This window comes from Trifolium pratense, linkage group LG7, assembly GCF_020283565.1.
Source record: "Trifolium pratense cultivar HEN17-A07 linkage group LG7, ARS_RC_1.1, whole genome shotgun sequence".
NCBI classification, from domain to species: Eukaryota; Viridiplantae; Streptophyta; class Magnoliopsida; order Fabales; family Fabaceae; genus Trifolium; species Trifolium pratense.
In genome coordinates, this window is record NC_060065.1 from 52,786,836 (window position 1) to 52,847,783 (window position 60,948).

General features: G+C 33.4%; 4 protein-coding genes, 1 long non-coding RNA gene and 2 pseudogenes across 13 annotated transcripts in view; 2 read left to right on the forward strand and 5 right to left on the reverse strand.

Moving 5' to 3' along the window:
- Nucleotides 1-4,518, reverse strand: part of LOC123896848 (E3 ubiquitin-protein ligase WAV3-like) — a 4,572-nt gene extending 54 nt beyond the window's left edge. The window contains exons 1-2 of the mRNA XM_045947255.1: nucleotides 3,936-4,518; nucleotides 1-2,084 (exon numbers count right to left, since the gene is read on the reverse strand). The exon at nucleotides 1-2,084 is cut by the window's left edge and continues 54 nt beyond it. Coding sequence (XP_045803211.1) covers nucleotides 180-2,084; nucleotides 3,936-4,157 — 2,127 coding nt within the window. The 5' untranslated portion in view covers nucleotides 4,158-4,518 and the 3' untranslated portion in view covers nucleotides 1-179. The remainder of the gene's footprint in view (nucleotides 2,085-3,935) is intronic.
- Nucleotides 4,519-9,241: 4,723 nt separating this feature from the next.
- LOC123896783 lies at nucleotides 9,242-20,378 on the forward strand (annotated as a pseudogene).
- Nucleotides 20,379-20,710: 332 nt separating this feature from the next.
- On the reverse strand, nucleotides 20,711-24,479 carry LOC123896782. 4 transcript variants are annotated; one of them, XR_006804609.1, is made up of 12 exons: nucleotides 24,330-24,470; nucleotides 24,084-24,141; nucleotides 23,667-23,804; nucleotides 23,348-23,549; nucleotides 23,068-23,267; nucleotides 22,668-22,910; nucleotides 22,290-22,385; nucleotides 22,131-22,208; nucleotides 21,825-22,016; nucleotides 21,664-21,744; nucleotides 21,359-21,565; nucleotides 20,711-21,252 (listed from the first exon to the last, which is right to left on the reverse strand). XR_006804609.1 is itself a non-coding variant. In XM_045947153.1 (12 exons), exons 2-11 carry the CDS (start codon nucleotides 24,129-24,131, stop codon nucleotides 21,419-21,421), a joined length of 1,425 nt encoding a protein of 474 aa, XP_045803109.1. In that variant the 5' UTR covers nucleotides 24,132-24,141; nucleotides 24,330-24,470; the 3' UTR covers nucleotides 20,711-21,294; nucleotides 21,401-21,418. The 4 variants fall into 4 exon arrangements, 3 of the variants coding, with proteins under 3 accessions (XP_045803109.1, XP_045803110.1, XP_045803111.1); XM_045947153.1 differs by having other exon boundaries at nucleotides 20,711-21,294; nucleotides 21,401-21,565; XM_045947154.1 differs by lacking the exon at nucleotides 20,711-21,252 and having other exon boundaries at nucleotides 21,310-21,565; nucleotides 21,825-22,013; nucleotides 24,330-24,479.
- Nucleotides 24,480-32,572: 8,093 nt separating this feature from the next.
- Nucleotides 32,573-47,099, reverse strand: LOC123896807 (helicase protein MOM1-like). Of its 5 annotated transcripts, none has more exons than XM_045947188.1 (13): nucleotides 46,967-47,099; nucleotides 45,152-46,330; nucleotides 43,534-43,585; nucleotides 43,177-43,257; nucleotides 42,786-43,091; nucleotides 41,694-41,897; nucleotides 38,923-39,826; nucleotides 38,482-38,502; nucleotides 38,230-38,351; nucleotides 37,960-38,064; nucleotides 34,715-37,009; nucleotides 34,403-34,616; nucleotides 32,573-33,783 (listed from the first exon to the last, which is right to left on the reverse strand). In XM_045947188.1, exons 2-13 carry the CDS (start codon nucleotides 46,297-46,299, stop codon nucleotides 33,065-33,067), a joined length of 6,171 nt encoding a protein of 2,056 aa, XP_045803144.1. In that variant the 5' UTR covers nucleotides 46,300-46,330; nucleotides 46,967-47,099; the 3' UTR covers nucleotides 32,573-33,064. The 5 variants fall into 5 exon arrangements, with proteins under 5 accessions (XP_045803144.1, XP_045803141.1, XP_045803145.1 ...); XM_045947185.1 differs by having other exon boundaries at nucleotides 32,589-33,783; nucleotides 38,452-38,502; nucleotides 46,967-47,086; XM_045947189.1 differs by having other exon boundaries at nucleotides 32,610-33,783; nucleotides 43,177-43,251; nucleotides 46,967-47,096.
- Nucleotides 47,100-50,812: 3,713 nt separating this feature from the next.
- On the forward strand, nucleotides 50,813-52,424 carry LOC123899621. 2 transcript variants are annotated; one of them, XR_006805691.1, is made up of 2 exons: nucleotides 50,813-50,998; nucleotides 51,890-52,424. It is a non-coding gene; the product is annotated as an uncharacterized LOC123899621 (long non-coding RNA). The 2 variants fall into 2 exon arrangements; XR_006805692.1 differs by having other exon boundaries at nucleotides 50,813-50,968.
- Nucleotides 52,344-56,682, reverse strand: LOC123899620 (BEL1-like homeodomain protein 9). The gene is made up of 5 exons (XM_045950794.1): nucleotides 56,404-56,682; nucleotides 54,244-55,405; nucleotides 53,235-53,644; nucleotides 53,057-53,117; nucleotides 52,344-52,907 (listed from the first exon to the last, which is right to left on the reverse strand). The coding sequence occupies exons 2-5, from the start codon at nucleotides 55,180-55,182 to the stop codon at nucleotides 52,503-52,505; spliced, it is 1,815 nt and encodes a 604-aa protein (XP_045806750.1). The 5' UTR covers nucleotides 55,183-55,405; nucleotides 56,404-56,682; the 3' UTR covers nucleotides 52,344-52,502.
- A 3,088-nt stretch (nucleotides 56,683-59,770) lies between these two features.
- On the reverse strand, nucleotides 59,771-60,582 carry LOC123896625 (annotated as a pseudogene).
- Between the last annotated feature and the right edge of the window lie 366 nt (nucleotides 60,583-60,948).

Below are 60,948 nucleotides of genomic sequence, written 5' to 3' on the forward strand. Positions count from 1 at the left end.
AAAAAAAGTAAAAAGCATAAGGAAGAGCGCTACTAATGAAAAAGAATCAGAAGAATATCTCATTGAGCATTTACAATTTAGAAAGTCTAAAATCATTTCTTTTCCTTCCTGCTACCTATCTAACTTTAAAATATAAAAGAAGAGAATTAAATCTCTACAGAACTGTAAAATTGCCATTATTATTTTCTTTTCTGCCGGCCGTTAAAGGATTTAGTAGGTCGTAGAATATTTTCAGATTGTGGAGTACTCATAACAAAGGTTTGGGAACGTGAAACCATTTCAGCCATGGAAGGAGTTTGGTATGCACGGACAAAGCTGGTGGAGTCGGTTGAATCACCTCTTGCAGTTGCTCTTTGCAATAAATGAGAGCTCAACCCTGATAATACATAAGCTCTTCCAGATTCTTCATAAACTCGTCGAGTTGCCATTCTCTCTTGCATCTCCTTTAGTTCAGCAGAAAGAGAAACACATAACAGATCGCCAGCTTGAGCAGAAATAGTTTCAGATAATCCCCTATGACATCTTTCAAGGACAGAAATTGCAGTAGTAAAATCACCACGTTCTGCTTTGACTCTAGCCTCAGCCATTGCCTCAGTAGCTTGAAGTCTATTCCTTTGTCTATCTACTTCTATTGATACAACTGGATCAATAACAACATTAGGTCTCTGAATCTTCACTTCACTTGTTACATCCAAACCCTCGATTTTTGTGATGGGGTCACTATAAAGACATGTAACTATCAACAATGACATCTCATCACTAGATTTCTCAACTGGAACATTGAGAGTCACTAAAAAATCTCTTTCTTCTTCAGCATACAAATCTCCTACCTGTATAGAAGCCATTCTTGCATTGTTAGTTAATGTACTTTGGTAACTTCCTGCTTTTACTGAACTAAGTTGCAAACGGGACTGAGCACACCGAACTTCTACATGTAGGTCTTGAACCACCACACTCAATAGTCCCCCAATACACTGAGCGAATGCATCCTGAATCACGTTTTCAGCTTCGATAAAGGAAAATGTGCCTCCAGAAATCTCAGAGATGGAATTCATCAAATCAGCATCATGATCAACACCGAAACCAAATGCATGCACTGGTATTTTCAAACCTTGACTATTATTACGATGAATGGAGTTCGGGACAAGTGATCGGTAACCTTCTCCAATAGGAGCCGTGGCACAAATATTATGGGTATCCTGTCCATCAGTTAGTAACATGATGCCTCCCACTGGATTCTTCCACCGACGGTCAACAAACACCCTGACCCCTTTCTTCAATCCTTCAGCAATATCCGTTCCACCATTTGGAACTAAAGAGTTAACTGCACGCAATGCCTGCTGTTGTGCAGCATCATTCATCCGTCGTAGAGGGAAGATGCGACGGGCTGTTGAGGAGAACACAATGATAGAAAGACGATCTGAGGAACTTAGATTCTGTATGACAAAACTCATTGCTCGTTTTAGTAATGCAATCTTTGAACCTGTCATGCTACCACTTATGTCAAGAACTGTGACAAGATCAATTGGAGCACGAGAGGTCTCGAGTGAAGATTCAACGTTGCTCCTGTCACTGTTTTGTGTTTTGGAATGAGGAGGAGCCTTAAGATGAACCAATACAGTAAAGTTATCATGAGAGTCTGATTTTGGAACAGCTGAAACTTCAGGATATGTTGTGATCTCCATTTTATTTCCTATGCTATGATCAACATCATTAACATGGTGAGTAATTGAAGTTTGTTGATCCACCAAGATTTCATCATCATCATCAAAGAGAGCTTGTTCTGTTATATTATGACGTGACGAACTCTGCCGAACTGTACCATTTTGTCGTGAGGAAGAAATTCTCCGCAGTATACCTCCCCAGGTGTCACCTCTTGGTCGAGAGATTTCATTGGAGGCATTAGATGCAGTAGTCTGAAAAGGAACTTCTTTCCATTTTGCTCTGCAAACAGGGCAAATCTGATTCCCGTATCTTACATTGGATGTGATGCATTGGAAATGGAAAGCGTGAGAACATTCTGCAGTAAAAATGGCCTGCCGCTGCCCTGGTTTCATTGTGTTCAAGCATATTGCACACACTCCCTGCAAATGTAAAATAAGAAGAAAAATGTGAGGAAAATACAACACAAAGTGCAAACGTTAAGGACAACTGATGTACAGAATAAATAAAATTTTATCATAAAGTTTCCTTGTAGACATTTGCCAAAACTGTACAAACTTTGTACCCACAAACTAAGATGGAATAAAATTAAAAAAAGCTTAATGGCTGATCATAATTGAAAAAGGGAGGACGGGAGCAAATCTTATACAGTAAACAAACATCATATAATAAAACACATCAATTTTTTTTTTCATTTGTAAATGTTTAAAAAACGTATTGTATCATTCAGCATTTTCTAACATTTATAATAATCATCATACAAAAACCGGTAACAAAATATGAAGATGTCACACATGACTTCATGGATAGAGAACATCAATCCAACCAATCCACCATCTACATTAACCAAGGCACCAAGCTTTTAAAAGAAGAAAAACAAAAGAAACCAATTTAATATTCAAAAATAGTTTCTTAAATCAGTTTAATTATTAATTATTTCAAGACATATTAAGTTTTTTTAAATATTAAAAATGTCAATTTTTTGTATGATACTGTATCATTTGTTTCAAAATCCGTGAAGCTGAGCAATTAAGTATCCATCCATGGATAAATACAAAAAAGAAAGTATCCGCGGATAAATACAAAAGTCACTATTAGATTATTTTGTCCAACAGTGACCCCCCCCCCCTCTTGTCTTGTTGCAGGTCCACCACAAAAACTAGTGCATAAGAAGATGAGATAGAATGCTAACTTTACCAAAAACGCCAATCACTATTTACATGCCTAATCACGACAACTATAGGATTCCCTTACAAATCTACAACTTAAGTAATTAATTAAGTTTATTCAAAAAAAGAAAAAAGTCAGCGTTAGGTGGTCAAACATAGTGAGGACATCAAGGAAAAACTAACAACAACCAGCCCACCAATTTCAGAAAAGTAAAGGTGATACGCAACTCTAATATTAATTGAAAATTTTGAAACTTTCGATAAATTCAATAAATAAATTAATAAATATCATCAAAAGAAGGAGAAATCAAAGATGATTCCTTCACTCACTCTTCTACAAAATCAAAAGAATGGAATTTAATGAAATGGAATACATCAAGTCTTTTTCTCCATTCTAATGGGCAAAGTTTATCCCATTCCGATCTGTTCTGTTCCGCTGTATCACATCACATTTCATTATACTAATATTTCATCCCATTACATTCCATTCAACTCATGATTACTTTTACATATCCAACAAAACCACATATCAAAATGCAAACTTTTTAATTATTTGCAGCTGGAATTTTCACATTTGACAATCAAAGGTTAAAAGGTGTATTTTTTTACTCTAAGTCTATGGAATTAATAAAACTTAGCAAATTAACAAAAAAGCAGAAACAATTAGATTAAAAAATACAAAAAGAAGAAAAGAACCTCCTGAAAATCAAAATGAAATGCAAGAAAATTAACAATTACAGTACTAGAACACAACCACTTTTTCCTATAAGCTAAAGTCACTAGTCATTAAAAGGTACAACATACAGTAATGGTGATGAAAGTGACATTTCCACCACCGCCATGAAAATGAATAACAAACCAAACACATCACATCACACTCTTATGTATCCAAATCCACTACTATATACCTAGTTGATACAATACACCAATACAAAAATACTAAAATTAATCCGTGATTACAACCTAATAAACAATAATCATGTACATTACGTCATCAATTCATCATTATCATTAAAAAAAATGAAATTAACCTAAAATTAGTGAAAACCTAAAATGATGAATCTGAAGCATAAATAGATAGCATTGTGTTGTGAGAATACGAACCTTGGAGGAGGAGGAGGAAGAGGATGAGGAGAGACGGAGAGTGGAGGAAGTCGGTGTCGGAGTGGAAGAACGGTGAACGGAAACATCGGAGGAATTTGAAAGGCGATCGGAGAAGTTAGTTACGGAGGAGGAAGAAGGAGGAATTTGATCGGTTGTTTTAGGAAGATGAAGACATGAATTGAAGCCGAGAGCGAGTTTGAGTTTTCGCCATTTGTTTTCCATTATTTTTTTATTTTTTTTTTGGTTTGACAGAGAGAAGAGAAGAAGAAGAGTGGTTATGTTATTATGTAATATAGTGTCCTATGTATGGGGTTGTAATGAAGATGGAGATGGGTGGTTATGGGAGTATTAATCTAAAGTTTGTTGAGAATTTTCAGATCACATGTAACTACTACTAAAATAATGGTACTAAAAACTTTATGTTAATGTCATAATTCATTAATTAATGGGAAATTATTATAGGAAGTAGGTAGGTGATGCTAGGATTAGAGAACATCTCAAAGTTTATAAAGATGTTTATATTCTCACATATAGCAATAGGAATTTTTCTATGGGATGGCTGGGATTATGTCATATTTTTCTTAGGAATTTTTCTACGTAATAAAATAAGTTTTTATCCAAAAAAAAAAAAGTAATAAAATAAGTGGTTTATGATACGTGAGCTTAATTTAATTGGCAAGGACATTGCAGTACATATACATAGGATTGGAGTTTGAACCCTGATCATGTCACTTATTCATCTTAAGGGTGAAATTTCTAGTCACTATGCTACTTGACAAATAAAAAAAGTGGTTTATGTCCGTGAGTATAGCTCAGTTGGTTAGGACATTGTATGTAAAATGTAGGATCGGGGATAGAACATCGGCACTCCCACTATTTCACCATAAAAAATGAAATTTTAGCCACTAGGCTAATTGGACATAAAAAAAGTAGTTTATTATTTCGATGATTTTAGTTCGGTTGGTAGGGATATACAGTTAAAATTATTGAGAATAATGATTATATATATATATATATATATATATATATATATATATATATATATATATATATATATATATATATATATATATATATATATATATATTTTGGAAAAACTAACATTTAAGGTGAGGGAATAGTGCCACAATCTAATGCAGGAAAGACCTCAAGAGTTTATATTTATATCTAAAATTTATATTTATGTTTAATATTTTAAGAATATATTTATATATGAAATTGTTAAGAATAATGGCTAAACACTGATGTGACGCAACGCAACCCAACAAATTTAACGCGAGACCTGAAACTGAATTGCAAAAAAATAATTAAAAATCTTCATTAAAAAAAATCAAATTTTTAAAAATTTGATTTCTCAATATTTTTATTTTTTAAATATCTTAATAAACTACCATCTTATCCACTAGCTGTCAAAAAAAATGATCTTATCCACTAAACATTTAATTTGATTTTTTTAATTATATTTTACATATTTTATGGTAGAAAATTAATGAATAAATAAATTTTACAGGATCGGGTACCAATCGTTAGTTGGTTCAACGATGAATGACGCTGAACTTGGTAGGGAGAATCGCAGTTCGATTGCCCATAACTACGATCGGGAAGGTATTGCAAATCTAATAGGCATGAGGAGTCGCAAGTAGTGGTATTCCAAATCTGAATAGGCATGAGCTGGTGGCTAAGATTACAGTACGTTGCTTCTTTTACATACTTTAGGAATGTGTGCTAGCTGGTTGTCAAATTAATTTATTGGATTTATTTGCTCAGAAAAGTAGGCCAAAATGTACATCATAAATTCATAATGTAGATTGTGGTGTGTGTCATTAAAATAGGAAACTCCAACCAACAATAAATTAGAATTTCAACCTTTGAGTGGTTAGATGTTTCATCACAACTCTTAGATTTGACAATTAGTGTTTGAGGTACACTATGTTATATTATATCCGTTGATAATTATAAGATATTGTTTCACCACGGCACGTATATTAATGCACAATTTTGATCACTAATATTTTTAATTGTTTATTAGTAAAAATTATAAAATTTTAATATTTTGAAAATACTCATCAAAACAAATTGAACAATATCTTATATGTTAATATTTATATTTATATATTATTAAAAAAATACTATCAAAACAAGGTAAATGAATAGTACATTTTTGTCAAACAGAATCTTATAATTAGGGACAGAGGTAGTAGAAAAAAAATCATATACCGTAGGTTTTAATATATTTTTCGTCCTTTTTTATAAGTATTTATTGATATTTTTCACGCATATTAAAAAAAATTGATAGTGTAATTATTATGTGTTTTTTGTGTATTATAGGAGTATTAAATTGTCCTTTGTGAAAAAAGATGTATTTATTGTTGATTTTTCATTTCAAGCAAAATTGTATTAGTATTAAATAGGGTTATGTTTGGAAAATAAATAAATAATTATGTTTTGGAACTAAAGGGGCTTATATTTGGGTTTTGGGGATAAATTTTTTTCTTTCAAATGGTGCTTATAGTTAATGACAAAATGAGTATTGTTTTATTATATTATCTCTCGTTTTTTGACTTTTTAGATTCATTGAACAATTGTTGTATCTAGTCTATAATATGAAACACATACATCAAATATTCAATAAATCTAAAAAGTAAGTTATTTCTTATAAAAAGGACAAAATGAAATATTTAACTAGTGCATCATGAGCGCTAGTTACCATTTTCCTAACTCTTATGTATTCCAACCGTTGTTAACTATATCATCTTTTACAAAAAAAAATGTTTCTAAATATAAATATCCATCTGTCCCAAAATATAAGAAAAATTTGGTCAAAGCGGATGTATTTGATTAAAAGAAAAAAAAAATCACTTTATGTACTCAACAAATTCTTCATATTTATAATATAATAAAAGAAAAGAAAAAAAAGATCATATTAACAAGTGTTTTAAATGTACTATTTAAAAATTAAAAATTTGGGAGTCCCTTCTCGACGTTTTAAAAAGCATTTTTCTGGCGGATGCTTTAAGGGTGCTTCACCCTAAAGCTTAGTTTTCTTTTTTCCTTTTTCCCCCCCTCTTTTTAGCCAATGTACTATACTAGTTAAAAATTCAAAAAAAAAATAATAAAATTAAATTTTTTTATATTTACCACCTTTTTAACTCAAAATCTCTATATGTCAAAAAAAAAGGTCAAAATCCCTCTCTCTCTCTATAGATAGTCAATTAATTCGGCAGTAACATCTATTACTAATATATTAAAATCGATTACCACCAAAATTACTACTTTATCCTCATTACTTTTAACCATGTTGCAAGTTTTATACCCTTCATTGTAATTTCACTAAAAAAATATTAAAAAAAATATAGAAAAATGAAACGCTTAAAAGTAGGAACAAAACCGATTATAGATAGGAACGAAGCATAATAATCTATACATAAAAATAGGGAGGAAAAAACAATAAAAAAAATTATAGAAATTTAGTCAATAAAAAAATTATTAGAAAGAATATAGAAAAAATAAGAAGAAACCCCATAAAAATAGGAATATAGAAATAAAAAAACAATACTATATATATATATATATATAAACAATATTTTTCATAAAAAAAAACATAAACAATTTTTTTTTTTATAAACTAAACAGAAAACAATATTACTACAATGTTCTTCAAAAAATATTACTACAATGTTTACTACTAATCATTAATAATAATATACTGTAATAAAGTTAATTAGTATCAAACTTGCTAAATGACCCTAAATGTTCCTAATAAAATTTCTAATTTTTGATTAAAAATATACATGAGACCATTATTTGTCTCTAAAACAAAAAAAATTGAATAAATAAGTTTATAAGAAATAATTAACACAATAATTTCACTCATATTTTAACAATATTATAACAAATTTTTAAATATTTAATTTTAAATAAATTTTCTACATTGATATATAGTGACAAACTCAAATATCAAATTTCGTAAAAAAAAACTCAAATATCGAATAATAAGTCAATAGACCCGAACTAGTGAGTAATTATAATAATAACCATAGAATTTATATGCAGCAGGCAAATTGCTTGACATCCCATTACCATACATGTACATGTACATGTCAATGTCAAAAAAAAATGTCATTTTGTCCATTTCAATTCAACCGACTTTTTATTTAAGGAAGTCTTTCATTAACCGATTTAATTTACATCCCATCCCATGCAAACTGTAGAACAAATAAACAAATGTGTTACTAGTATTAAGTGATGCATGATCATACAAAGACGAAATCAATGTTTCTATTTATGGAAGAGAACAAAACTTGCACACTTTGGGTTGGAATGACCTTTGGTCCACAATCTGATTAATTCTATAATTAAAATTCGAGAATGCATTTTTGACTGCTCCATAATTCAAACATCCTTCTAGATTATTGACATGTCAATTCTTCCAATAAAACTGGAGGAATTAAAAAGATAAGTTAGCACCGTTGAGGATTTGAATACAACATCTATTTTTACAAATTGGATAATCCCACCATCTCAAAAAAAGTGTTCTTTCAAGATTGTGTGTTATTGTTAAAAAATTAATTAGTAGTATTTACTAAAACATTCTAATTAACAGTAGTTAGTTGAGTAATTAAATAAAGTGATATTTAAAATATAAAAATATTTTAGTGAAAAAATATAGTCCAAGCCCCGATTCACAATATATTTAGGTTATTAAACCGGTTTAAATGAATTCAATGAAATTAAAAAACAAATATGAATATAGGGGTGGAATGAGTAGTCCGACTATTAGTTGAACTAAGGGATAAATGAGTTAGAGGTTCATGATTCAAGTTTGTGTAAAAAAACTAATATAACAATTAATATAATTTTTTTTTTTTTTTTTTAAAAGTTGATGGTTTATAAGTACCACCAACTTATTTACAAAGAAAATACTACAATTGCTGCTGCCAAGGATCGAACCCCTGACCAACAGCCTACACCTGCTCAGTCAGCAAGTGCCAACTGAGCTACCCCACCCACCCAATAACAATTAATATAATTGTTTATTAAAAAAAATAAAAAATGGATACTTTACTGGAAAAAATAAACTCTATGCTTAATTGACTCATATATAGGTTATTTTGTACATATTTTTTAGGCTTTTTGATTTTAACATACTATCAAACTTGAGGGTGGGGGAGGTGGCTGCGGTGGCCGGGAGGATGGCCGCGGTGGAGCTGAATGAGGGTGCAAGGGTTAGAGTCAAGGAGAGTAGTGAATGGGTGATGGAGAGTGTTCATAAGGGTACTGATTGTTATGGTGTCACTACTGGCTTTGGTTCAACCTCTCATAGAAGAACTACTCAAGGTCATGCCTTTCAAACTGAGCTTATTAGGTAGGTACTCTATTTTATTTTCAAAATCATCATAGTTAAAAAAGAGTAAAGATTCATTCTAGTCTTTCAGGAAGAAAAAGAAAAACAACTAAAATTTAGTCTCGTTTTTTCGTTAGGAACTATTTTGGATGGTTAGGTTTTCATTTGAACACGTAATTACGAACAATTGTCTGGTCGATATTTTTATTATGAAAGACGAAATTGGATATCATTTTTTTTCGGTGACTAACATAGGTGTTTGTTTGTATTTAAAGTTATCGCACGAAGTCAAGTTGGGAACGATCAAAATAATATTTCTTTTACTAGGTTTATGAATTTTATTATTTTATTCGCACAATACTCACCTAATTATAGTCTATAATTAGGTGAGTATTGTGTGAATAAAAAAAAAATACTCATGCGGTGTTTCGATTATTCAATTTGGTTTTCTCTCACAAATCCAACGATTCTGCCGCGTGCTGTGCGGTGCAATCACAGTAGAGGATCCAAATCCATCTATCTAATACTAATCATGCAAATTGTGATTTTTGTTTGTGACAGGTTTCTGAATGCTGGAATATTTGGAAATGGAACAGAACCATGTCATACATTACCACACAATGCAACAAGAGCTGCAATGCTAGTAAGAATCAACACACTTCTTCAAGGCTACTCAGGAATCAGATATGAAATACTAGAAGCCATTGCAAAACTTGTCAACCACAACATTACACCATGTTTACCGTTGCGTGGATCAATTTCCGCCTCAGGTGACTTCATATGCCTTATTAATTGTATACGCACATTATACTGGATTGGTTTATGCCTAATTTATTGAATCTAAAGCCTTATGCCTAAAAATTAGCACTGGATTGGTTCTTCTCTGTCTTAGTTAGTTCTACTGCTTCCTTTGTGCTAGTTTTGACAGATAGAGGCTGAGACTTTAACATATTGAAGGCAAACAGAGGAGACTAATGAGTTCAGAAGGTAAAATTGCAAACAGTAAATATTGTTTGTGAGAAGTGAGAATTCTAGGTCATGTGAAACATATATACCTTCATTTTGTTTAGATTGAATTGAAATTGTACTGATCTCTTGGCCAAAAAGGTCGGCTCTGAACACTTCAATCAATTACCATTTAGAACAGCAACATTGTGATAATTCAGTTTGGATTTTCATATACAAAACATCATAACCTTCCTTGCATGTGGATGGGTGCTTACTATACTAAATGAAGAGCTAGTGGAATTCATGACTAAAAGTAGTTTACATTTCGTGGGATTGGCTAATAAACACATTAAAAGGGTCATAAAAACCCACCAAGTACAAGAAAGAGAAAAGAAAAATAAAAAACCACGAAAACTGAAGGTTGTCACGACCAGTGCATGCTATGTTACGGCCGTGACAGTGTCAGACAGTGCCAAATGCTAAAAGCTTTTCACAAATCAGTCTTATATCTTTATTTCCTTCTTTATGGCCATTAAACATTGTGTAACTCCTATTCTATTGTAAAGCCACGAAAATCACAAGTCTTGTGGCTATATATAGGACTTTCTCTCATGTAAAACACACCTTCCATCACTTGTAACATTACAATTCATCAAATAAAGTTTTCTCTTATATTTTCTTAGTTCTTAGTTTTAGTATAGTTTATGCTTGTGGTTGTTCACCATGATTAGAGGTGAGTAATCCACTTTGCCTTTTATCAATTGCATCCTTTGGATTTTCTGAAGTCATGATATTTCTCATCCACCTGACCGAACTCAACTCGTCCGTGTGGTGAAAAAAATCATCAGAAGGAAGTTTTCCCATCACCAAAGCACCAAGCTAACACCAAAGCTATAAATGTCACACTTGTCACTGACTGTGAATAAGTGATGATACTCAGGTGCTATATATCCCACCGTGCCAGCCACGCTTGTAGTACTGATATGCGTCTGCCCATCAGGCATCGCAGTTGCAAGTTCAAAACTTACAATCCTAGCTTCCATATCATCATCAAGAAGAATGTTTGCAGGCTTGATATCTCGATGAATTATACATCTTCCATATAAAATGAAAATTTAATTAATATATCTTGAATTTAAAAAATGATCTTATAAAATGACACACAAATATTTTGTAAAATGATCTTGTATATTAAGAGGAGGTAGTATTTAGAAAGGAAGGGTGTTATATGAATCAAAAGTGGTAACCGAAAAACCAGCCCAATCCGTACCGAAACGGGTCGAGTTTAAGTGGTAAAACGGGTCGAGTATAATTACAGCAATATTTTAATGATATTACAGAGTACAACTTTACTACTTTATATTTACCAATATTATTTATTATTACTGTAGCATTAAAAACACAAATCAATACTTTGTTCCGTTGCCGTTCCACTTTCTACCTCCAAAATCAAAGTTTCTTTTTCATATGTAATGTAACACAGCAAAAGGATAAATTTTGTTCAAAATCGTTTCTTCATCAAGTTCTGCCATCGACCAGATCTCTGTTGCTCGCTGTCGTCGATCCTCCACCAGCCGTCCACCAGATCTCCGTCGCTCGTCGCCGTCAATCCTCCACCTGCCGTCGATCTCCATTTCTACCGAGTTTCCAGATCAGAATGTCTTCTCCATGCAGGTTGAGTGGTATTCTTGTTATTTCTAATGCATCTCTTTATCTCTTTAATTAAACAACCGATGGAATTGAATTCTTACAGAAAACGCTGCAAAATCTTCTTGTTGATTTTTGTTTGTTTCATTAATTTTTAGAAAAATAACAGGTGGCATACTATGGGTCATTCGATTGATCAAAAGGACAGAATTTGTCCAAAGTTACATGACTTTCCCGGGTCAAAGTCATGTAATCCAGATCCGGATTCTCTCCTTCACCAAATGTCTCCTTCTCTCTCCTTCTCCAAATCTTGACCCTTAGATTCAAATCCAATGGATGAGATGCTAAAAGACAAAAGGATTTTATTTGCAACGGATCTTTACACCATATCCATCTTCTCTCCCTTCTTCGCATAGACACGTCTTTTATTTTTTAACAACGGCAGGTAGGATTTTTGTGGCCTCCGTCACTCCACTGCCATCCAAGCCAACCACCAAAGCTGACCGTCGTCTTCTCCGCCGCAGAGATCTGTTGTTGTTTCCCTCTTTTGATTCTTTCCCCTCCTTTTAATGGCTTTGAAGATTTGGATTCCATAATTTTTCATGGGAAATTGAAATCCTTTCAGAATTTAATTGAAAAGCATGTTATGTGTTGAACTTGAAAATCTTCCACTCTTACCATTGTCCAGTCAAACATGGATATGGAAGAACCAAGTTCCAGTTTTTTATTTTTATTTCTCTTGCTCATGTTGGTTACTGCATCGTTGTTTCATGTTTTTTTGATAGTCATCATTGTTTCATGTTAAAAGTGAAATTACAGGGAATTTATCCAAAAAAGAAAAGGTGCAATTACAGGAGGTTGAGAGGCGGCCGATGCATGGTGACGGTTGCAGGACGGAGGTGCACGGCGGAGCTCACCAATTCCACATAGAGACTTACGGTTATTATTCTATTTTTTGTGATAAAAAAAACTGTTATTATTCTATTTTACATTTTTTACCATGAGATTGATCCAAGGGTTAAAGTTTGGAGAAGGAGACATTTGGTGAAGGAGAGGATCCAATTCCATGTAATCCTTGTCCGTTTACCAAACAAACAATTTTGTCCCTTTGTTACTCGTCTCTCTCCCACGTGAAATTACTTCTACTCTGCTTACTGAAGTACTGTCTACTTTGTAGAGAGAACACTGAAAATTTCTCAAAATGTATTTCTCACTTATTACTCTATGCCTTCATCACTATTTTTATTTTTCAGTTTTTCTTTAAGTTCTTTAGGTTCTCTCTTTAAGTTCTTGAGGATGAATAAGTGATGAATAAGTTCTTTAGGTTCTCTCTTTAAGTTCTTTAGGTTCTTCTGGCGCGAACTTCTTTTAGTTTTTCTTTTAGTTCTTAGTTTTTCTTTAGGCAAAATTTCTTAGTTCTTAGTTTTTCTTATTTATCTAAACTTTTAGTTCTTCTGCCTTTAGTTTCAAACTTTTAGTTTTTCTTCTAACTTTTAGTTTATCTAATAACTCTTAGTTCTTAGTTTTTCTTATTTTAGTTCTTTAGGATAAATATCTTATTTATCTAAAGTTTTTCTTAGTTCTTAGTTTTTCTTTAGGCAAAATTTCTTTCAATTTTTCTTTAAGTTCTTTAGGTTCTCTGCCGTGTTCTTCAGTTTTTCTTTAAGTTCTTTAAGTTCTTTAGTAAAGTAACCAACTCATTTTTATAGAAAACAACAATGATGCTGCCCGTGTTCTTCTGCGTCGATTTGTTGAGGTTTTTTATAACGATAATGAAGATGCATTTGATACAGCCATAGTTGATCATCCTCAACAATACAGTGAAGTTCGCGCCAGAAGCTTACAACACGGGCTTGTTCCCCCGATTGTAGAAGGGGAGCAATTTAGCTACAGAAATCAAGTACGGTTAGCTGGTTTACATAATCAGCAGAGAAGAGGGATTTGTTACAACCCTTTCTATGCAACTTGCATAGTTGCAAGATATCCCCGCCACAACCCCGACCACCCCAACCAACAAAATGGGAATTTGATAGTGGGCGGTGAGGGTGGTTTTATCCGCGAAGCCAATTGCCAAAATTTGAGAGTGATGGACGATCAGCAACTCACTATATGTAATTTATATTTTGCGTATCACTACTATATTTACACGAATCGTTAATTACTGTTTCGGTCCGATTCGCACTGTTTTGACCTGGGTGACCCGTTTTGACCCAGTCAAAATCGCACCATTTCATGGGAAATTAAAATTAAGATTACTTCCCAACTTGGTAACTTCTCATCTTTACAATTATTATTCAGTGGTGGGAATTAATAAATAATAAAAAATTGCTATATTTATGTTTAGGTCAAACTCTCTCATCTTATGATTAAATCAATGAAAATTAGTATTGTTTTATTTAGGATAATTATGTTAAGGTAACTTTTAAAGTTATTTATATACTTTTTCATATTAATATGAACTGAAATCTATGTTTGTATGTACAGGCAACCGGCGTATGCGAAATTGTATGTTAGAACAGACTCCTCTACGAGTAGTCACCTATACCGATGCACATGGAGGTGAAAACATTGTTGGAAACAATCAGATGGCGTATGAATATCTTGGACTATATAGAGTAGTGGGTCGCGATGAAGTAGACACTGCACAAGGCTTCAGAGTCCATGAGTTCTATCTCAGATTGTATGATGAAGGTAAGAGCTGCAACTTAAAAATACGCATTTGAATATTATGTTTATTGCATTAATTAAAATAATCTTTTGTCGGTCTCTATACATGAGTCTAGTTATCTGAAAAAGTTACATAAAATCGATTAATGAATATCCGATAATCTAATCCGTTTATAAATTAAACGATTGGATATGGATCGACCTCTAAAATATCTGAGATGTGATCCGAGCTAATCCAAATTTGATAAATTAAATGAATTCGGATATGTATTTAGGCTGATCCGATCCATTGACATAACTAGACTCATGTATAGAGACCGACAAAAGATTATTTTAATTAATGCAATAAACATAATATTCAAATGCGTATTTTTAAGTTGCAGCTCTTACCTTCATCATACAGTCTGAGATAGAACTCATGGACTCTGAAGCCTTGTGCAGTGTCTACTTCACCGCGACCCACTACTCTATATAGTCCAAGATATTCATACGCCATCTGATTGTTTCCAACAATGTTTTCACCTCCATGTGCATCGGTATAGGTGACTACTCGTAGAGGAGTCTGTTCTAACATACAATTTCGCATACGCCGGTTGCCTGTACATACAAACATAGATTTCAGTTCATATTAATATGAAAAAGTATAGAAATAACTTTAAAAGTTACCTTAACATAATTATCCTAAATAAAACAATACTAATTTTCATTGATTTAATCATAAGATGAGAGAGTTTGACCTAAACATAAATATAGCAATTTTTTTATTTATTAATTCCCACCACTGAATAATAATTGCAAAGATGAGAAGTTACCAAGTTGGGAAGTAATCTTAATTTTAAAATCCCATGAAATGGTGCGATTTTGACTGGGTCACCCAGGTCAAAACAGTGCGAATCGGATCGAAATAGTAATTAACGATTCGTGTAAATATAGTAGTGATACGCAAAATATAAATTACCTATAGTGAGTTGCTGATCGTCCATCACTCTCAAATTTTGGCAATTGGCTTCGCGGATAAAACCACCCTCACCGCCCACTATTAAATTCCCATTTTGTTGGTTGGGGTGGTCAGGGTTGTGGCGGGGATATCTTGCAACTATGCAAGTTGCATAGAAAGGGTTGTAACAAATCCTTCTTCTCTGCTGATTATGTAAACCAGCTAACCGTACCTGATTTATGTAGCTAAATTGCTCCCCTTCTACAATCGGGGGAACAAGTCCGTGTTGTAAGCTTCTGGCGCGAACTTCACCGTATTGTTGAGGATGATCAGCTATGGCTGTATCAAATGCATCTTCATTATCGTTATCAAAAACCTCAACAAATCGACGCAGAAGAACACGGGCAGCATCATTGTTGTTATCCATAAAAAATGAGTTGGTTACTTTACTAAAGAACTTAAAGAGAGAACTTAAAGAAAAACTGAAGAACACGACAGAGAACCTAAAGAACTTAAAGAAAAACTGAAAGAAATTTTGCCTAAAGAAAAACTAAGAACTAAGAAAAACTTTAGATAAAAGATATTTATCCTAAAGAACTAAAATAAGAAAAACTAAGAACTAAGAGTTATTAGATAAACTAAAAGTTAGAAGAAAAACTAAAAGTTTGAAACTAAACCTAAAGAACTTAAAGAAAAACTGAAAAATAAAAATAGTGATGAAGGCATAGAGTAATAAGTGAGAAATACATTTTGAGAAATTTTCAGTGTTCTCTCTACAAAGTAGACAGTACTTCAGTAAACAGAGTAGAAGTAATTTCACGTGGGAGAGAGACGAGTAACAAAGGGACAAAATTGTTTGCTTGGTAAACGGCCAAGGATTACATGACTTTGACCCGGGAAAGTCATGTAACTTTGGACAAATTCTGTCCTTTTGATCAATCGAATGACCCATAGTATGCCACCTGTTATTTTTCTAAAAATTAATGAAACAAACAAAAATCAACAAGAAGATTTTGCTGCGTTTTCTGTAAGAATTCAATTCCATCGGTTGTTTTCTGTAAGAAAATTGTTAGTTTGCTTGTTATATTGTGAGTGCCACTGCAATTGCTTTGTTGCAATAGAATGTTATCATTTTCAAGTAGGCAACAGCTCAATGAATGTGAAATCTCAGGTCCATTAGTAAGTAGCTTAATATGCAATAAAATAAGTAATTTTGGGCTATGAATGTGTGATGCAGTAACTTTTAAATGTATTAAAATTACAAATGCATTTATAAGTGCTATGATTAATATTATTTTTTTGACGGCTGCTATGATTAATGTTTGTGCATTGCATTATTCATAAATTAACCCAATCCGCAAAGGTCTTTCTTGGCTGCTATGATTAAGAAACAAAAACATTTAGTTTACCAAAAAAAAAAAAGTAAATTATTATTATTATTTCACACCCACAACAAACATGAAACCAGCATGTTATTTTGGATTAATTTAAAATGTGCATGGTTATGTGGCAATCAAATATTTGACAGTATATATAATACTATACTAAGAAAAATCAAAAACTAAGATAAGAAGAAGCTTGCTCTCAAAGCACACCATCTTTTTCTTTCTCTTCTTCTTTATATGTAACCTTCAACAGTCTCAAATAAATAAATTTCTACAAAAAACAAAAGCAAAGCATCTTACCTATTCTATTCTCTTAACATAACCCACATTGTCTTTCTTTTCCTTGCAAGTTTCAACCTTTTTTTTTCTTGCTCAAGAGTTTAGCAACAATTAATCTACTATTGAAACTGTCGGTGTATGTATCTTTCTGTTTCAAATTCAAACATTTATCCTAAGTTTCGTATCTTTGTAGTTTTAATCCAAACTATTAATGTAGTTTCAAGAATAGTTCCAACTTTTATGTTCTTATTTGGTCCAAAATTTTGTCACTTCTTTGTTGTTGTGATATTCATGTAAAGGCCATGACATTAGTATTTTATCATTGAGGTGTCTCTTTTATTGTGCATGAAGTGCCTAAACCATAGAATTTGATTAGATTTAGACCCATTTCAAAGTTTCTATCTTTTCTTTCTGGGCTTGTTTCATTTTCTTCATTCATTTCTTCAACTTCAATCTCTCTGCATTTTTACTGTGAAAAAACAGAACAAAAAAGTTTTTTAAAAAAAGTGATTTTTTTTTCATCATGAGTTTTCTAACAGGATCTCCTAAAGGTTCTTGGCAACCTATTATGACTGTTAAGACAAATACTCATAGTTATTGGCTTAATTGGAGGGTTTTGCTTTGTTCAATTTGGGTTCTGCTTTCAGTCATTTTCTCATCATTGCTTATATGGAAGTATGAAAAACAATTAAGAAATGGTAGTGAAAGTGAAAGGGAAAACCAAGAAGAATAAAATTCAGCAATTTTGTATGAGGATGAAACTTGGAGGCCTTGTTTAAAAGGAATTCACCCTGCTTGGCTTTTCGCTTTTAGAGTTTTTGCATTTTTTGTGCTTTTGGTTCTTCTTACTTTCAATGCTGTTGTTGATGGTGGAAGCATTTTCTATTATTACACTCAGTAAGTTTTTCATTCCTTTTTTTTTTTTTTTTTTTTTTTAATTTTGTCTCTAATTTTGGTTCCTTTTTCAAGAACATTATGAATAGGGTCTCTGCTTAGATAGTCCATTAAGGTTTTAAGTTTTAACACATAAATTAAGAAATGCAATTAATATCATAAGCCCTTTTAAGAAAGCTATTGCCTTACATGTTTTATGATGCTAATTTGAGTAATTACCATTTTTTTTTTGTTTACACCACCCATGTATCTGGTTCGGGGGTCAGTTCTGGCATCGAGTGGTGTCAGCCCCTTCCCAATTGCAGTTGTGAGGATCAAACCGTGGTCCTCTCTATCAAGTCCAGCGCCAATCACCATTGGACCAACTAAACGATTAGTTGAGCAATTACCATTTATAGCCAGACAACTATTATTTCAACACTTGCTGTATTAATCAACCATAAACAAAGCTTATTTTTTAGCATTTAATTTGATTTTGATATTCTTTTTCCCTCTATGGTTACTGAAATCAGGTGGACATTTGCTTCAATCACATTTTACTTTGGGGCAAGTATAAAGACTAAAATATCTTATAATTACTTAATTATGTTTACTCTCTTAATAATCTCTTATATGTTTGGTGTTGTAGCTAGGATCAATACTCTCCATAAATGGATGTTACAAACATCATAAGAAATCAAGTTGTGATAAGGTTGATCATGTGGATGGAGATGCAGAGCAAGGAATGTATGATGTTCATGTACTCCCACAAAGTTCTTATGCATCAAACCAAGACAAAAATTTCGGAGTTTCGGAAGTTGTTCTTCGCCAACATGCAAGCACTTGGGGTTATATTTTTCAAATCATATTTCAGGTACACTTGAAAATTTTCATACCTCAGTGATTAAAATTTAAGGATGGTTTATCTTTTCATTGAACAAATATAAGGGCATGTTTGGATTGATTGATTGATTGATTTTATTTTTTCCCGATAAGTTAAGAGCATCTAAGTGTTTGGATTGATTTATTTGAGCTTATCCGTTGGCATAACATTTGTGAGTTTGTTATGGAGAGCTTATGGAAATAGTTTATGACACGTCCATAAGTTGTTTATGATGCTATAAACGCTTAATTAAGTTGTTTATCCAAAGAGGCCTAATTGGTTTTTCTTTTCTTTACTTGTGAATAGATAAATGCAGGTGCTGCATTGTTAACTGATTGTGTATTTTGGTTTGTATTTGTTCCATTTCTAACCATCAAAGATTACAATCTAAATTTTGTAAGTATCTTTTATGAACTAATTGATTTAAGAGACTTTTAAACTTGGAAATAAAACCACTTATCTGAAGTATTCTTTTGTTGCAGTTGGTAATCATTATGCACTCAATCAATGCTATTTTCCTCATAGGTGATACAGCTTTAAATTCCCTGGTGAGTTCTTACATTTAATTCCATTTATTTCTCCACTTCCATTGTTTTGTATATCAGAAAATTCTTACTCTTCTTCCTTTTGTTTTCTTCAGCCTTTCCCTCGGTTTCGAATGGGATACTTTTGCTTATGGACAGTCACATATGTGATTTTCCAATAGATTGTTCATGCTTGCATTAATCTCTGGTATAATTTCCTTTGTTTTTAGTTTTGACTCAATTACTTAGAAAAAAAATACATTATAATTTATAAATTATTGTCTAATACAAGTTTTCTTGTCTTGAAAAAAAGGTGGCCTTATCCATTTCTTGATTTGTCATCTTCATATGCTCCACCATGGTATGAACTTTATTCCTTTCCCATTATCTTCTGAAAATTGGTTCCTATGCCACTATATTTCTTGTCTCATTTCATTCTAGTTCTAGAGCTTTTATATAAGAAAAATTGGTCTAAATAATATGCACTTTTCTGCTTTTGTTAGGAATAGGAGGATATTCAGCTTTGTATATTATCTGTTAAGTTCATTTGGTGACCTTTTTTATATGGCTTGTGATTAATTTCTAGGTACTTTGCTGTGGCCTTACTGCATATTCCATGCTATGGTATTTTCAATTTGGGAATGAAGCTCAAACATACATTATGTCTTGGCAACGCGCTACCCCGACTCATATCAATGTGTTAGACTTAGATGATACTGGCTTAGGACTAAACCAAACTATAACTTGAATTTTCTGAAGAACAACAACTTGACCACAGAAAGAAGGAAGATAAGGAAGGAGGAAGAGACAAATAAAACTGTTTTAACATGAGTTCACACAATACATGTAATGTTCTAATTAGTTATGAATTCTTATAAGAACTAATCTAATCTAACTAACCACTGATTTTCATGTTGATTCTTAAATGAAGTAGCTGCAACATATTTTCACTTTAACTACTTTCGGCTGATGCTTGCAGTACAGTACAGTGAGCTGAGTTTAAATAAAGTTATTTATAATAATAAAAATAAATAGTTCCCCACAAGGACAATTTGCAACCTTTCTAAAGCAACGCTTGTGGAAAACTGAATGACAAGATTTGCACCTTTCTATTTCGTCTTCCTGTTGATAATTTTTTAGTGGAGGCATTAGAGGATAAGGAAAATATAGTAGCCCATTATGAATCCCGACTCTATGGACAACGGAACGTGGCCGTTTGGCCCGCTAGTTATTCATAAATTATCTTTCGTTTATTGGTATATAAGAAATAAATAAGTTCTCATAAACATAGCTCAATTAATAGGAATATTTTATTATAAATGTAAGAGTTGAAATGCAAACTCATAATTTCCAATGTATTAAAAAACCACAAGCATATTAATACTAATATTCTAGAACAAAATTGACAAATCAGAAACCCCACAAGCCGATTCAATCCAAGGAACATTGAGAGACAATTTTCCATCACTTAGCCACTCACAATCCACATCAGAACCATTCAATTGAAACTTTTTTGGTGATTCACTTGAATAAGCAAGAAAATTTCCACCACCTTTAACCTTAATCTTAGCACCACTTTCAACATATTCCAAATCAAGAATTGTTCCACCACTGTTGAACATGTTAGTCAACCCAATTGGTGCAAATTTAATGCTGCCACCTAGCTTTGTGAATGGAATAACTATACAACTCAAATGTGGATGGTTGAATTGTAAATTGAATTGGTTCCGATTTTTGAGTCATAAAAGAAAGTTCTTCAACTTGCATAAGATGTGCAAAACAAACAAATATCTTAGCATCTTTTAATACATGCTTTGCCTGCAAAACCACCTAATCGATACAACAAAAAGGTTGATCATAAAAAGAGACAACCAAACAATAAAAATACAGCTATTCAGGCTGCATCTTTTAATACATGCTTTGCCTGCAAAACCACCTAATCGATACAACAAAAAGGTTGATCATAAAAAGAGACAACCAAACAGTAAAAATACAGCTATTCAGGCTGCATCCTGTAACCACCAATGTCAATGAAATATGCCCCCTCTACTAAATCAAGAGGGACTGTCTGTAGTAGCTTGAATTCTCTGTTTATATCGCCGGAGGAAAAAATAATATGACCTTTTGAATTCATATTGTCTGCCTGTAGTTCACACAAATCACAAATCATCAGGCATGATTTAACAAAAAAATATCAAAGAAATTACTAGGAAAATCAAATATAAATGATTGAAAACAAACCTTTGTGCAGATCATGTAATGCCCACCAGTTTTAAGATAAAAATGAACATTATTCACTATAAAACGCCCATCCCTAACAACCTAATACAACATAACAATTTAATGAGAAAATGTAGCATTACGTAGCAATTTACAATCATATTATGGGGTTAGTAGAGAACCTTAGTAGGAAGACGATAAATTTCACCAAGGGGATGATCAATCTCCCCAAAGACTGCATCTACCATCCCGAGAACCATGCGGTAATGACAATAATGATAATCGTTCTCAATGATTGTCACAACATTTGGCCTCTTGCCCTCCATATGTGTAACATCATCAGAGTTGCCCACAACATAAACTAAACCATCCTGCTAACAAAATAGATATGCTAGCAAATTATAACCTGTAGTATAAACTAAAGCACACATCTAGGGCAAGGTCTAAATGATAAAGATCTATGACCGACAATAGACCACATAACTTACCAAGCCAACAATATCTGACAAATCAGAAACCGTAACTCCGCATACTTTTCCCACATACATAACACGAGAGCCGGGTTTCTAAAACAAATAAAATAAAGCATACTTAGTTAAATCGCACAACTCAAATGTTATTTTAAGTTCCAACATACGATAACTTACAATCCATATATTGGTGACACCACCCAGGATTGCAGCACCCAACTTGGATCTACGCGGATCGCATACTCTGTACTCGACTTCAGTTCCGTCTTCATTCTGAGATACAAAGATTGAAATAAGTCCAAACACGTAAAACTGGATCAGCACATGGAAACATAGAGCTATGCGTTATTGTGTGTGAAACAATGATAGCACTAAAAAAAGGACCAAATTGGAGCATTTTGAAAACTCTAATTGAGTACTAATGTGTTGGTCTTGAAGGGTTTAACATGTGACGTGACGAGAGTTTTCAACATAAAGATACTAATACCTATGGATATTCATGAAGTACATAAACCAATTAAGAGGCAGATACTAATCATATATAAATCGACTCACCTGAACATGTATTAATTTTTCACCATAAAGAGCTTCCCCGGGTACTAGATTTCTTGTGCACAATATATTCTTTTTGCCCTTGGCGTTGAAAAATCCTTCGAATCTATGTGGCACAACCATGACTTGTTCTTGTAGAAAAGAAGATGACGAAACCGGGACGGGACTTTTGGTGTCCAATATAGTGCGCTTTTGGTCTTTGTAAAGGTGCGCCAGTTGGCGTTGGGCCTTGTCCAACTCTCCAGGCTGCAAATAATCAAATGTTTGGGTTAGTAAGGAATCATATATATATATATATATATATATATATATATATATATATATATATATATATATATATATATATATATATATATATATATATATGGATTGTAAGTGATGGCATGAAGTAGGAACAACATACCTGCAACCCGATGAGTTTGTCAATTTTCTCCCGCAAACCACGCATGACACTTAAGGTCAGCAAAGAAGTATGGTCACTCAGACCCACATTATTTACTATTTTTACTCCCAGAAATGGATCGGCAGTTGTAAGTACATGGCGATGGAATGGTGGTTCAAAATTCTTCTGGATGAACTTTATTAGCATCTCAGTCACACTTGCTACAGAAGGAAACAAAAATAAGGAAAGAAAATAGATTTTGTTTGTGTGGGATATTTTTTTGACAATGAAATTAGCTTACTGTTGGATATAGCATTCATTTGAAGGAGAGCTTCACCAAGAGATGAAAAGGGTAGATAAGCTTTGAGCTCAAAAGGGGTGTCGGAACGGTTAATGTACTCCTCTGCTTGATACTTAATCATATCAATATCATTAATGCCACGGGCAAGAAAAAGAGCATATCCGGTGGCACATTCTACAAGGAAATGAAGCGGAAAAACTTCCTGACAAAGAGTTATTTGCAACAAGTCTATCAAATTTCAGCACAAACATGTCAAACTCTTGGTCATCTTGTGAAATACTACTACAGTACAAATAATCTCGAACAATAATTTACTTACCCGCCCCCGGGCACGAGCAATATCTCCAATAGTCAGTTCTCCATTCTTTGATGGAGCGATCGCTTGAACTTCCAACTCCTTTTCCCTCCCAAGGTAGGGCCGTTTTGGGTGGGGTTTCTTCTTCTCACTCTGTTTACGCTGGAAGAAGGAAGCACGTTTTGACAAAGAAAGGCATAGCAGCGAAGGTTATATCATTAGACAACTAATCAATTCATAATAACTTTTTAATAAAATTTGATAGTTTAGAGAATGGAAAGGACTAATCAGGAATCATTATAACAAACACTAACAATCAACAAACAAAACCCTAAAAGTATACTTACAAAAACACCAGATGGTATAATCAGAGTATAGTATAATATTATTAATTGCAAATACTACTACAGTACAAATAATCTCGAACAATAATTTACTTACCCGCCCCCGGGCACGAGTAACTGCTCTGTTCTCTGATTGAGCTTCCATCGTCCTTCCCCTAAATCGATGAAAATGAATGAAATCAGCCTCAATTCATCATTGTGCTATAAAAACAAATCAACAGAATCATAAAGAAAACCCAATAACGATATCAAAATCATAAAAGAAAAAAAATTTCCCGATATAGAACGAGAAGAAAAAACCCAGGTGATGAAGATTAATAGATATCCTTGATGAATAACTTACGAATTGCAGCGCCGTTTTGGGTTAATTAACTACTACCTAATCTTCTATCATTTTCTTCTCACTCTGTTTTCGTTGGAAGAAGGAACCACGTTTTGACAAAGGCGTAGCAGCAGCGAATTAGAGAATGAAAATTTCTTTTTCCACCCCCACATTTCATTTTCATTATTATTTAATTAAAATGGCGAATTTTTACTATTTGATTTTATTGATTAAAAAATGAAATTTAATACTATTTATTTTATTTATAATTTATGACTCTTTCTGATTTAGCATAAAACTATATCAAAATAAATTCAACTGCATTCACTAATTTTGTTTACATCACCACATTCACTAGTAGAGGATCCAAATCCATCTATCTAATACTAATCATGCAAATTGTGATTTTTGTTTGTGACAGGTTTCTGAATGCTGGAATATTTGGAAATGGAACAGAACCATGTCATACATTACCACACAATGCAACAAGAGCTGCAATGCTAGTAAGAATCAACACACTTCTTCAAGGCTACTCAGGAATCAGATATGAAATACTAGAAGCCATTGCAAAACTTGTCAACCACAACATTACACCATGTTTACCGTTGCGTGGATCAATTTCCGCCTCAGGTGACTTAATTCCATTTTCTTACATAGCTGCACTTCTAACAGGTAGACCTAACTCAAAAGCTATTAATGGATCCAATGGTGAAACCCTAGATATATAAAATGAAAATTTAATTAATATATCTTGAATTTAAAAAATGATCATATAAAATGACACACAAATATTTTGTAAAATGATCTTGTATATTAAGAGGAGGTAGTATTTAGAAAGGAAGTGTGTTATATGAATCAAAAGTGGTAACCCAAAAAACCAGCCCAATCCGTACCGAAACGGGTCGAGTTTAAGTGGTAAAACGGGTCGAGTATAATTACAGCAATATTTTAATGATATTACAGAGTACAACTTTACTACTTTATATTTACCAATATATTATTTATTATTACTGTAGCATTAAAAACACAAATCAATATTTTGTTCCGTTGCTGTTCCACTTTTTACTCCAAATCAAATTTTTTTAACTTCAAATCAGCACTTTAGCATCAAATAAAAACGAGAAACAAAGATTCAATCTATGTCTACCTCCAAAATCAAAGTTTCTTTTTCATGTGTAACACAGCAAAAGGATAAATTTTGTTCAAAATCGTTTCTTCATCAAGTTCTGCCATCGACCAGATCTCTGTCGCTCGTCGCCGTCAATCTTCCACCTGCCGTCGATCTCCATTTCTACCGAGTTTCCAGATCAGAATGTCTTCTCCATGCAGGTTGAGTGGTATTCTTGTTATTTCTAATGCATCTCTTTATCTCTTGAATTAAACAACCGATGGAATTGAATTCTTACAGAAAACGCTGCAAAATCTTCTTGTTGATTTTTGTTTGTTTCATTAATTTTTAGAAAAATAACAGGTGGCATACTATGGGTCATTCGATTGATCAAAAGGACAGAATTTGTCCAAAGTTACATGACTTTCCGGGGTCAAAGTCATGTAATCCTTGTCCGTTTACCAAACAAACAATTTTGTCCCTTTGTTACTCGTCTCTCTCCCACGTGAAATTACTTCTACTCTGTTTACTGAGGGAATGGATTCTCTCCCGTGGAGAGAAAACTACAGGAAATAATGTGGGGTGATCTCAACCCTTCATTCCTTTTAGGGACAAATCAATGGATAAGAATTAAAACCTTTAAAATAAATGTCGTTTTGCTTTCTTTTCTCTCCCTTTACACACTTGTACTTTGTACTTCATCCTTTCTTCAATCTTTAATAACAACCAACACACTATCTTGTTCGCGTGGTGCCGGTTGACATCATCGTCACAAACTCATTGCTTCACGTTGTTGTCAGCTCCATTGATCCTTCCGTAGGTTTATTGGTTGAGATGCCGTTCGCCGCCATCGTCGTCTCCTGCACTATAATTTTACATATTGATGTACATACACTCTAATACAATCTAATAACTCTTCCTCTTTTAGAAATGGACCACATCAAATTTAAAACAAAATAAACCAAACACAATCAATTGAATAGCAGCACTTCTCTCTTTTGTCAGACTATAACAATGGCAAACAAATGTTATTGTTTACAAACAATTATCATGACAGAATTGGTATAACCCATAAAATTCTAGAAACTGTCATTGTTTCCAAAAAACTAATTGGTATAATTCAATCAACTATTATTGTTTCAAAGCAACTAATTGATACAATTCCAACCCGTAGTAGTCATTGTTTCCAAAGAAGAGGGCAAATAGATCCAGAAATTAAACTCACTGTCACGATGTTCCGTGCGCAGCCACAGTTGCTGCTGCTTCAAGGGTTGCTATTTCATAACAACGGAGGTGTGAAAGTATGCAAATTTGAGTTTTGATGTTGAAGAGACTCAAAACGAAGAAGATTGTTTCTTCATGCCAGGGTTGAGATTAGTTTGAGGAAAAGTGAAGAAGAGACTCAAAACGAGAAACAAAGATTCAATCTATGTCTACCTCCAAAATCAAAGTTTCTTTTTCATGTGTAACACAACAAAAGGATAAATTTTGTTCAAAATCGTTTCTTCATCAAGTTCTGCCATCGACCAGATCTCTGTTACTCGCTGTCGTCGATCCTCCACCAGCAGTCCACCAGATCTCTGTCGCTCGTCGCCGTCAATCCTCCACCTGCCGTCGATCTCCATTTCTACCGAGTTTCCAGATCAGAATGTCTTCTCCATGCAGGTTGAGTGGTATTCTTGTTATTTCTAATGCATCTCTTTATCTCTTGAATTAAACAACCGATGGAATTGAATTCTTACAGAAAACGCTGCAAAATCTTCTTGTTGATTTTTGTTTGTTTCATTAATTTTTAGAAAAATAACAGGTGGCATACTATGGGTCATTCGATTGATCAAAAGGACAGAATTTGTCCAAAGTTACATGACTTTCCGGGGTCAAAGTCATGTAATCCTTGTCCGTTTACCAAACAAACAATTTTGTCCCTTTGTTACTCGTCTCTCTCCCACGTGAAATTACTTCTACTCTGTTTACTGAAGTACTGTCTACTTTGTTGAGAGAACACTGAAAATTTCTCAAAATGTATTTCTCACTTATTACTCTATGCCTTCATCACTATTTTTATTTTTCAGTTTTTCTTTAAGTTCTTTAGGTTCTCTCTTTAAGTTCTTGAGGATGAATAAGTGATGAATAAGTTCTTTAAGTTCTTTAGGTTCTTCTGGCGCGAACTTCTTTTAGTTTTTCTTTTAGTTCTTAGTTTTTCTTTAGGCAAAATTTCTTAGTTCTTAGTTTTTCTTATTTATCTAAACTTTTAGTTCTTCTGCCTTTAGTTTCAAACTTTTAGTTTTTCTTCTAACTTTTAGTTTATCTAATAACTCTTGGTTCTTAGTTTTTCTTATTTTAGTTCTTTAGGATAAATATCTTATTTATCTAAAGTTTTTCTTAGTTTTTAGTTTTTCTTTAGGCAAAATTTCTTTCAGTTTTTCTTTAAGTTCTTTAGGTTTTCTACCGTGTTCTTCAGTTTTTCTTTAAGTTCTTTAAGTTCTCTCTTTAAGTTCTTTAGTAAAGTAACCAACTCATTTTTTATGGATAACAACAATGATGCTGCCCGTGTTCTTCTGTGTCGATTTGTTGAGGTTTTTGATAACGATAATGAAGATGCATTTGATACAGCCATAGCTGATCATCCTCAACAATACGGTGAAGTTCGCGCCAGAAGCTTTCAACACGGGCTTGTTCCCCCGATTGTAGAAGGGGAGCAATTTAGCTACAGAAATCAGGTACGGTTAGCTGGTTTACATAATCAGCAGAGAAGAGGGATTTGTTACAACCCTTCCAATGCAACTTGCATAGTTGCAAGATATCCCCGCCACAACCCCGACCACCCCAACCAACAAAATGAGAATTTGATAGTGGGCGGTGAGGGTGGTTTTATCCGCGAAGCCAATCGCCAAAATTTGAGAGTGATGGACGATCAGCAACTCACTATAGGTAATTTATATTTTGCGTATCACTACTATATTTATACGAATCGTTAATTACTGTTTCGGCCCGATTCAGACTGTTTTGACCTGGGTGACCCGTTTTGACCCAGTCAAAATCGCACCATTTCATGGGAAATTAAAATTAAGATTACTTCCCAACTTGGTAACTTCTCATCTTTGCAATTATTATTCAGTGGTGGGAATTAATAAATAATAAAAAATTGCTATATTTATGTTTAGATAGTTCTCCTACTACTCATCAAACCCGTGCGATGCACGGGTGTAATGCGTTATTTTATATTATAACGTGGAAAAATTGAAACAATAAATATTATTAAAATAATAATAATAATAATAATTAATAATAATAATAATAATAATAATAATAATCAAACCAATAATTGTGTAAAAATAATTATTAGAATTAACAAAAAGTGTGTAAATGATCAAGACAGAGTTTTAAGTTTTTAAGAGTATATAATCAAGAGAGACTTTCAAGTTTTTAACAGATAGTGTGTAAATGATTTACCGTCTTCGATGCCCCAAATGAAAAATGAACAGACCAATAGCTAGTTGATCACCTAATATTGATCAATAAGTCACATCCTTTTATCCTTCGACGAAAAACTTTTTTTCTCATTATCATTCACATTCAGTATGACATCATGACAATAGAATTCTCTATACATAATAAAGAAACAATAGATTATAGAATTTAAACAAAATATGATTATTTAGTGACAATTGTTTAAACAATTGTTTAGCAAAATATGATGATTTAATGACTATTTTATTTCCTTTTGATTAGATATATTCAATCATTATAGTGACTATTTGTTTCCATTAATCCATACGTTTTTTTTCTTATATAAACATATAATCGGACAATTTTTTTTTTGATATATTAATGCATCATCACACATATAAATATAGGTATATGAAAAGTTGATCAATATATATGACAATAATGTAAGGAGAAATGATGTGACATTGTAAGTGAATGACATGGCTAAATGAAAAAATTTCATTGGTTTAAGTGGATTAGGGTTCAGAGAACTAATAGGATAACTATCTAGGATTAATATATATAGATAAAAAATTGCTATATTTATGTTTAGGTCAAACTCTCTCATCTTATGATTAAATCAATGAAAATTAGTATTGTTTTATTTAGGATAATTATGTTAAGGTAACTTTTAAAGTTATTTCTATACTTTTTCATATTAATATGTGTTGGATATTTGAATTGGCTTAATTTTGCTAAAACAAATATACTAACAAGATGTTGGAAAACATGTTACAACATCATATTTATTCAAGGAAATCTCGCGCATTTATGAGAGCATCTGCTATTTATGGAAATCCACTTAAAGAGCACGCTCAATGGAGATTTGATCTGATCAGGAATTTTAAGGATAAGATAAGACTTAATGGTACAACGGTATGATCACAATTATCCTATAAAGTCCTTAAACACTTTTGGAAAGTTTCTATACATTCTTGATGAAGATCAAAAGAGAATCAGATCACCTTTTATGAGCTACAAGGAGCGTCCTATGAGTAATGAAGAAAGAGGAGCGTGCTGGTTCATTATATATACGATGACCAAGCTCAAGACTAAATATATCATTGAAAAATATTAGTTACACATATTGAGTCTTTATTGAGTCTTTGTTGAGTGTTTTATTGTTTGATTGTAATTCTTGCTTGTGGATTCTATAACACGAGTTAAGAAGTAAGTTTGTTATTTTAAGGTTACTCCTAAGCTTTGAAGTACGGAGTTTACCATGTGTGATTCACTTGAAGCTTTTAAGCAAAAGTGAAGTGTTGTCTTGACAAGTTGTCACCACATCTTTCCAAACATTGTATAATCAACACAGGTTGTGTTGTGTGAGTGGAAGTGAGATGGGATCTCATGTCTAGGAGTTCCTAGGCAGAAGTTGCATAAGTAGTGTCGAGGTTATAAGGCGTAAACCAGGGTTTGCTGGAGGTCTTAGTGTAAGGCGTTAATCCTAGGGTTTGCTGGAGGTCTTAGTAACTAGAGCTATTAGTGGATTTCCTTCCTGGATTGGTATCCCCCAGAGTAGGCAGTTGGCTGAACTGGGTTAACAATTACTTGTGTCATTTATTTATTTTCTGTCAGTTTTTTATATGTTATATAAGATGTGCCAACAATAGATAACAACATTATACACAAAGTAGTTGTTGGGACATCTTAGGCAACATCATTCTAGTGATACCAGAATTTCAATATGAACTGAAATCTATGTTTGTATGTACAGGCAACCGGCGTATGCCAAATTGTATGTTACAACAGACTCCTCTACGAGTAGTCACCTATACCGATGCACATGAAGGTGAAAACATTGTTGGAAACAATCAGATGGCGTATGAATATCTTGGACTATATAGAGTAGAGGGTCGCGGTGAAGTAGACACTGCACAAGGCTTCAGAGTCCATGAGTTCTATCTCAGACCATATAATGAAGGTAAGAGCTGCAACTTAAAAATACGCATTTGAATATTATGTTTATTGCATTAATTAAAATAATCTTTTGTCGGTCTCTATACATGAGTCTAGTTCTGTCAATGGATCGGATCAGCCTAAATACATATTCGAATTCATTTAATTTATCAAATTTGGATTGGCTCGGATCACATCTCAGATATTTTAGAGGTCGATCCATATCCAATCGTTTAATTTAATGGATAAACGGATCAGATTTTCGGATATTCATTAATCGATTTTATGTAACTTTTTCAGATATTCATTGATCCATTTTATGTAACTTTTGTACTGCTGTTGTGTTTTAATTATATGTTATCTGTTCTATAAAAGTATTTTATATAATGTTATTCTCATTTTTATATGAATACCGTTGTGAGTGACAAATGCATTACGAATGTCCAGGGTTTGGAATCTAGTCAATGTGTTGAAGGAGAAGAAAATTGGTGTAGGTGCACATTGAGTGTCCAGGATGCAAGATATGATCTATGAATCATCAAACTTGTAGTATTTGATGTTTTAGTTTGTCTAAATAATTAAAACTCCACCAATGTATCATTTGTCCAAATTGAAACCTAAAATAAACGTAAGGGATCAATATATCTAATTAACAACATTAAGGGAAGTTTCGGTTATGTGGAACCTAAAATAAGGAGAAGAAAATTGGTGTAGGTGCACATTGAGTGTCCAGGATGCAAGATATGATCTATGAATCATCAAACTTGTAGTATTTGATGTTTTAGTTTGCTAAATAATTAAAACTCCACCAATGTATCATTTGTCCAAATTGAAACCTAAAATAAACGTAAGGGACCAATATATCTAATTAACAACATTAAGGGAAGTTTCGGTTATGTGGAACCTGTTAGTTTGCTTGTTATATTGCGAGTGCCACTGCAATTGCTTTGTTGCAATAGAATGTTATCATTTTCAAGTAGGCAACAGCTCAATGAATGTGAAATCTCAGGTCCATTAGAATTTAAACATTAATTTAGTATAGAATTTAAACATTAATTTGTTAATATCTTGTGTTAACTTCTCTTAAAAAGTATTGTTAATACAAACACAATGGGATGTTTCTGGTTCGAATATAAATTTGGGCATTCAACGACATTAAAACTCTTGTGAAGAGTTTATCGTTCATTTAGGTCTCACAAAACTCAAGAAACTAGTCTTTACGATCATACACAAAGGTACCCCAATTACAAATAAAACAAAGAAAAGAAAAATGCAATCTGACCCCAACACCATACTCTACTTTGATGGGAAAAGAAATCTTTATGCTCCCCTTAAACAGGTAGAAAAGATTATAAATGTTTTCAGTCTTTGCCTGTATCTCTGTCTCTAAAAACAGATGCTATTTTTTGTAAAATTGCATTAATATTAGTTATGTCTTTTTGAAGATTAATGTTGTAAGCTTATCTAGGGATAATCTTGCAACAAATTTAAAAAAATTATCGCAAAATATTATTCTTAAGAGACTTCAATATTGTGCCACATTTCAAATAATTAAGTCAAGAGAAAAAGGAAACAGCTTAGTAAACCAAATCTTATTTATACTCTTTTTTTTTTTTTTGATTGAATCTTATTTATACTCTTCTGTCACACATAATTTTACATTTCTTTTGACAGGCACGGGCGAGGACTTATACATTATAATTTGTACATTGAATTAACTTCATTGATCTGTAATTAAGTAACCTATTTTGACGTAGACCAAATGACATTTGAAATATATAATCTTTAATATGCAATAAGTTTTTAAATAAGATGGCTACTTGACAAATTTTTTATTTTTTTAAATAAGATAGCAGTATAGAAAATCAGATAACAATTTGATTACTTTTGTTTTGACAAAGGTAAGCTCATAGCATATAATAATTTGTTAAATACATATTGAAAATTTGGATCTAACTAGATGAGCTACCCTTGATTAATTATGTACATTTTACCATCAATATAATTAGAGCAAACCAAATGTCCGTTACGTCTCATCTTGATTTGGCTATACTTGTATGTAGCCAGCCATGTTAGCTTCACATGAGAGAGCCCTTTTTTTAAGGCTAAAAACTCATCAGTCAGCTCGGCCCTTTTCCTATTCAGCTTTGCCGCCTATTAAGAGAATAGTCAAGACAGTCCAACAATATAACCCTCCAAAGTAAACAAAGCTATACCATAGTCGGGTGTTAGGACAAATGCATGCAAAACACTTTTCAGGTCAGTCATCATCATCTGATAAACATACTAAATCTGCAGACGCAGCTTGATGCGATGAGTTAATCACCATGCTACTGCTATTGGGCCCAAATCTGGATAGGTTAGCGGGAGCCGTATCTGACAAACGCGAAATAACATTTGGGGAGGTTATATTAGATTGATTGCTAACATTCCCATGTGAACCCGTGAGAGGTAAGTTAGGAGTGGCTAATCTGCCTGCACTGTCAGGCCGGTATCCCGTTTGTGGATTAGACTGATGGGTTGTTGGTCTTTGCAAGGGTGGGACACGAGCATGTGAGGGAGAAATTGCTCGAAGGTTACTAGGAGCTGTCTGACTTAGATTTCGGAGTAGAAGAGGATGGAAACTGGAGGGTGGAACAGAATTTGGGGGTCTAGAAGATTGGAGATGTGGTGCAGGGGCACGTATCTCGCCACCAGTTTGAACATCTCGGGCGATTGAAGACCTAGTAGTGTTAATGAGAGGTGGTCTTGCAGAGACACCGGAGGAAGTTCCAGACTTATTGTAACCAGGCGGTACCATATGCTGTGACTTAGGAGCAATGGGGGGACTCAGCAGACTGGTTGCAGGAGGCTGACTGGGAGCAATGGAGGGACTCAGCAGACTGGTCGCAGGAGGCTGACCGGAAGAACCAGAAACCACTAATGACCGAGTAGCAGTTTGTTGACTCGAACGTTGATGCAACTGCCGCGGAAGTGAATCTGAAATCAAGATAGAGATTAGAAAAAATACTCGAAACAGAAAACTCAGTGCTGCAAGCCTTCCACATTTAGTGATTTGTATGCCTGCTGCTGAATAGATTACATAAACAAGACATGAATGCAAACACACTATGCGCAAGAGTATTTTGTTTTTTTGGGATAAGAGTACATATTTTATTTATTTTTGGACAAAGGATAAGAGTACATATTTAAGTGTGTACCTTTGCCATCCTATCCCAATGTTAGACTAATTCGACCAACCAAGAACAATAATACCATAAAACTACTGAAACAATTTTTTTAAAAACTGCATATATAATTTTGCTTAAAATTGGCCTTCTTAGAAAAAAATAAATAATAAGAGAACCAAATTATTATCCTTGGCAAGGACTCTCACAGCCTTAGTAGTATCTGCCAACTCAGGTTTATTGCTTCGGTAGAAACTTGATCAGTCAACAAAAAAACAACAGATGGCAAGGAAAGATAAATAAATTAATAAACCACCAACACGAGACATAGTTGGAAAGGAATTGAAGTGAAGTTTGGTTTCGGTAACCAATCAAAATCAGAGCTTTAAAAGCAATGTTAACACTTAGATGTCTATGAAAAACAAACATACCATGTTGCATTCCTGAAGCACCGGGTGCTTTAAGATCCAAGCATTTAGACCTAAAAGCATCAGCCAATAACTTATTCACACAAACTGTGTTAAGATTTGTATCCAAAGTCTTCTTTGTTCGCTGAAATTCAACTTCCATCTCTTGAAATTTAACATCATACTTTTTTCGAAGCTCCGCTAATTCCTTTTCAAAATCAGATTTCAACCGCAATTTCTGCTCCAACAAGAATAATACTTTAGTAATCAGAAAAGATAGGAACCTAGAATAAGTATTCATCAGATTAAGGTCATATGAGTAAACCAGAAACTAACCGAATCTTCATGGCTTTTCGAAGTTTGTTCTATTGCTTTTTGTATTTTTTCAAATTCAATTTTCAGTGGATCATAGGACAAATGTGGAAGCCTTGTGGAAGACGAAGGGGCTGTAGATTGGATAGGGTGATTATTCATCTCCAAAGGAGTTGACAAATTTCTTGGGTTGGCAGACTGTGTTCTAACTCTACTGGCTGTAACTGAATCAAGATCTGAATTTGAGACAGGGTGCACGGCAGCTTGATTTGAATGTAAAAAAAGTGCTGAATTTGAGTGTGGCTGCGCAACATTTTTATTTGGAACCGCAGAAGATGGTTCAGGATGATGAGTGGGGATATCTGGTACATTGCTCGGCTGATGTTCATCTTCAGTTGCTAAATGAAAATTAGACAAACCCAGCATACCCAAGTTGGAAGAGAGCTCTGCAGCAGCTAATTGATGCACCTGCTTTGGAGGCACCGTGATTTGATTGGCTGGTACAACATCAGCTGAACGAGATGCCAGTTGAACTTGTTCATAAGAATTTTGCATTTCCCCAGCTGAATCCTTGTCAGCAGCAGACTCCACAGACGGCAATTGTTGCCCTTGTTCTAGAGGCTCCATGACATTAACTGGTCTAGAAGATACTGGAGCACTGGTCACAGTTCCGAGTACTCCTCCCTCCAGGTCATTTGTGGTACTATTATCCACCAGCACAGCATTTGTTGAAGGCTCTATATCCTTATGACAATCTGCCACTGCATGACTATTTTCTGGCACAGTGACAGGAATATCTCCATCAGGAATACTCAAGAGTCCATCAGGTATTTGTTGCTCCAAAGGTGGATTTGAAAGGGAAATTGTATCTCGACAACTGGTTGAACAAGCAGCTTGACAAGGCCTTGGTGATGAAACACCATCTATAACTGGCACATCTATTGAACCTCTGTCGGATATTTGAGCCACATATGAAGGGGGACTCTGCAGCAGACAATCAGTGAAATTGACGGCCTCAGACATTTCAACATGTACCTGTCTTTTTGATACACTTACAGAGTCCCCTCCATTAGTAGTTTCTTGCACTTCACCTGGAATTTGCCCTTCAGGTACGCTTGATGAGACTCCATCAGAACACTGGTGCACTGGATGTGTGGCATTCTCACAATCTGGCAAGCATGCGGTACCTAAACTAGGAATCTCACAACCATCTCGAGACCGATGGCCAAAATTTGCACACCTATTATCTTCATCTGTCATGCTTGTAGCACAATCAGAATTCTGTTCTCTGCAATCTGGCAAGCACGCGGTATCTAAACTAGGCTTCTCACAACCATCTCTAGACTCATGGCCAAAATTTTCAGACCTAATAGCTTCATCTGTCATGCTTGTAGCACCATAAGAATTCTGCTCTCTGGAATGGGAAAGTTTAGAGAGAATATTTTCCTGACTGACATGTTGATTTTCAGTTGTATTATGGTCCTCATTTCCAGAGACTGCCCGATCATTTGAAACCATAATGTCCATTTCATTAGCCCTGTCATGCTTGACCAGAGAATTTTGTTGTTCAACTGTTTTATCAACTGAAGGGGAATTTTTTTGAGGAACCACAGCCCCAGTCTCTTTCATGGATTCAGCCACATTATCACACATCTGCGAGTAATCAAACCCAGTCCCAAGTTCCTTTAAAGCAACTATGTTTCGCAATTCGTTTTTTGCCCAAGATTTCAAATCTTCCACCCAAGTGGTCTCACAGTCTTGAACCTTTAATATATGAGCTGAATGTTTGTCCTCGAGATCTTTGAGACTTGTTTCATACTGAAATTCCAGATCTTCAATCCTTTTTTGATGTTCAATGTTCAAAATTTTGAGCATTTCTATTCTCGTCACCTCATTAGGAGAGCAGGATCGCGTGAATGCTAACTCTATTGTGTATTTTCTCTCCAATTCAGCCTTTTGAGCCTCATTAGACGCTCTCAACCTTTGTTTCTCTTCCTGGTGCATAAGGCGTATCTTATTCAGCGTTTTTTCACACTTTTTCTGAATTTTTTTAATGCTTTTGGACAAATCTTTTTTGAACAATTCAACCTCTTGTGCCACTCCAGTACATGAAACTCTTGGTGATTTAGAAGCTTTTGGAGAAGAAGTATTATTACAATTTTCTGTACGATGTAAAAATATTTTCTTTAGACACCGCAGCATAGAAAAAATGAGGTCCACCTCTCCTTTCTTACAGTCAAAATTCAAATTTTGTTCCGCAAGAATAAGAGAAGCCTTGTGGTCAAGTTTGTGATTTAGCAAAGAAGCAGCAGTCCAAATCTGAAATTTGCATAATACAAGGAGGGGATTATCAGTCATACTTATACATTATACTTATACATTACATACAAATAAATGCAACCACGGAATATATGCATTTACAAGAGGTAGAAAACAAAGTCCTATAACAACCTATTTTACATATTATTAACTACAATATACTAGAAAAAAAAGCAAAGAGGAAAAAAAAGTGATGTGACAGTAACATTCTCTCCGTTTCAAATGGAATAAAAAAGAACTGAGAAAAAAAGAGTGAAATTTATACATATTAAGAACAAATATTAAACAGAAGGAGGAAAATCATGTTGAGCTTTATATCTATCCTATGCTTTATATCTATCCTATGCTTAAGTTTTGTCCATTACTATTTTTCTTTCTTCCATATTATCTTCCACAAATATGATGACAAAATGACTACAAGCCAAGTTTATTTGATTATACTTGTGCCCTGCACTGATGACAATGAGGCTTGAGTCTAGCCATGTTATGAACGAGCTCACTAAACAACGCAGAGCAAGATCAGCCCAAACAAAAATTTCAAAGCATACATGCAGTTGACTAACCAGATCAAGTGCAAACAAAAAATTGCTTTGATGGTTGGCTTGCAACAGAAAAATGTCAAATGTGTGAAAAATCAACAAATTTATTATTGGATTTCCCCAAAAATAAATAAGATACACACACAATACACAAAATTAGGGAAGCTAGATAGGATAAAACGAAATCAAATTCCAGAAAATACTACTGCTTGAAAGGAAAAAGAAGCCCAAATTTTAACAAGAGTCACATATCAGAGTATGGAAAGAATCAAGAATAAATAAACAAACAAAACACCAATTTTATTTATTTTATTTAAGAAAACATAAGCTATAACAGAAACAAGGATGTGATAGAGAAGGGGTGATTGAAGAAAAGGATTTTATAGATAAAAATGCAAGAAATATTCTGACCAGAGATATTTGAAAAGCCTGTAATATTGACACGGGTTCCCTATCGACATGGTGATGGTTCATAACATACTCAAGAAAATTGTCAACCATATTCTTGACATTATCCTGCATTAGAAAATATGTCACCATAACATCAAATTCAAACTAATAATAGAGCTCAGATTTCGTTAGCACAAACAATCTGGTAATAAAAATGCAATCTTGTAAGGGGCCAATGCAGGAAAACAAACAGAGAGTAAAACTTAACAAAGAGAAAAACATGCTGCATACTGGAAGAAGAAGAACGTCACAGAGCTTTGTGATCTGTGGCTTCAGCAAAAGATGTAAGCTCCTCTGCTCATCATGTATTCTGCCGTTTTTCTCGGATCCAACACCATTATCCTGAGGTTTATCTGGTATTTGATCAAGCAAACAAAGTGAGTAAGGTTGATCAAGCAATAAAAGTGAGAAATGACAGTAATTAACATTGAATGGCTACACCAACACAAATACTTGAACTAGGAAAGAATTGAGTGACTTTACCCACTAGATCTCCAAAGATTCCTGCAAAAGTATATTACTGGCCTCAGAGGATATATCATAAAAACACCAAAGATAATTCTTACTATTAGTTAGTTAACCTCATTAATGACCTGTTTGTTACTAATCAATTTAAAAGCAATTATGATAGAAATAATTTAGAGATGTTTAGAAGAAGCAGAAACTTTTAAGTTTGTCTTATTTTTTAAAGTAATTTTTAACTTGTTTGCATACAATAACATAGGACTAGAAGTGCTTATTTTCGACAAAATAACATTTTTAAGAAAAATCACATTTTTTAAAACCTGGTAAAAAAAAGTATATTGGAAAAACAATAGGTTTTAATGATAATTCTCAGGTACTTTCATATTTAGTTTAAACATATGCCTCTTTCAAAAAAGGTGATTTTTTTTCACAAAGTTTGCATAACAACCAGCCACTAACCTGCCTTGACTCCAGTGGGTAACTTTTCACCTTCAGATTTCGATGTAGGCTGATCAACAGTATTGTTGCTCACTTTCATGCGCTTCTTTGTTATGCCTTCATTCACAGGGTTGGTCCCACCTTCCAAATTATTGAAACAATGAACTCTCTTCCGGCTCCGCTGAGATGGACTACTTGAGTACTTCCATCGAAAATGTTTTCCCTCCAATAGTTTAGTCCAAAAAGTTTGTGGTGACTCTTCATCCAGCGACCCAAGTTTCAGTTCACCAAGCAAAGGAAAATTGGAACAGTAGGATCCTCCGTTTTGCTGGACTTTCAATAAAATTGAGTGACTGCTCGTGTCCGAATCTTCACCAGCATCAGATAGACAGGATGTGAACTCTGAAACTGTTTTTTCTAGCAGTGGTATAGGACTTGACGTAGAAGTTGAACCGTCAAGGGAAACCCCCAACTCGTCAAAAAGACGAGAAGCACCCCACATCAAGAGAGTATGATTGAGACCCCGGCTTGAATATAGACAGTTTATGTCTAGGGCCTTATCTTGCGTAGCAAGAATTAAAGCTTTCTCTTCAGCAGTGAAAGCTGTATATAAACGGAACATTTTGATAAATTGAAACTGTGAATCAAGTGTTATCTTCTGAAGGGATCTTAGATCATTCATTGGGTTCCAATCACTATCAAATATAATAACAGTGTCAATTGATGACAATTTTATGCTAGGAAGGCAGGCACTAGTTTCCATCAGAAAGACAAATCGCTTATTATTCTTGTCATTAAATTTCTTCATGGCAGCTTGCTTCTTAGAAGATGAAAGACTTTTATCAATTCTTTCAAATGAATCTACATCAAATCTTTGTCGCAGGAAGTCATCTAAAATATCTCCAATTGAATCCTTTCCAATAGACTGCAAATTCAATAACAAATTCTTATAACTCAATTACCTAGTTTCCCTCAAGCGGATGAACACACAATATAAAAGAAAGCGGCGTATGACATTCACTATGCAGTCACCAACAGACATACACAAGTACAGTCAGAAAATTAGAAAAAGTGGTCATGACGATGCCAAAAAAACAACCACCATGCCTCCGTGCATTTGATTTGCTAAAAAAAGAATGACTAGACAATACAAGAATCCTTGTTTAATTTTTGAAAATTGCTGTGGGACAAAGCAAAACAAATCAAAGATGACAGTAGATGGGAAAAAAGTGCAAAAATGTGTTTCTCAAGAAAATCAAAGGATAACTTTTAGTCCCATGCACAATTTAAAGAAAAAACAAAAATTCCACTTCTTGATAGATAACACTCATCCTCAAGTCCCCTTCTCTCCATCAATGGTTTTAACCTTTCTCCATCCCTCTCTTCCCCTCCTCTACTCGAAACTGTTTGTGTTGTACAATTACTACCAAACAATGAAGAGAATCAAAAGTTATGTCGTGAAGTGAACTAGTATATGTTGTTAATCTCGGATAGCGGCGTGTAGCGCCGACCCTCAAAAATGCTATTGCGGTATAGCGGGTAGTGCTATAGCGGTATAGCGGTCATGTACAAATTAAACATAAATTCCAACAACATACATAAAATAGAAAAATACCCAAAATTAAAAGGACTTTCTTACTTAATAATTATACTAAATATTGTCATTTACCATCAAAATAGGTTCTAAATAAAGACTAATAACATTCCATGATTTTACTTCTCCCGATATCCTCAACCGATGCTTCTTTGCTCTTGTTATTCCTCCACTGGAAGGGTGAAAACAAAAATCACAAATAATTGTTTTCTTGCTGCTGTCTTTATAAGAATTCCACTTCCAACCTATATCAAGGTTGTCACTAGTAGGCTTAATGAAGCCTCTGTTATCAGCAGTTCTAGAAGATGGTGCCATTGCGCTACCAAACCGCTCACTTATGATTTATTTCCAAAATAAGGATTTTCATCAATTTTTTTCCCTCCAAAACGCTAAAGCGGCCAAATAGCGCTACCAAACCGCTACGCCACCGCTACCAAAACGCTATTTTCCTGCAAATCGCGGCCGCTATTTCCGCTTCTCTAAATAGAGGAAAGCAGCCTTATAGCATAGCAGAGAGGTGGTAAAACGCTACGCTATAGCGCTATAGCAACATCCTAGGAACTAGTTACTCTTAAAGAGTCTTATTCATTAATGATAAAAACATGTTTCTAAGCTGTCGAAACTCTAAAACAATGCTCTATTCACTAATACCGTAATACGATCCTAACCAATCTTAAAAGAAAACTTGAACAGTGACAGTGAGATTTCTCTTACTCTAACAAGTAAAATTTTACCTCTCTCAATCACACACATATATCAACAACACAACAACAACAAACAAACAAACAAACAAAAAAAGCCTTATCCCACTAGGTGGAGTCAACTACATGGATATGGATCAAATGACACCATAATGCACTTATCTTAGATCATATCTTTAACCAAATCATTGACATCTAATCATGGTAGTCGGAATCACGAGTCAACTCATAAGAGCATACGAGACCACAATGTTGCTGCCACTGAGTGTGCCTGTGCAAGGCTAAGATCGCAAGTGGTGTGGGCGCGGCAGAATCAGCGCACAAAGCCACGGGATCATATGCATCAGTGTATTTTTGTCGAGTTGCAAAGAAGACACCTACTGGGTGTGTGGGTCAAGTATGTGACCCGGTTATGGAGTAACACAATAGTGTTTTTCACAAAGCATGGAAAGAAACTCATAGGCGATATATGGGAAGATAGTTTGCAAAATGCATACCTGGAAAAGCACGAGTGCCCGTAAGTTATTTTTTCTCAACTCTGTGAGCATTGAATCAAGTAGTTGCAGCTTGCCACTTGCTTTTATTCCAACATTTAGATACTCAACTAATTTTTCTTTGTCACTCGGATAATCAACTTCTTCAAGGTCCTTGAATAGTAAAGTTTGCACGGACGGATCATTAACATAGGGATGATTACAACACTGTCGAGAGATACCACAACCAAAAAATGAAACCATTTAGAAAGTTCATAGCCACTTGGCAGCTGTGGAGTTAATTGAATAAGTAAAGAAACACCATAGCAACTATTGCAAAAAATACTCAGTTGTTTACCAAATTCGTTCTAGTTTTTTGTTAGGGGGGCCAAATAAACTTCAGAATATATACATAAAAAATTATATACAAAAAGGATTTTAATGATTAAAATAGATAAATTCTTCAATTTAACCACATGAATCCAAACCTATTTTGATAATTGGTTGATGAATCTCAGATAGTAGGTTTAACTCCAACACATAAATTGGCTTGTAAGGCGAGAATTGTCAAGGCTTTGTAAGCTCTATTTAGGTCATATCACTAGGAGGTGTGAGATTTGTACTTTACTCAAGCACAACCCCACACCCAGAGCTCTTGTGTCTTCTGCCTGAACAATTTTGGTAGCGCAACAATGAATCTAGGATAGTCTCCAATATTATCTTAGGTTTTCAGCCTAACCCAACCCCACAAAACTAGCTTGTAAAGTGAGGATTGTTAAACTTGGATAAGCTCTATTTAGGCCATATCACTAGGCGAAATAGGACTTTATCCAATAATGAATCGTGCATGTATCAGATTGACTAAAACAGATGTTCAGTATTTGAAAATAATTAAAAAAAATATTGAAATGATAAAATTTTAAATATTTCACTTGATAATAGTAAAGAATTATGATCAATCTATCAATAAACATTTAATGATAATAAAGGAAAACTAATCAGTACTGTACTAACTAAAAATTGCGGAATAAAACAGCTAGAATCTAAACCAAATATATGTATGTGATCTTTGATATTTTGCAGTCTAAGAAAATAATTAAAAAAGTGAAACTTAACCTTCCGGATAGAAATAAGGACATCACGAATGGCCCCAACACAATCAATCTTGGGTGACGAGCAAAGAATTGAAGAATTTGAAAGTAAAGTAGCACAATATTGCTCAAGCTGCACGTGAGATATCTGTGCAGGAACCCAATACTCAACAAACCTATAGGAGTCAGACTTGCATCTGTTTGCAATATGACTTGACAATTTCTCCTTCGGCTGAACAACACTTTCATTGGAACTATATATTAAACTATCTTTTTCATTATCATTTTGACCATCAAGAGCCAGAACATTTTTGTCTTCCACAGCGCTATCCTGAAAAGCCAGTAGGATTAAATAGGCAACAAAACAAATTTGAGATGAGGGACAAGGCCAAACCTATACATCAAAAGAAACAAACCTTCAGGTGTCCAGTTCCACTTGTGTAGTCACTCTTATCCTTCTGCACCATGGTTGGCTCAGTGTCATCTTCGTCCTGATCCTAATGAAAAGATACAAAAATATGAGACTTCCCACAAATTCACATAAACAAATAAATGTACAGGGATACATATTGATAATTTTAATTTAAGGGAAGAGATTTGATGTCTGGTCACCAGAGGATTGTTGATTAATTATTAACCAGCAATCTATCATTAGTGTTGCGGCCCCCATATTAATTTGTTAGAGAAATAGTATTGTAAGCCTTTTTGCAAAAAAAAAAAATCAAGTAAATTGATAGAAGGGGGACGATGTGGATAAAAGAAATCCAACCAACCTCAGCTGCACATGGATCGCACGACTCCTTGACTGTAGGATTATAATCTAACCTGCAAAGTAAAGAACCAATCACTTAGACGTGAAAAACACTTAATATGTTGAAGTGCCGATAAACCATCAGGAACAGATCAACAGGTAAAGGGTAAATGGTATAATTCCTAGTAAAAGTTCGTCCATATATTTACATGTTTATGTTGTATGTAAATATAGTAAATCGGTACCTTGAAAAATTACAAAAATTGGAAAACATTTTTGTAATTCTTTGCCTAATTTTTATTTTTTTTGAGTTTGTTATATATGGAGACCTAATCATACTGAGTCAACCTCAATAATTTGCTGCATTTATTGATGATTGAAGTTATTGGTTTTAGAGGAATGAGAAGAGAAATTAATAAGAGCTTGATAATGGCATGATATAAAAGACTGAACACTAATTCCTATTTATAGGGATACATGGACTTATAATCCTAAATAAATAAGGAAATCAGGAATCAAATAATAATAACCAAGTGATATGGAAAATAATCCTAAGAGATAATCCAAGATACTCTTAAGATAAGAAACTAATCCTAGGAGATAAACTAATATACTCTAATACAATATCAAAGACATTATAAGATATTTTCTTATATTCTAACACTCCCTCTCAAACTAAAGCTTACTAAGCTTTAAGCTTGTTATGAATGTACCCTGTGAAAGAGAAAATATAACACCTAACATAATCAAACCCAAAAAGATATCTTGGGTAAACCAACAGAGTGACTATTCCTGTTGTTTTTTTTACGGTGACTATTCCCGTTGTTTTTACCTAAACTAATTGGTGATAATCAATTTGCACATGTTGCTTCTAGTATTTTAAAATAGGACTAAGCACGTTGAGATATATTGTCATTTCATTAGAGAGGATACTTTATCTAAATACTTACCACTAGCTTAACAAGTTCAAGTGATCAATTGACATATGTTTTCCTATAATTCATTTTTGACATTGATCATAGTTAAAACCCATCCAGGGGTTAAATCAATGAGAAAAGATGGAGGACAGAAAACCTATAAGGATTCATTTCAATTTGGCATCAAGATTAATGGGAGAGGTAGAAGGGAGTGTGATGGGACAAAAATGGTTGTGTCAATCTGGGAGTGAAAATATGGAAAAGGCGTCTGATTTGAGTGAGGTAGAGAGAAGAGGCTGCATGTGACTCATTAAAAGGGATTTCTAATTTCAGCCATTTATTTAGATTCAAGGGTTGAGATTAGATCTTCTCACTCTCACATAAGAAAGGACTTTCTCACTAGGATATGCCCCCTTATATATAAAAAAGGGCGGACTATGGTAAATATGATATATCAAGCAGCATGTATGAAATGAACGATTCAACAGAAGAACTCTGTAATATGACCATGAATTTGAAAACTAAATAGAAAAAATGTGAATATGAGCTTTATAGTCACAAAACAATATAAGACAGTGTGATATAGGGGAGGGGAAGCATAAAGCCAAACTTCCTAAGCACAACAAAAGCAACAGAACACACCAAAAAAATGAATAGTGAATGGATCAGAACTCTTATTTCAATAGGAATTGATACTGTTTACTATCATTTAACAACAAGTACCTTGTTCGTTTGGAACATGACTCGTTTCCACCTAACTTGGAAGGGAGAGCATCAGGGATCAAGTTCGCATTGTCTCCTTTAGATATTGTGGAAGAAACATTTGATTCTGTGTCCACTGTGATTACTTTTCTCTTAGAAGGTGCCAAGTTTTCACCCCCACCAAGCCCAGCATTGTTACTGACCATGTCATCATCGTCTAATATAGAATTTCCTGACGCTAATGTTGGTAATGTCTCCTCTCTGCAGCAATCAGACTGTACCCTTATGGGTACCACACTAGTCTCATAAGTTGGGGTGTTAGACGGTATAAATGAACCGGGAGTCACATTATTTTCTGCTAGATTTGTCATAGGGCCACTCAACCTAGAATCAACTCTTGTTTCGTTTGCTTTGTCATCTTCAGATGGCAGTGTACCATGCTTTGAGACTTCGTTAATATCTGAACAACTTCCTTTAGATAACTCATCAATCTTGGCTCCACTGCAGTTGTCACCTTTGCTTTGGCACTTTTGCCCGTCAATACTCGAGTCTACTCTAGTCTCTTTTGCTTTGGCATCTTCAGATGGCAGTGTACCATTCTTTGAGACTTCTTTATTATCTGAGCAATTTCCTATAGATAACTTCTTTATAGTACCTTTCTTTCCATCTTTAAAGAGAGACCGATACATACGGGCGTCCATTCTCTTTATTTTCACCTGGGAAGTTCCCACATTGTGTTCCTCATTTTCAGTCACTTCTGGGGCTTCAAATGCCAACTGCTTCACACTCTTCTCTTTTTGTAGCTTCTGCCTTGAAATTGAACCCAAAGACCCTGCACTTTTAGAATCTGAAGGACTAGAAGAAGAAGAAGGATTCCTAGTTTTTCCAGATTTTGTCAAAGGACTCGGCGTCTTCTTTTTCTCAACCCTTTCAGACTTCCTTCTAGCTTCAGGAGCTGGCAGTGTTGCCTTCTCTACTTGCTCGGACTTCTGAGTACTGGAAGAGCTTGCATTTGTCTTCCTTAAAGGTGTTTCTCTAGTAGACTTTCTAGTACTATCTGTATCCAATAAATTAGGATGTCCATTAATTTTTGCTTTCTCTCTACTTCGAGTCACCCTCACATTTTCTTCATCCTTAGCCTTTTGACTAGCACGAGTACTATTTACCATCGGCTTAGCTGATTATTTTAACTTCTAAAATCTACACAATAATACATTTGATCAGTATAAAGACACAAAAACCAACATGTAGAAAACTTAATCAACATTACATGTACACCACCACGGTACCAACAACAAACGAATATGTACCCGATATGCCGATACAATCAATTGAAATCAAAACACTACTAACGATTCAGTGAGGCGTCGATACTCGTTACAAGCAATAAACTTATAACAACAACAATAACACTATTTGCAACCAATAATAGAAAAAATTAGTTTAAAAACCTAAAATAAATAAATGTCCAATCTCTAAGAAAAATAATTTCAACCTATATAATTACATGAATCCTTGAAGCACAAATTGAAAGCAAAAAATAGTAATGACATACGCATTCTATAAAAAAATTGAAGGGTTTGAACTTAACATTTGAATGGAATTTGAAAGCAAAACAAAAACGGAAACAACAATGCAATTATGTAACCTAACCCTAAATCCTAAATCCTAAATTCTAAATCAGTAATAGATGAAATTAGAGAGGCGTAATATTGAAGTAGTGAAACAATTGCAGAGTGGAGAAGACCGTTATAGAGAGAGAGAGAATTGAACGAAGTAGTAACAGAGAGAGAGAGAGAGAGAGAGAGAGAGAGAGAGAGAGATTGAAGGAAAAACCTTAACGGAAGAATGAGTGCATGAATCGTAGTGGAAACGTGAATCTTAGAGACGAAAAAGAACAATTTCAGGGTTGGTTTTGGTACCGTATCATACAATTATTATGGATTTTAATTCATTCATTAAATATATCGAGAACGAGAATAAGGGTAAAGATCAAAATATATAGAAAATAAAAAATATTTTTTTATTTATGAAAAAAATATATTATAAAAAAAAAATTAATAATAAAATAATCATATCTTGTACACGAGTTTTCAATGATTTGTCATTATGTTTATCTACTAAAGAATAACTATATTTTATCTTGTAATACAAATTATATTTGAAAAAATTTAGTCGGAATATAATGTTCATTTGTGTGTCGTATAAATTTTTTTAATAGAGATTAGTCGTCGTAAAAAGATAAGATAGGGAGTTGGTAATTAAAAAAAAGAATAATTATGTATTTTTGAAACAAGAATAATTATACTTATTGAAATAGAAAATAGTGGAAAGACTTTATTTCACACTCTTTTTTTTTTGCAGGCCTCTTCAGATACGTGACAGTGAGAGCTTGATTATGTTAAAGTATACTTAGTTCGTGGTGCATGTCGGTTCTTGACTTCATATGAATTTGTTTCTTTTGATGCAGTTGGAGATCTTATTTGACACAAGCAAGTTCCCCCGAAGGTTTCCATATTTGCGTGGAAACTCTTACGAGACAACAAAAGTAAATTTGGTAACTCGATGCATTATCACTCCATAAGCTCATTTATTGTATCTTAATGACTATCGATAAAAAAAGAACTATCTTACACAAAAAGGAAAAAAAAAACCATATCTTGCTATATAAGTTTTTGTTGATATATTTTAAAAACTAACGCAATAAAGTGAAATTATTGTTGGTGATGATTTGTCTGTCGTTTGTGTTAAATACATTTTATAATATGAATTGTTAGTTGATTCAGGAAACTCTAAATCAAATTAGACGGTTCAATGAATCAGATATCATTGATAAAAAAAAAAATTATAATTCGAGTGGCATTAACGATACTTTTTAACTTTAATTTCCAAACATGAAGTTCCAACTTCTAAGTAGTATCAACGAGTTTCATTTAATTATATTTTGCAATGTAATGTAATTTACAAGATTCTAACGAAGATTCTCTTGGCGTTTCAAAACTATATTCTTCCTCATCAGAGCAAGTATTTCTAATGGGTGCATTTTTTTATAAGATTGTTATTCTTCAAAAACCTATCCACACTATACCAAACTTGTACAATAAAAAAAAGTTGTAGATCAATTGGATCTTGAGAGGGCTTTTGATAGCATAAAACTCTAAATTGCATAAGCCTACAAATATAGTGGGGGAATAAACTTTAACTTTTAAATAAATAATATTAAAATTAAAATCGCCCCATTTTGCTTCTCAAATGTGAAATTTTTTCACACGGGGACATGAGATAAAATACTCCTGAAGAAAACAAATGTCTAAAGGAGAGAGATGATGATTAAGAACAAATATATTAACCGTTAGATTAATTTTTGCATAATGACCTTTTTTTATGAAAATAAAATAACAAATATATGAACATGTGAGTTGGGAACGGGGAGTGGAGTATCACTCTCCATTATGTCATTTCTCCTTAAAATCTCCAAAATTTGGATCTTTTATCATATTTAAATAAACTATTACATTAAATATAAAATTAATTTTACAAATAATTAAAAAAATCACAATATTAAAATTTTAATAATCCATATTTTTCATGTGTGAAAAAAATGATCTATATTTTTCATAGAACATTAACCCGAGCGATAGCACGGATAAGTTATACTAGTAAACTTTAACTTTAACTTCTTTTGATCGCATTAAACTTTTCAACAAAACTTAGAAACTCGTGGTATCAAACTTAGAAACTCAATAGCATAAAACTCCAAATTGCATAAGCCTACAACTATAGTGGGGGAATATACAACTATAGTGGGGGAATAAACTTTAACTTTAAAAATTCTTAGGGAGATTTTGCCACCTATTTGGGTCACACAAGGCTCGAGGAATTAATGTCTGCAGTTGCTCGTAGAGGATATCCGGTTTACACCAGAAAAGATAGCTAGATTTTTATTTATTAATTAATAAAAGTTGTGGATTAAAATTGAAGATTGTCCATAATGAAGGAACTACAATTTCATTCAAGGCTACAAATTAAGGGGTCATTCAAGGTATTTTTTTAAAAAACTGGATGAAGGTTCAATCCTAAAACTATATGCCAGATATCCAGGTATGAACTCCTAACAGAGGGAAAAACACTCGGAGCCAATCTGGACTCTTTGATTAATTACTATTCACAAGCCACCCCGCTCACACGCCGGAAATGGCACATCCGTCGAACCACGTACATCGATGTAGTGATCTCAACAAACTATACAAGGGACCAACCAACTATAACAAAAGGTAGACACTCCTTAAAATCTCTCTAACTTAGAGTGTTGATGTGTTTTTGCTGACACACAACCCGCTCCGATGAATAAGAACCTTGTACCACTGCGTCGCACCTTCTCCAACCGTCATCTCCGATCGTCGACGGATCAAATTTCAATTGAGATTTGAAATACAGTCTTTATTTTCATTGCACCATTATCATTCACTAACTATAATTGTCTTCTTTCTATTTATGATTATGAGCAGATTTTATGCACCAATACGGTAATACCATTTCCTTCAAATAATCAATGATAAAAACAAATTCTACACTAAGCTAGTGCTCAACAAAATCACTTAGAAATTTGAGGAGAAAACATCCTAATCGACATTTAAATCAAGATTTGATAGGTGCATATAAAAACAAACTCAAGATAATGGGCTATCCCTCAAAATGATTTTTATCTAAACTAATCTTTTCCCAACAATTCAATATATGTGGATATTATTAATCATTTGTAAGGAGAAAATATGAAAGATCACACAACTTTTGCACATTAATGAACATAACCAATATACCTAAATCATGCCAAAGTCTATGGTGCACAAGTCTCTCAAGTTGTGCACCATGCACAAGTAACCGAAAATACTATAACGAATACGAATTTTACAAAATCCACCGTTGGATTGAAAGTTTATATCTTATAGATCATCTATAAATTTTTTGAAAAAAACTAAAAATCATTTGATATGTTATTGAGATCCATCAAAATTAACGGTTTATAAATTTTTATTGAATACCGTTAATCTTGATGAGTCTCAATAACATATCAAATGATTTTCAAAAAAATTTAAAAAATTTATGGATGATCTAAACGATATAAATTTTTTATCCAACGGTGGATTTTGTAAAATTCGTATTCGTTATAGTGATATGGGTAACTTGTGCACCATGCACCACTTAATTTGGTTATGCATGTTAGACAAAGCCCCCGAATCATATGGAAATTTCCTATGTAGTCCACAAGTAAATTGAGATGGAGTATTTCATCATTTGATCTTGTTGAAAAACAACAATTTAATGGACATTGCACTTAAGTTTGTCTCATTTTATGACAACCCCACTATAATATTATGATAAATGCTAACGATTGTCTTTAAAATAATTTGATAAGGATTTTATATAGTAAATTTTTTATAAAAATGGTGTAGAGTTAATATATTAGAAACGAAAATATTTAATTTTTAAAAATTAATAATTTTTTTAAGGTCTTATTAAGATGTGCGCTAAGGATATACTAATATGTTAATAAACCTAAAAGTAGAAAATTTACATTAAAAAATATAATATTTTGACTTTAAAAAAGTTGCATACACATATTTTAAAATGAATGTTTGTATATTGAATTTCTTGAACAATATCTCATAGTCACTCGTTAACAAAAGATTATAATATTAGTTGGAGGTGACTTACTAATTTCAAACTCATAATTATTAGCCAAAACCTTCTTAGCTAGCTAATTCTTCTATAAAAACCGTTTGAGTCTCTTCTTTCTTCTCCACACACACCCAACATATATAGCATCCAGGTTATTTGGTGAGCACCTTTTTTTTTTAAGCATATTTGGTGAGTACCTTAAAGCAAAATATTGTGGTAATTTATTTTGGACATATACATGTTCTATATTATTTAAGTTCATATAGATTGATATGTGTCATTTTTCCTTCTACTCACTCTTTCATATTTTTAAGTCAAAGTTTGGATTGATATGTTTTGGTTTATGCGATATTATAAGTTGAAATCTGCTTATGCATCTTAGTTTTCTTAGTTCCTTTCTTATTTAGCTTCTATATAAAATTAAAGTCATTTTAAACAATCTATGAGAAGTTGAAAGAAAAACAAAAAACTTTGACGGGATCAAATATTTGACACCACGGTGTCAATTTTTATTTTTCCAAATAGATAAGGTTAATAAATGGGATGCATGAGGTTGGAATCTCGACCCATGCTTATATAATGTAATGTCCTTATCAACTGAGTTAAACTCATGGAGATTTGATATTATGATATCCTTGATAAATCTTTACCGCATATTCGTATGATATCCAAGTTGTCAAAATCTTATGATAAAAAAATAATTTTTGTGATGGCTAATAAATTCAAATACAAATTGATTTTGATATTACACCAGTATTCGACCCACTGAACTGCCTAATATGGTTCAAGGTCAGTTCTTGTATCAAGTTGTTTAAGCTCCCTCCCGATCGCAGTTGTGGGGATCGAACCGTGGTCCTCCCTACCAAGTCCAACGTCAATTACCACTAGACCAACTAATGATATTTTTAATTATAAACAAATGAATCTTTACACTTTTTTTTTTGACAAAGATCTTTACTTTTTCTTTTGTTGATAAATTAAGAATGGAACATTATCATATACATAGCTCGTGTCTTTGCATGGAGATACTACAAGTTCATCTCTCTAATTAACATTTTGTTAATTTCTTTGCAAATCCAGATACTAAATTAACTAGAGGCAAGAGGTGGAAAAGTTGTATATTTGTCCAAAATGAGGCTTATGGTAATTGCACTTGTGATTGTGCTGCTAGCAAGCTCTTGTAATGCAAATGATAAAAGAAATTTAGTGTCCACAATTTCTGAAAACCAGCAAGGCATGAAAGGAGATCACAAAGTCATTAACCAGAATATTCATCACCGGATCCCGATCCCTCAAAAGAGCTTCGACAAACCCGATGGATCTAGCCAGTTTGGTGTCACTGACGATAACGATCATCATTACATCCCTCGTAAGGATTATGGCACACATCCTGGCCATGAATAAAATCGGCCCACGGAGATGAAAAATATATGTATAGTAAGTTGCAATGTTTGATTATGGTTGTTTGTAATATAGAATAAGACATCATTTATGATATTTGTACGTGTGCCGTTGTTGTTTAGGCGAATTTCACTATGATGATTTCATAGGTGGTCCATGTTAGACCGGCCGTTGAAAATTGTTTGAAAATCCAATGACAAATTGACGATAGACACTTTCTTCGAGTACAATAACTACTTAGTTGATGCTAGTTCGACAAAACAAGAAAAACTAAATATATATGACACAAATGTCAATGAAACAGATCCAATCCAAGTGATTGCACAACATCATGTCCACTATGTCTATATGGTAAAAAATCCATCAATGTTCCATCCATTCTTGAACTCATTCCGCATTCCAATTTCGACCGCTTCTCTTGTCTCCATTGTTCCGCTTCATTTTCCTCTGCATTTGTATCTATAGATATTGAACCAAATTCCATATATTGAATTTGGTCTTCAGGTATTGATTGCATAACGTACTTGTTTGATGCCTTATCCATTCGGAGCTGGTTAGAACTACCTACAGTGCCAAAAGTTCCCTCGTTTGGACTGGAACTCTCACCGGTATCTGTTGTTTTTTTATCAAGCATGTGTACTTCCTCAACCATCGGCTTCCACACACGAACTCGAGCATTGATAAACCAATTCGATACCTACATGGACCAATTATAATATAAATAAAATTTGCAGGGACTAAAACAAAATAACAAGGACCAAAAGCAAAAGATGAACTAAAGGCAAATATACTCTCAGGGACAAAAAATATATTTAAGCTAACGAATTTAAAAGAGTAGGATCCTACCTGGTTTCGCGAAAGTCCTGTCTGAGTGGCCAACATGTGTTTGTCAATGTCTGTTGGATAACTGAAAACAAATTCAACACCAAAAAAGCCATAATTCAATCTTAATTACTTCCTTAAAAAATAAAATATAAAGAAAGTTTATGTATAGCTAGAAAATGAGATAGAGAGACAAACATACGGATGAAGAAAATGCTCAAACAACCAAGCTTTAAGGATCCCCACTGCACGTTCGGGAAAACCTCTTTGAGGCCTCCAAACATGCTGTAGTTGTGGATCATGAAAACCTGCTGGACCCTTGTCAGGTTTGTTCTTTTGTAGGTTTTGGTCCACGCACTTTAGGCTTGCCACATTAGTGTCAATTAGTTTGCTACTGTTGTTTGTGGTTGGTATCGATGAATCATTTCGCAAGACTTCGCTTATAAGTTTAAGCTGATTTGAAATAGCATTGTTTAAGCTCTTGAAGTGTTTTGATACTGACTTCATAGCTAAGGTGATGTAAGGAGTAGCTGAATTAAGACCTGCTACTGATTCAAATGATACAAAAACCATTTGCATTTGTTGATGGTACTGCTTGTATCGCCTGCTGACCTATTATTACACATAGCCGAGAAAAACGGTGTCAAAAACAAGTGTTTCAAACCAAAAGAATTAATAAAAATGATAAATATCAAGAATCAAATCAAATAAGGTTCAGATCAAAACAATTACTGACTTTACATGAACTATTTATCACACCAAGTTTCAAAATATAAGTAGCGAACTGTGTTTTTTCAGATTTAGCCCCCCTTTGGGTTTGCACTTTAAGTAGTGAACTGTGTTTTTTTTTCAGATTTTGCGCACCCTACTCGCTATCTTGTGAAGGGATATTTTAGGAATTTTAGTGGGGCGCGTGCACGAGAAAACTCAGGAGGCGCGAAAAGAAGCTCTCATAAACAAGGATACAATTTTGTTTTCTCATGTTCTCTAAAGAGTTAGACATAACCAACTTTTATCTTTGCAGCATAACTTTTCAGAAATCAAAACTTGCTACCTTCTGCAAACAACAGCTTAAAAGCATTTGACCTTTTTCTTACTATAGTTACCATAAAGTAAAGTTTCTTAAAGACATTAATTCAAAAATAAATAGACAGAAAAGCAAATCACAAAACCATTTTATTTTATTTATATAGAAGTAATTAAAAACCAACCTCCTCTTGCATGCACATAAGCTTAGTTTTAATCTGTTGATAATCTGGTCTCATAGAAACACCAAAGTTACTTCTAGCCACCAAATCAGCACTATGAAACATAGATGATGAAGAACATGAATAATTACTTCCTTTAGAAGCAAACTCAGTTTCTAAAACATCATAAGTTGTCACAAATTTTGAACAAAACTCATCTAACAAATTTTGAGCAATCTTTAAGAATCTTGAATTCTTAAGAACAGTAGCATAACCAGTAAAAGGACCAAGTGGACCAACAGTACTAATCTTTGAATTTGGTATCATTCCAACTACCATGTCTTGAAGTGATTTTCCACAATCTTTAGAAATGATTGAAGGCTTCACATACTTCATAGTTTGAAATTCATCTCTTGAAGTTGAAGTTCCCACTTGATCAAACTGAGAAACATTATAAGCCTTGTTTTTAGAAACATTTGACGAAAGTGATAATGATAAGCTTTGCTTATTTGAATCAGTTTGATTTTTCCATCCAAAATTTAAGTGATTTTGTTGAAGTTCACTTTCAGAAGCATTTCCTACACAATTTCCTTGACCTGCATTATGATGCATGAGTGATGCCATGTTTGAGTCTGGCCTATTATTGACAATATCTTGCAGGGAATGATTCTGATGCATTTCACCATTTAGAAGCCAATCAGTGACAATGACTTGATGTGGAACAGTTCTGTTTCTACAATTTCCAAAATCACTTATAAGCTCAGAACAGTACTGTTGTTTGTGTTGAGGAGAATGAGGAAATGAACCATAGTGTTGCTGATGATGCTGATGCATTATTAACCTATTTGGTTCTGCTGTACTTGCACCTAGTTCTTGATACTCCAAAGGATTTGAAGTAATTAAGAAGTTGGAGATTTCTGGTGATGAATAATTGGCATTTCTAACTTGAAAAAGATCCTGCATGTTAAATAATTTATGACAACTGTTGTAGTAGAAAAGATTGTTGATTAATGATTCTTGAAAATGATGGTAACTATTTTGGATTCTTTAATTTATGACACTGAATTTTCTGTGCTAGCTAGTAGTAGCTGGCTACATGAGATGTGACTTAGTACTTATGGTAGCTATATTCATTCCAAGTTCCAATCCATCTGCAAGTTCATTTATCACTCCAAAAATTGCTCTCCTGCACATAACATATCCAGCATCACCTTATAAGGTATACATGTTTAGTGTAACTAAATACTCGCTCTGATCCTTTTTATAAGAGACAAGTACGTCAACAAAAATTAATATATCTGGATATGGACTATATTACAAAGAGATACATAAACTTTTGTGGACTTGGCTGGTTTTTATAAAAAGGACCGGAAGTAGTAAATACCGTAAGATCTAGTCCCCATGAGACTTAAGCTAACTCAGTCGTTACGAACATCACATTTGTATATATGCGTTTAAGTTGATACTATTAGACATGCATCCTTTAGAAATATATACATTTTAGTAATATCTTAAAATTGTACTACAAGATCTAGATAGAGAGAAAAACATGAGAGAAATGAAGGTTAATAGATAACATCAATAAATAAATATATGTATCCAATGCATATATAGCACTAGCAACCTTGAATATGAAAGAAGGTGCTGTTAAATATGCTCGGATCTCATCCCCAAAAGCTAGCTCAAAGGGTGAGGTTGCCCTCACATATTTATACACTTCACATCCCGGGAACCTAAGCAATGTGAGACTTCAAACAATCTCCAACAACACAACAACATATTCAACACCCACCCTCACGCCTAGCGTAGTCCTGGGTCAAATGCCCACATTGCAGTCCTTAACCCGGCTCTGATACCATGTTAAATATGCTTGGATCTCATCCCAAAAGCTAGCTCAAAGGGTGAGGTTGCCCTCACATATTTATACACTTCACATCCCGGGAACCTAAGCAATGTGGAACTTCAAACAATCTCCAACAACACAACAACATATTCAACAGGTGCTACTAGATGAAATTAATAAGAAACAAATTAAACAATATATCCAAGGAAATCAAAAGTAGTATAGTAAGGGATAAGAAAAGAAAGAAAACATGAAGTAGTTTATTGCCAAAGTTTGTTAGGTTAAGACCTTAGACAAATGAAACCTCTAAGAGAGAAAGAAAGAAATGGAGTTAGGGTTACCTGTACTGTAGCTGTTTGGTGATACTTGCAAGACAGTAGGTAAAGTTCATATGATGAATTTTGTAGAAACTACCATCACTAATACACTACTACTATACTATACTATACTATACTATACTATCATTCATTATGATCCTCAAAGCTAAGCTAGCTATCACCCCAAAAATGAGGAGCAGGATTTGTGTTGTGTGTGTGTTGGGGCCCCTCCTCTTACCTTTTTCAGTTTTTCTTGAACTCCCTCCTGTATTTTATATATAAACAAAAATATTATATTTTTTTTAGACCAGAAAAGTTTTGTGTGTTAGGTCTCTCACCCTCCCAATTTAAATTTTTCATAGGCATAAATTAGAAGTGGAACTCCTATCAACATATTTAACGAGATTAAAACTCTTAGTATTTAGACTAATTCAAGTAAAAAAATAAATTAATTAATTGAGGTTAAAATAAAACATATGACACCATAAATATAATCTGATCGATAAAAATATTAAAATTGATGAGACCTATATCATCTTTTAATAATTTAATGGTATTTATCAAACAATCAATAAGAACAAATCACATAAATAGATTCACGTATTCACAACTAATTTTTATTTCACGTACATATGATTTGTTCTTGAGAAAATACTTCAAAATTATCAAGTAGGTCAAATGCATTCAAATATCTTTTAAGTTTTGTGTTTGTAATAGATCATCACTTTAAATTTTTTAGGTAACAAATAAGTCTTTTAAGTTTATAATTTATTACACTATTACCCTTCAAGTTACTCTCTGTTACAAAAACGTTGAAGTAATTTAGTGAAGTGGTAGCGTAGCGAACATCGTGTTTTGGTTTCCAAATAACAAGAAGCAGCGTTCAGTGTCACCTCACTAAGTTAATGATTATGCGGTGCTTTTGAAACAGAGGCTAGAAGAGTAACAGAACAATAAATTATAAACTTTAAAGATCTATTTGTTACTTAAAAAACCTATTTATTATCTGAAAAACTTAAATGACTTCTATTTATTACAAACGCGAAACTCAAAACATTATTGTATAATGCATTTCCAAAAGAAAATACAAACTAGTGTCCTATATGTAGCATGGATACTCCTAAAATGGTGAAGTACCCGTACCGGGTACGTATCAGTACCCGATACTCCATGGTACTCGTATGGTACGCACCGATTCCGTACCTATTTTTATTTGGTTGATTTATGATGCTGAATACGGAAAAAAACACATTGGCTGTTGAAAAATCTCTTAAAATATTATATTTTTTTTAATATTTCAATTATCTCTCATTTTTTATGAAAATAGTTGAGACGGTGGACAAAAAAAAAATTAAATCTTCAAAGCATGATGAAAATAATTTACTTAAAAATATTTTTTCTAATATTTTATATTAGCGTACTCGTACTTTAAATTGTATAAAAATATCGTACCACCGAGGCAACATATCCTATCACTAATTAACTAGTTCTATCTGGACACATCAAATTCTTAACTAGTTCCATCAATTGCGTCAAACCAAAAAAAAAAAACTAGTTTCCCTAAATCCTAATTAACATTTTCTTAAACAAAAAAGCCCTTATAGGAGTATATGTTAAATTTTTGTTTTAAAAGTTTATTTAATTATTAATGTATTTATGTACGGTATATATTTATAAATTAAATACATTAGTTTTTTTTTAAAAATTATTAAATATATTAGTATGGCAAAATTATATTATAGGTCATTTATCATATTTTTTTTAGGCTTAAATGTACTTTTGATCCCCCTATTTTCAAAAAAATGAAGTTTTGGTCCCCCAATTATAAAAACCAACTTTTTAGTCCCCCAATTTTAATTTTTTTTTTTTGAGTTTTGATCCCTATTCCATTTTAAGGTTAATTTTGTTGACATGATATTGTCACTAATACATATCAACGTCTACATGAACAAATTTAATATCCATGTCATTATTTGTTTTTAATTCAATAAAACGTCTGTGTGAATACAGTAGAGTACTTACTCCATACTGTATGATGTTGGGTTGGGCCTTGGGCGTACTCGGCAAGAACTGGAGACTACGTCAGCCTGTAGATTGTACGCTGTTGTTTTCAGTGGAAAAGAAGGAAACAGTAAGCTACTTTTGTTTTGGGGGTTTCAATTTCAACCAAACAGACACATCTTGTTTCAGCATATCTTTTGCTTAAACATGCAGTAAATTTCCATTTACCAATAAATACAAAAGCTCATCACACTAAATTCCTTACTCCACAAAGCCTGTTCGCCACTCATTATTCCATCTATCACTCATCAATCACAATCCCTCACAGTGAGACAACTGGGATGGATGGGAGTGAGAGTCTACACTATACCATGTAAGATATCTAAACAATCTTGGAATTGTAAAGTTTCATATTCATTATTCCGTTATTAATATAAGAAAATATTTACTCTTTAGATATATTATTAAAAATATTTAATTAAATTTCATATACTTCATATACTCAGTATTTATTTAATAAATGCAGAGGTAGCACAAAGTAAAACTGGCCAGAATCACTAACCTGCTAGTATGGGGCTAGTATGAGGTGAGACGTGTAGTTCAACTGATTAAACTAATTGAGTTAACAATTAAGAAGTAGGAGGTTCATAGTTCAAGTCCTGACAAGTGGGAAAAAACTAACATTATAATAATAACGATTAATATTGCTTATAAAAAAAACTAACCTGCCTGCTGGTAAAAATAAGCTGATATCCATCAAATCACCATTGTATTGATTGCTTAAACTACATTTGAGATTTCTATTTTAAGGCAATTTCATAGATGATGTTGCACGCAATCCGCATTAAATATGCCAAAAATGATTTAACGTAAGCTACACTACTTAAATTATATGCATGAATGAACGTCCCATCAAAATCAATTTTTTTCATAATCAATAAAATTATCAATTGTTGTACCAAAAAAATAAAATAATCAATTAATTAAAACAGAAAGAAAATTGATAGTTTTAAAATTACAGAAGGAAGGAACAATTCCAAATAAAATGTCAAAAAAAAGTAGTACACTCTCTAGTCTCATATGTAAATAAAAATTAATTTTTAAATTCATTAAAAAATGAAATATATATACTATACACTAGATATATTTTTTTAATAAATACATAAAAAATTAACTTTTACTTGTATCTAAATTGCAGAGAAGGAGATAGTACATCACATCAATACATAAATCATACTCCTCCTTCTGTTCAAAAATAAATGACTTGTTTAATCATAGTTACGTTTGTCAATGCACATTTTTAATCGTTAATATCTTTAGTTGTGTATTATTAAAAATTATAAAAGTTGTATATTTTGAAAATACTCATCGAGACAAATCAAACAACATCTCATATGATAATATTCCACACAGCAACTGATCCATCCACAATATTGTTGAGACAAGGTGGCTGACCCGCGTGCTCCTTATCACAACCATTCACCGAATCACACTCGTCCACCACTTTCGCAGTCACACTCCTCCCATTCCTCGCCGTGATTTTAATCATTCTTCCACATCTTGAACCTCCGTTGTACCACCCGGTGGACAATGCCACCACTCTTTCTGAGTTATCATGGTATTGATTGTCGCACTCTGACGGACCTCCTCCGTCTCCGCCTAATAAAGATATAAGTTTGAGATTTGTTAGAAGTAATTTTTATTTTTTTTAAGATAGTTATGATTAGTCGATAATTGGCTATGTTTGTTACCTTAAAATAAATATATAAAATGATATTCGTACCTTCACTGAAATCGTTGAACGTGAGTAATGCTTGTGTGGAGGACGAAATTGGTGGAGAACACTTATATTGAGGGTGTGATTTTCCCTTGCAGATTAGTGTGCCGAAGGATTGACAGTTGCTACCCCCCGCCACTTGGTGGCGATGGTGTCCCACCGCAAATATGGGTCCCAATGTCAGGGTCATCGTTGCATTTACCATTGATGCAAATGAGTTGACCAGAACAATCATCAAGAGTTTTGCACGGTCCATTGCATGAGGATTGAGCGTTTGTGAGGAATGGAATGCTTAGAATAATGTTGAAAAGGAAAATGGAAGCTAGAAAAATAAGATTTGATGTGAGCCATATTGAGATACTAAAGAGAGTGGATAATTTTTGTATGCTTGAAGTGTTACTTTGGCATATACAGGGCAATTGCATATCCTTATATAGAGTTAAAATCCATTTATTGTACCCATCATGGAGTTATTATACCGAGCTAGAGTACAAGTTGAGCATCCTATTTTGAAATTTGGAACAAATTGCAAGTTTGACTATCTTATTGGAGTCTTTTAAAATTGAATAAAAAAATTATATTAAATTATAGAGACATGTAATAAAGTATGGCGTTGAATGTACCACAAGAACAACAACATGCTGATTTCGGTATGGTCTAAACCATATTTAGACAAATATAAGTGATATAGACAAATATAAGTGATATGTTGAAAACCATTAGGTTTACTCTAGTGGTGAATAATCTAGGTAGTATGTATGATGTTTTATGTTCGATTCTCATTGGCTTTA

Excerpts from the sequence above, each read along its gene's own strand:
- LOC123899620 (XM_045950794.1), bottom strand. The coding sequence starts at position 55,182 with ATGCAGGATCTTTTTCAAGTTAGAAATGCCAATTATTCATCACCAGAA. Across the intron at positions 53,645-54,243 it reads TTATGTGCATGCAAGAGGAG|GTCAGCAGGCGATACAAGCA; the intron begins GTTGGTTTTTAA and ends GTGTAATAATAG. Across the intron at positions 52,908-53,056 it reads CAGGACTTTCGCGAAACCAG|GTATCGAATTGGTTTATCAA; the intron begins GTAGGATCCTAC and ends TGGTCCATGTAG.
- LOC123896782 (XM_045947153.1), bottom strand. The coding sequence starts at position 24,131 with ATGGAAGCTCAATCAGAGAACAGAGCAGTTACTCGTGCCCGGGGGCGG. Across the intron at positions 23,805-24,083 it reads TTACTCGTGCCCGGGGGCGG|CGTAAACAGAGTGAGAAGAA; the intron begins GTAAGTAAATTA and ends TCCTTCTTCCAG. Across the intron at positions 22,017-22,130 it reads TGTCAGATATTGTTGGCTTG|CAGGATGGTTTAGTTTATGT; the intron begins GTAAGTTATGTG and ends CTATTTTGTTAG.
- LOC123896807 (XM_045947185.1), bottom strand. The coding sequence starts at position 46,299 with ATGGTAAATAGTACTCGTGCTAGTCAAAAGGCTAAGGATGAAGAAAAT. Across the intron at positions 39,827-41,693 it reads GGGCACTCGTGCTTTTCCAG|TCTATTGGAAAGGATTCAAT; the intron begins GTATGCATTTTG and ends TTGAATTTGCAG. Across the intron at positions 38,503-38,922 it reads ACCCACTGGAGTCAAGGCAG|GAATCTTTGGAGATCTAGTG; the intron begins GTTAGTGGCTGG and ends ATACTTTTGCAG.